We start from the raw sequence: 71,142 nt of genomic DNA on the forward strand, positions 1-71,142 counted from the left end.
TCAACAATCGACAACTTATCAATTAACCAAAATAGTCTTCACCATTATTGATCAACCCACTAACAACCAGAAATACTAATTTATCTCCGACTTTGAAAATAAAGAATGATACTCGACATAAGACTAATAGAAAAATAATACTCATGACACTAAAAGAATGACTATGGAGCGGCTCTAAGAATTCAAAGAAAAGACCATAACAATTGATAAAGTCTCCGCCCACGCGAACAAATGCGAGGCTCACCAATAATTCTCAACCTGTGTGCTCTAATTAATGAGATCCTCGCCTGCATCAACTGTTGTCTCTGTAAAAAAAATTAGCGGGGAATGAGTCGCTAGCTCAGTGAGTAATAACACTTAACCACAACCGTTTTTAATTTGGGGACAAGTCAGAAAACATGCTAGTATATCAAAGAAAAAACAACATAAAAATGACCTTTCAGAAACAATAAATCATTTTCAGTCTCATCACGTTTTTCTTGTAGTAAAATATAATTAACAATTCAGTAATAAGCTCGGTAACCATTGTATAATATTAGTATTCACATTTTGGGAGGTTTCAATGAACGGATCATGTAATCGGTATAACTGTGGACTTCTTCGCAAGAAGTTAAATATAACGGTAGTCCCTACTCGAGGGAAATCGGTAACGGTATGCTAGTTCTACCTTCCCACTAGCGACGGCTATAACTGTACTCTGTAATCGGTAAATACAAGGTGCACTAGGTCTACTCCCATTTATACTTGTCTCTATAATCCGTATATACTCATAGGAAAATATTTTTAAACAATTAGGGCATTTCGATTCTTATCAAATCATGTAACTTTGTTTTGATAACGGTAAATCTTATCTCAAGTAACGGTATAACATATTCAGTAACAATGAGAATATTCAGAATGTCTGTAATCGTCTAAAATAAATATAGTAGTATCATATCTAGTAAAGGACTTGTCTCACATGCAAATTCAAAACAGTCGGTAACATGTTCATATTAAAATCATATGTAAATCATGCTAGTTGTAGAAATACAAATTGAGGTAAGGTTACTACTCACAGTACTCATGCCTAAATACCAAATGCTTCACCTCGAGCAGTTCGTACAAATTCTTCCAATCAATCTATAATTACATAATATCAATCTCATGTTAATTTCCTTGTTTAGGCTAATTCATAGCTAATTTAGAATACCCGACCCTCGAGGTTTCATATTTGACTCTTAATTCGCCGAATTATATTTACCCACCTATGAGTAATTACTAATTTATCAACTCCAACATATTCATATATTTTATTAATCCAATTTCATAAAGTTCTGTTGATTCTTTAAGAAGTATGAATGAACTAGTGTAATTTCTATTTCTCTATAGAATCTCCCAATCATGAGAATCGAAATTAAAATCTACCAGAAAGAGAAGCTCAAGCTATACCCATAAGACACACTTTGTGCTTAAGATTCCTCAACAGATTGCCAAAGATTAACAAAAATTTATATATATCTTTCCTTGTTTCACTGGCTTTTGTCAATCTCCTTATTTAACTCTAACCATTAAAATATATCCTCAAATTTGTGGAATAAGTACCTGAAGATTTGAACAACTAATGGATGGAAGTGGCTTCTTTTGCGGTACTAAGCTTTTTCCCCAACTCACCTTCTGTATTTGTTCTTGATTTTTCGCTTTAATTCTGACCCGTCAAAATCCTTTTTTTGCTTCTGCTTGGTTTTACGCAGAAGAGTTTGATTTTGTTTGCCAGAGAAAGGGGCTTCGGCCCTTTCTTTCTTTTTCGTTCCTTTTAGCTAGCATAGGGCTTTTGCCCTATTTAATCTTATTTATAATAATTTTTTGGTAAATTACGTAAGTACCCTCTTTCTTTTAATGAGTATTACATTCTCCCCACCTTATGAAATTCGGTATTCGAATTTAGCTCAGGTACGTACCTGTAGACTGAAATAAATGAGGATACTTGACTCGCATAACATCTTCTATTTCCCACGTAGCTTCTTCAACAGTATGATTTCTCCATAAGACTTTAACGAGCACAATTTCTTTTGATCGTAGCTTTCTTACTTGCCTGTCAACAATAGCCATCGGCTCCTCCTCGTAGGACAACTTCTTATCAAGCGGTATAGTTGGTGCTTCAAGAACCTGAGATGAGTCTGATATAAATTTTCTTAGCATTGAGACATGAAACACTAGGTGAATAAAAGATAACTCCGGAGGAAGTGCCAAACAATAAGCCACCGCTCCCACTCGGTCTAGTATCTCATACGGTCCTATAAACCTGGGGCTCAACTTGCCTCTTTTCCCAAACCGCATCACCCCTTTCATAGGAGAGACTCGTAGGAACACTTTGTCCCCAATTGTGAACACTAAATCTCTTCTTCTCTTATCAGCATAAGACTTTTGTCTACTTTGAGTTGCAAGCAATCTCTGTCTGATCAACTTGACCTTGTCCATAGCTTCTTGTACTAGGTCGAGTCCCAATAAGTTAGTCTCACCAGCTTCAAACCATCCGATAGGAGAACTGCATCTTCTACCATACAATGCTTCGTACGGTGCTATTTGAATACTGGAGTGGAAGCTATTGTTGTAAGCAAATTTAGCTAAAGGTAGATAAGCATCCCAACTACCTCCAAACTCAAGAATGCAAGCTCTCAACATATCCTCCAAGATCTGTATAGTACGTTCAGACTGCCCATCTGTCTGTGGATGAAATGCAGTACTAAGATTGACTCGTGTACCCAATGCTTCTTGAAAAGATTTCCAAAAGCGTGAGGTAAATTATGATCCTCTATCAGAGATGATGGATATTGGAACTCCGTGAAGTCGGACAATTTCGTTCATAAATATCTGTGCATACCTGACTGCACCATATGTAGTCTTCACCGGTAAAAAGTGTGTTGATTTCGTCAGTCGATCTACAATCACCCATACCGAGTCATAACCTCTGAGGGTTCGTGGTAGCCCGGTGACAAAATCCATTGTAATTCCTTCCCACTTCCATTTTGGAATCTCAATTTGTTGTAGTAGTCCTGCGGGTCGCTGATGCTCAGCCTTGACCTGCTGACAAGTCAAACAACTAGAAATAAAGTTAGCAACATCTTTCTTCATACCTTCTCACCAATAAAATTGTTTCAGGTCATGGTACATTTTTGTGGATCCAGGATGTATAGTGTATTTAGAGTTGTGGGCTTCTTCAAGAATAGCATGTCTCAACCCATCTACGTTTGCTACACATAGCCTGTCACCCATTCGAAGAACACCATCACTTTCAACAATCATATCCTTGCTTTTACCAGCTTGTATTTACATAATCGTTCATCCTCATATTGGGTGGTCTTAATGCGCTCAACCAATGAAGACTTAGCCTGAGCACAAGCCAATAATGCCTCTGAATTTCTGACACTAAATTTGATACATGTATCTTCTAGTCTCTGAATATCTTTGGCCAAAAGTCTCTTTGCAGGGCTATATGTGCCAAACTCCCCATAAATTTTCTACTTAATGCATCATCTACCACATTGGCTTTTCCAGGATGATACAAAATAGAACAATCATGGTCTTTGAGTAGTTCCATCCAACGACGCTGCCGAAGATTTAGATCTCTCTGCTGAAAGATAGACTTCAGACTTTTATGGTCAGTATAAATCTCACAAGTTTCGCCGTATAGATAATGTCTCCAAAGTTTTAGAGCAAATACTACTGCAGCCATCTCCAAATCATGTGTAGGATAATTTTGCTCGTGCTTTTTCAATTGTCTCGAAGCATAAGCAATAACACGACCATTTTGCATGAGAACGCATCCTAATCCCACCCTCGAGGCATCACAGAATATTGTAAATCCTCCAGAACCTGATGGTAAGGCTAATATTGGTGCAGTTGTCAAACATGTTTTGAGTTTTTGAAAGCTCTGCTAACATTCCTCCGTCCACTGAAACTTTGCATTTTTCTCTATTAGCTTGGTCAGCGGCGCTGCTATTCTGGAGAAATCCTGCACAAAACGCTTGCAATAGCCTGCCAAGCCTAAAAAGCTGCGAATCTCTGTAGGAGAAGTAGGTCTGGGCCATTTCTGCACAGCTTCAGTTTTCTTAGGATCTACCATAATTCCATTTTTGGATACAACAAGCCCCAAAAATGCTACCGAGTCTAGCCAGAATTCGCACTTCGAGAACTTAGCATAAAGCCGATGTTATCGCAATGTCTGCAACACAGTCCTGAGGTGATCCTCATGTTCTCCTTGGCTACGAGAATATACCAGGATATCATCAATAAATACTGTTACAAATCTATCTAGAAATGGCTTGAACACCCTATTCATTAAATCCATAAATGCCGCTGGAGCATTTGTCAGTCCGAAAGGCATCACAAGAAATTTATAGTGCCCGTATCGAGTCCTGAAAGCAGTTTTAGAAATATCTTCATCTTTGATTCTAAGTTGATGATAACCAGAACGGAGGTCAATCTTTGAAAAGTGGCCAGCTCCTTGTAACTGATCAAACATGTCATCTATATGAGGCAAAGGATATTTATTACGCATTGTTATCTTGTTCAACTGCCTATAGTCAATGCACATTCTTAGGGATCCGTCATTCTTCTTTACGAACAGTACCGGTGCACCCCATGGTGATACACTAGGTCTAATAAAGCCCCTATCTAACAAATCTTGTAACTGTTGCTTTAGCTCCCTCAACTCTGCGGGTGCCATTCGATATGGGGGTATCGATATGGGTTGTGTGTCAGGTAGCAAATCAATACCAAAGTCTATTTCTCGTATTGGAGGCAACCCTGGTAAATCCTCAGGAAATACATCAAAAAATTCTCTCACTACTTGTACATTTTCTATACTAACTGTTTCCTTTCTTGTATCATTTACAATAGCTAAGAGACCCAAACAACCTTTCTTCAGAAGTCGTTGAGCCTTCATAAAAGATACAATTTTGCAAGTCTCTAGAACCTGATTCCCTCTTAGAATAAAACTGGGTTCATTTGGTATCTCAAACTTAACTATCTTTGCATGACAATCGAATATAGCATAGTAAGAAGATAACCAATCCATTCCCATCAGCAAGTCAAAGTCAATCATATCAAGTACAATAAGGTCAGCTAGAGTATCTCTACCCTCAACCCGAATCTGACAAACACGATACGCGTATTCAGCTAATAGAGACTCTCCAACAGGAGTAGCAACTAGAAAAGTATCATTCAATAGCTTGGGTTGTCTACCAAATTTCAAAGCAAAGTACGAGGACACATAGGAGTGAGTAGATCCCGGATCAATCAACGCAAGTGCATCAAATGAACAGACAGAAAGAATGCCTATAAGCACTGCATTCGAGGCCTGAGCATCCTGTCTAGTAAATGCAAAAACTCTCGCCTGACCTCTACCAACATTTCCTTGTCCTTGATTCATAGTAGCACGGTCTCCAACACCTGGACCTCTATTTCCTGTACCTATAGCACCTGAAGTATTACGAGTAGTCTGAGTCGGTGCAGCTGACTGAGTAGAAGCCTGGTTGAAATTTTTCGGAGGCTGAAGGCAATCCCTCAAGTGATGTCCCAACTGGCCACACCGAAAGCACTCTCCAGTTAGAACATGACATTGGCCCAAATGTGATCTACCAAAAGTCTAGCAGACTGGAGTAGTGGCATATATCTGCCCAAAATTACGATGTCCAGAAGATGATGGTCCCCTGTTACCTTGTCTGTAATGTGGTTTGTATGTGGACTGTGAAGACATGTGAGTCCCTGTCTGAGAACCCTGTTGTTGTTGTTGTCCCTAATTTCCTGCTCTTCTATTTTCACTAAAACCACCACTGAAAGCCCCTCCTGTCTTGGCCTTCTTGCGTAAATCACTAGCTGCACGCTCCTCACGTCCCTTGTTTTCAATCTTTCTAGCAAGTTCGACTATATCAGAGTAGGATAAAGTCTTCATTTGTGGGGCTACTGCAGTGTATAGACGACCAACCAATCCATCCACAAACCTCTGAACTCGAGCTTCTTCGGTAGGCACTAAGTGAGGAGCATATATAGCCAGCTTACAGAACTTAGTGTTATATGTTGACACATCCATATCTGGAGTCTGAACCAATCTCTCAAAGTCTCTAGCATATTGTTGCATCAGACTGTCCAAAAGAAAATGATTCTTGAACAACTTAGTGAACTTGTCCCATGTCAGTGGTGTTGTTCCTGCTGGCCTTCCTAGCAATGCAGTTTCATACCATGTGTTGGCCATATCCTCTAGTTTGTATGCTGCGAGCTCCACGACTCTCTCACTAGAACATCCAAGAGCACGTAATACCTTAAGTGTCCCATCCAAGAAACTTTGAGGATCTGCTAAATTAACGGAACCTGTGAATTTTGGTGATTTCAATTTCAGAAATTCTTGTAGAGATACTTCCTTATTCCCGAAAGTCTGAGTCTGTGCAGGTGCTTGTGTCTGTAAAGTAGCATGAGGAGCTGAACTTCCCCCATGAGTAGGCACCAATGCCTCTAACACATTCAATAACCTTGCCACTGCATCTGCAGGTAAGGCAACAGTAGGTACACCAGTTGGCACTGGTGGTGGAGCATTGTGAACTCTCTGCTCTTGCACTTGATCTGGCATAACAGCTTGGGTTTGACCCATGTTCCCAACTTGAGGTTGAGGAGCATTCTGTCTTCTAGTTTGATGAACCCCAACTTGACCGCCACCCCGGGTAGCACCACGTCCAGCAGATGAGGGTGTGCAGTCCTAGCCATCTGCGAAAGAAATATTCCAAAGTCAATCTCACGTTATCTCAACGCACGATCAAAGAATGAAAGAAGGGAAAACATTCCTAGATGTTCAGTAGCCTCAAGATCATAAGTATGGGCGCCTACATACCCATGAATAAGACTCTACTAAACATTGCTCCATGTCTTGGGATTTAAAGCCTAAGCTCAGATACCAACTTTGTCACGACCCAATTTAGGATTGTGACCGGCGCTTAGGAGCAAGTGCTCCCAAGTAAGCCTCATCGGAAATTTTATAGAAAATCGGACAGAGTTTCCCCTGTTTTTGGACTATCTCAAAAATCTTCCTTGTCTCAAATTAGCAACCAAACATCCTAATAGCAATTCAACAATCGACAACTTATCAATTAACCAAAATAGTCTTCACCATTACTGATCAACCCACTAACAACCAGAAATACTAATTTATCTCCGACTTTGATAATAAAGAATGATACTCGACATAAGACTAATAGAAAAATAATACTCATGACACTAAAAGAATTACTATGGAGCGACTCTAAGAATTCAAAGAAAAGACCATAACAATTGATAAAATCTCCGCCCACGCGAACAAATGCGAGGCTCACCAAGAATTCTCAACCTGTGTGCTCTAATTAACGAGATCCTCGCCTGCGTCAACTGTTGTCCCTGTAAAAAAAATTAGGGGGGAATGAGTCGCTAGCTCAGTGAGTAATAACACTTAACCACAACCGTTTTTAATTTGGGGACAAGTCAGAAAACATGCTAGTATATCAAACAGAAAACAACATAAAAATGCCCTTTCAGAAACAATAAATCATTTTCAGTCTCATCACGCTTTTCTTATAGTAAAATATAATTAACAATTTAGTAATAAGCTCGGTAACCATTGTATAATATCAGTATTCACATTTTAGGAGGTTTCAATCAACGGATCATGTAATCGGTATAACTGTGGACTTCTTCGCAAGAAGTCAAATATAACGGTAGTCCCTACTCGAGGGAAATCGGTAATGGTATGCTAGTTCTACCTTCCCACTAGCGAGGGCTATAACTGTACTCTGTAATCGGTAATACAAGGTGCACCAGGTCTAACGAACCCGCCGTTAGTTACGGGATCCTTCAAAGTCTATTCCCATTTATACTTGTCTCTATAATCCGTATATACTCATAGGAAAATATTTTAAAACAATTAGGGCATTTCGATTCTTATCAAATCATGTAACTTTGTTTCGATAACGGTAAATCTTATCTCAAGTAACGGTATAACATATTCAGTAACAATGAGAATATTCAGAATGACTGTAATCGTCTAAAATAAATATAGTAGTATCATATCGAGTAAAGGACTTGTCCCACATGCAAATTCAAAACAGTCGGTAACATGTTCATATTAAAATCATATGTAAATCATGCTAGTTGTAGAAATACAAATTGAGGTAAGGTTACTACTCACAGTACTCGTGCCGAAATACCAAATGCTTCACCTCGAGCAGTTCGTACAAATTCTTCCAATCAATCTATAATTACATAATATCAATCTCATGTTAATTTCCTTGTTTAGGCTAATTCATAGCTAATTTAGAATACCCGACCCTCGAGGTTTCATATTTGACTCTTAATTCGCCGAATTATATTTACCCACCTATGAGTAATTACTAATTTATCAACTCCAACATATTCATATGTTTTATTAATCCAATTTCATAAAGTTCTATTGATTCTTTAGGAAGTATGAATGAACTAGTGTAATTTCTATTTCTCTGTAGAATCTCCCAATCATGAGAATCGAAATTAAAATCTACCAGAAAGAGAAGCTCAAGCTATACCCATAAGACACACTTTGTGCTTAAGATTCCTCAACAGATTGCCAAAGATTAACAAAAATTTATATATATCTTTCCTTGTTTCACTGGCTTTTGTCAATCTCCTTATTTAACTCTAACCATTAAAATATATCCTCAAATTTGTGGAATAAGTACATGAAGATTTGAACAAATAATGGATGGAAGTGGCTTCTTTTGAGGTACTAAGCTTTTTCCTCAACTCACCTTCTGTATTTGTTCTTGATTTTTCGCTTTAATTCTGACCCGTCAAAATCCTTTTTTTGCTTCTGCTTGGTTTTACGCAGAAGAGTTTGATTTTGCTTGCCAGAGAAAGGGGCTTCGGCCCTTTCTTTCTTTTTCGTTCCTTTTAGCTAGCGTAGTGCTTTTGCCCTATTTAATCTTATTTATAATAAATTTTTTTTTGGTAAATTACGTAAGTACCCTCTTCCTTTTAATGAGTATTACAATGCATAAGTATGAATGTGCACGACATCACCCTTCGTACTTTATTACTCTTTCCTCACCCAAATAGTGACAACAACAACATCCCGGCAAGAGAATCAACAGTAGAAATAATTACGTCCCGGCAAGGGAATCAGCTATGACCAATCTTGTTCCAACAATTAACTTCACAAAATGAACCTCAACTGGAGCCAATACTCAACAATGAACAATTATCAAGAAAATGATCATAAGTCTTTTTAACATGGATAATCATCAATTTAGACATTGGTGGTACTTAATAAGAATCACAACGATCATAATATAGGACTAACGGGCATGCTTGACACCAACGTATAGATACTCATCACCATACCTATATGTCGTAACACTAGCACATAGCAAATAAGTCATAACTCTTATTCCCTCAAGCTAAAGTTATACCAAACACTTACCTCGATTCCACGGACAAAATCAAGCCTCAATTACTACTTTACCTCTCGGTTCCACCTCTAATCCGCTTGTATCTAGTCATAAATTACTTAATAACATCAATATAGGCTAGATAAACCAATTCTAATGCATGAATATAGATTTCCCAAAAAGTCAAAAATTGACCTCGGGCCCGCTTGGTCCAAACCCGAAATTCGGACCAAAACCCGATTACCCATTCACCCCCGAGCCCGGGTATACAATTGGTTTTGGAATCCGACCTCAATTTGAGGTCTAAATCCCCAAATTTTGATATCCCTAAGTTCTACCCAAAATTCCCAATTCCACCATGAAAACCCTAGATTCTAAGATGAAATCTTGTAATAATAAGTTAAGGAGTGAAAAAAAATGAGTTTAAAATCACTTACATATGATTTAGGGAAGAAAGGGTATTTGAAAAATCGCCTCTTATGCTTTAGGGTTTTAAAAAAATGAAAATGAATGAAAAGTGTCGATTATATAGCCCTCACAGATCCTTAGAATGCTGACCGCGAAAAAAGAACCGCGGCCGCAAAGCTCACCGCTGACCGCGAAAACCCTAGCCTTGCCCATCGCTGACCACAAAAACCCCACCGCGGCAGTAAAAATTCATCGCGGACCGTGAGACTCCGGTTCAGAGACCTGCAATACACCAGCAGTTGTTCCTAAGTTCAAAACACTCTATGGCCTATTCAAAACTCATCCGAGCCCTCGGGGCTCCAAACCAAACATGCACGCAGGTCCAAAAATATCATACTGACTTGCTTGTGCGATCAAATCATCAAATTAATATCAACAACTATGAATTTAGCCCCAAAATCAATGAGATTCTCAAGAACACCTAAAGTTACTATTTTCACAACCGAGGGTCTGATTCATAGCAAATCAAGTCCGTTTCCTACCAAATTTCACAGATTGGACTTAAACATTATTTTAGACCAGTACCGGGATCCGGAACCAACATTCGGGCCTGATACCATCATATTCAAAAATTATTTAATTTCCAAACTTCTTATATTTTTCAGTTAAATAATTTTCTTCAAAAATTCATTTCTCGGGCTAGGGACCTCGGAATTCAATTTCGGACATACGTCCAAGTCCTATATTTTTCCACGGACCCTCCGGGACTGTCAAATCATGGGTCCGAGTCCGTTTACCCAAAATATTGACCGAAGTCAACTTAAATCCAAATTTAAAGGCAAAATTGGTAAAATTCTCAAATTTTTCACATAAGGGCTTTCCGGAAGCCCAGACTGTGCACACAAATCGAGGAGAAGGGAAATGAGGTCTTGAAGGCCTCGGAACCCCGGATTGGGTTCTAAAACACGAGATGACCTTTTGGGTCATCACAGATAATTAATTAAAGATACAATTAATTAATAGCTTTAATTATAAGAATTTTTCTAAACTATTGTTTACTTTTACTTACTTAATAAAATACTCCACTACTTGAAAAGGTAAGGGCACATTTTAAAAAAAAAAGCGATTAAATGACATTTTGTTTTTTCTAAAACGTCAAATAGTTTGGAACAAATTTAGTTTGTCAACAACCACTACAATATTTTTGGATCAGATATACTTCTCCACAAAGAAAAATAATAGGAGTAACAAAATGCACTATACCTTGTTACAGGTAACAATTAATATCAATTACTCCTATTAGTTAAAATTAATGGAGAGGAAAAAAATAAAAAGAACGTTGAAACTAGCCGTCTCCCTTATTTGGGACTAAAGCTTAAATTGTTGTATTTAAGTCTACTATATAAACACATTCGTATAATTGTTTGTTTTCCCTTCTTTTTTTTTAATTCCCCCCTTTTCTTTGTCTGGTTCTTGATTGAATGAAATGAGTACGTCACTAGTCATGACTGATTAAATACAAGAACAGAAAATAAGGTTCCTCAGGAAAAAATAAAAATAAAATAGAAGGAAAGAAGACAGCCAATGAATATAAAAGAAAGCGGCCAATGAATAGTCAAATGTATATACGAAGTCATAGCTCCCCGTGATATTGCAAAATGCAATAATTTAAGTTTATCGATATAGTCGTTACAGACTCAAATAGTTGTTCCATGCCAATAATGGCATGCTTTTTCATGCATTATTAGTAGCGAGGAAGAAAATTACATATTTTGATACGCGTAGTTGTTTAATTTCTTGTTTTAAAATACTCATGGTAGTAGTCTAACAAATTATTCAATGACCGAGTGGAATCTAGCTTTTCACGTATCACAAAAGCCAATTGTCATTATTTTGAAAATCTATATATACCATCGTTATGACATATGACCACCATCGCCATTAAAGGTAGCTCGGTGTACAACACATCTCATATTCACACAGAATTCGGGATAAACTGCACTCAAAACAATATAATGTAATTAGCTTACTCTGTTAAACGCGTGACCTATATCACGAGATATAGTACCAAGTATTAATCCTTAATCCTTTGCTAATATTTTTTTCCAAAGTTGAGAAAGAAATTCTTTATCAAGATATTTAAATATATCATGCCTTAAACCAAAATTAGAAAAATTACCATCAAGGGTCCAAGTGTAATATTCAGGGTTCACGTGAACCCTATAACTTTGTCTAAATCTTATTTTTGTATTACTTTTTTTTTAAATGTATAAGAATATTTAACTCGAAATTCAGTCCATTGACCTATTATTATTGTATTTGAATTTGAGATTGCAGTAGGAATCTATAAACTTTCAATTTTGAATCTTTCTCTGTGTTCGTACTTTTGCCTAGTGTCTTAAAGTAAATTAAATTATGTTCGACATAGATTCAAAAATAGGTCAAATTAACTTCTAAGCAGTAAAATGGGACAAAATTCTGAAATGAAGGAGTGAATAACATTAGAATCATTCTTTAAACTAAACAAAATGATTTTTTTATATGCATGTTTATGCAAATTAAAGATAATTTATCAAAGTTTTCAAGGCTTTCTGAAATGGCTATTTTCTCTCTTGGTGCACGTTAGCTTAACCTGCGCCTACATGGGTAAGAGAGCTCGTATCCCGTCTCAGAAAGCACTAATAGCGAAGGAAGCAGCGGATTCTCAGAGTAACGCTCAAAGAGGGACTAAAGGAAGGACATTAACAACTGAAAATTCTGGAAACAAGCAATTGAGCCCTAATGTCAATGGAACAGTACCAAAAACTTCGGAAAATGAGAAACTTAAGCAGATTGAAGCAATTCAAGTATGAGATAAAGTCCAACAAGCGTCAACAAGTAGTAATCCACCGGTGCATGTGAATGATGGAAGGAAATCATGGGCCGATGAGGTCGAAGAGATGAACAAAGAGCAGGGGAAGAAGAGTTCAGTGTGGGACAATTTTGATATCACAAAAATATCAAATGCTGGGTACAAATTAGAGATTGTCCAACCAAAATCAACAGGTGAGTCTAATTTTGTTGAAATTGAGTTGGAGGATATTAGTACAGAGATTGAGTACTGGAAAAATGTTGTGATCTGTTATGTGCTTGGGGCTCATCCGCCGTTTGCTGTAATTCAAGGCTACATACAGAGGTTGTGGGGTAAACATGGCATAGATAGGACTGCAATGTTAAAAAAATGAGGTAATCGTTGTTCGATTTGACACTGCAATAGGAAAACAGGAGGTCATTAAGGGCGACATCTATCACTTTGATAACAAACCTCTCATTGTCAAAGCCTGGACACCTGAATTGGAGTTCACTTGTGAGGAGCTATTAACAATACCAATTTGGATTAAATTGCCAGGATTGGACTTCAAATATTAGAGTCCAAAAGGGCTAAGTAAGATAGGGAGTCTGATTGGTAAACCTCTAATGGTTGACCAAAACACAGAAAAGAGGATTGAGTTGAATTTTGCTAGACTGTTAGTAGAGGTTGAAATGGATGCTAAACTACCTGATGTGGTGATGTTTAGGAATGAGAAGGGAAAGCTAATAGAGCAAAGAGTTAACTATGATTGGAAGCCAACTCTTTGTACCCATTGCTTAATGTATGGGCGTGAATAAGTAGTATGCAGGCTCAAGAAGAAAGCTCCAAAGAATGATCAGAAGATCAATGAACAGACAACAAACATTTAGGTGGAGAAGCAAGGTCAAGTGCAAAGTGAGAAGATCCATGAAGCCCAAAAAACAAATGCAAATGCCATAAGGATTACTGCAGGAAAATGAGCTCTAGGAAAAATGCAACAATATGTAGCTAAGGAACAGGGTAATAAAGGACAGAAATATAGAACAAGGTTGGAAAACACCTAATAAATATGGAAATACAATGGTAAGACAGAAGGAACAAGTGGAGAAATCCAATTCATTCCAGATTCTGAATAATCAGGAGGGTCTCAATCTGTCAAAGGAGGGGGGAGAAGGAAGCAGTGTGGGTGGCCTAATTATCCCTCACAATGGGGATAGTTAGTCTACTAAGCTGGAACACTAGGGGGATTAATGCTCCTAATAAGTAAAAGGAGATTAAGCTCCTTTGCATAAGGAAAGAGTAGGTTTAATAGGCTTACTGGAAACAAAAATTAAAAAAGAAAGGATGGAGCAGGTAGTAGAGAAGATGTTTGCTGGATGGAAGTTTGTAACAAATCTTGACTGTCATTACAATGGGAGAATCTGGATCACCTGGAGGCCAGACTACTACCAGATAATACCTAGGCAAAGGACTGCTCAACTAGTAACTTGTGAAGTCCTATATGTTCCTCTTCAACAATCATTTGAGGCAACCTATGTATATGCTTTTAATACAAAAGAGGAGAGAAAGGGATTTATGGGAAGATTTAGTCACTCACAGTAGATGATGTAGTAAACCATGGATGGTAATAGGTGATTTTAATTCAGTTCTGAATGCAGAGGATAGAATATGAGGAAATGAAGTGACATGGGCTGAAGTGGTAGATTTCTATAATTGTGTAGTGGAGTGTGGATTGATGGAACTACCTGCACAAGGAAATAAATATACTTGGAATGATAAACATGAAGAACACAGAATATTTTCAAAAAATTGATTGGATCTGAATTAATGAGAAGTGGTTTGATACCATGCCAGAATGCAATGCAAGATTTTTGATAGAAGGAATTAGTGATCATTGTCCTGCAAAGATGACTTTTACAGAGGAAAGGCAGAGGAGTAGGAGATCCTTTCAATTATGTAATGTGTGGACACAACATCCACAATTCATGAGTATAGTCAAAGAGGGTTGGAACTATAATGTGAAAGGATGCAAAATGTTTACAGCGGTTAAAAGACTGAAGATGTTAAAGAGGGGATTGAAAACTCTAAACACACAGGCTTTTCATAACATAGTGACTGAAGCAAATGAGGATAGGAACACATTGAAACCGATCCAAGTTCAGCTGCAGAGATGTCCTACTAATGTGGAATATCAACAAGCTGAAATTAGTGTTTACCAAAAGTTCAGGCAGTCATCTTATCTAGCTGAAGTGTACTTACAACAAAGAAGTAAAGCAACACGGATAAGATTGGGAGATGATAATAATAAATACTTCCATTCAATAATCAAGCACAGAAAACTGAAGCAGGCAATTACTCAGCTCAAGGACAACTCTGGTCTTTGGCAAACAGATCCTGATACAATAGATGGTATATTTGTTGATTATTATAAAAATTTACTAGGGAGGAAAGAAATAGAAAGGGTGAGGGATTTTAATAGTATAATCAGAAATGGGAACAGGCTATCAGAAGCTCAACAACTAGAAATAATGCAATTTTTTTTGGAAAGAGAAGTGAAGCCGACTATGTTTCAGATTGATAATAATAAGAGTCCTGGTCCTGATTGATTTGGGAGTGGATTTTACAAAGCAGCATGGTGTCACACCTCCTTTTTCCGTACCCGCGAGGGGACAAGGAGTTTTTTCCAATTAAAGGACAATCGAAACGGGATTTATTTATTTATTTATTTCAGAGTCGCCACTTGGGAGATTTAGGGTGTCCCAAGTCACCAATTTTAATCCCGAATCGAGGAAAAGAATGACTCCATATTACAGTCTGCGCGCCAGAAATCCGGATAAGGAATTCTGTTAACCTGGGAGAAGGTGTTAGGCATTCCCGAGTTCTGTGGTTCTAGCATGGTCGCTCAACTGTTATATTTGGCTTGATTATCTGATTTTATACAATATGAACTTATGTGCAAATTTTAACTCTTGACCGCTTTTATTATTATATTTTACGAGAATTGCAACGTCTTGAAAACATATCTCGAACCACGTTACATCAATGCACCCGTGGTTATTGACATATCTCGACTCGGTTGAGATTTGGATTTGGATCACATAAATGTGCACCCGAGTTAAGAAAAATAAATTATTAAAGACGCGCCTAAAGCAACTAGCGTATTGTTATTTTGGGGAAGGCCGTGGAATTTTGCTAAACGGTCTATCCCGAAGTCTAAGCAATTTTAAAGCAAATATTTACTGAGGGCCCCGCGATTTTTGTATTTTTCGGCGAGGCTCATCTCATTTTTATTTTTTTAGGATAAACCTACAGTGACTACATTTTTTCTATTAAGTTTGTCTCTAAAAACAAAAGAAAATACCTCAATTAATTACATGCTGAAAAGATGTAACTTATTAGTTATTAGTTTACGGTTGATACAAATGGAAAATTGCAACGGAGTTTGTACAAAGAGAGATTGCTTTAGTTCTATATTCTATTATTTAATAACACTGAAACATGAGATTGACGCACAATAATATCAAAACAGAATAACTATTCTTCGATTAATTTAAACTAACATTATTAGATGAAGAAGTTAACATATGCAACCTCATTACTCATTAATCAATCGACTACATTTTTATACAAAGAAAGGAAAATTGTATTCAAACACAAATCCAAACAGGAGGAATTCAACAGGAACAAAGCCTGATTAATATTTCATTTCGCTTCAAGCCGAAAGTATACAAATGTGTACCTGGAAATGGCAGTACAAGAACAAAAGAATGAGAGGTCAGCAGCAATAATAACACAGCAACAACAGGTTCAGCAACACCGCAAACCAGTAGAATAACCCAGCAACGGATTGAAAAATCAGCAATACCAAAGTGCAATCGCAGTTAAAGCAGAAGAGAGACAGATCCAAGATGCAGTAGTTTACTGATTTTGAATAACACTCGAGAAAAGACAAACGGAATTTATTCAAGTAGAAGTTCAAGTTGTCTTTCTCTTTTACTCTCTAACACTCTTGAAATTCTCCAGAATGTATTACTCTCAAAAATATTCTCCCAATAATTATCTCTAAGTCTTCTCTTAATGTTCAAAGTCAGTTTCTCAAGTATTAAAACTTTCTCCCGAAAATCTTCTTCTCATTTCCGTCCCTTTTCTATGTCAAGAATAACTCTTATTTATAGCAAGACCTTGTCTTGAATTCCCAACCCCAAATTATTCCCCCAAGGCATGCTTTGTACCCACTATTTAATGTCTTCTTTATTTTAAACCTTGTCCCTCATGCCTACATTAAATAAATACCACATCCCGAACCCATTATAATTTGTCCCCCATGCTTAACATAAACAAATGCAATATTCCCTCCCATTATATTTTGTCTTGTCCCCCATTATGTTAAACAATTATATCAAAAAACCCACCCCATTATATTTTGTCCCCCATGCTTAATAAATAATTATAATAATGTTCAATTACCAAACTACCCCTCCGACCTTATTGCAATTACCATTTTACCCCGAATGCAATGCAATTTACCAAACTACCCCCATCAGCTCTAAACAATCAATTAATCATAACTTAACCAAAATATAGCCAAGATGACCAATTTCTCAACAATCTACAACAACAAATCACATGAACACGATGAACAACACAACTCAAAATTAATGGAATGAATTAACCATATCGGGAACCAATCCTGGTTAATTTAGACCATCAATGGATGAGCAAAGAGACAACAATACAAACAACAAAATACATGATTCAAACTAAATCAACAAATCAAAAACCAAGATATAAACTCACATTAAATCACTGGTTTTAAAATGAACTTCAAACAAAGATGAACATGAATTAAATCTATTTTTAAGCAACAAACATGACAGATTCAAATGATTCAAACAACATTAATAATTTCTGGAAAATACATAACAACACATGAAACAAATTGAAGAGATAATTAATTAAATTTCAATTTGAATCTAACAAACATTAAACTAACAAATATTTATCTAAACAATAATACAAACATGAAATAAACATGAAAAACAACTAATTAAACTTCTATTTGAAATCTGAAAATTAATTTAACAAAGCACATGAACAAACTAAAAAATTAATTCAAACGATAGACATGAACAAAACAAACATTTGCCGATTTTAGATTCGAGAAATATCAAAACAAAATACGGACAAAATAAAACTCAAAAACTACTAACCGGATCGAAATGAAATATGTACGGACTGTTTTGACGAACCTCGAATGGGAATGAATCTGTCTGGACTCAACGACGAACTCAATACGACGCTCGACGACCTCGACTAAAACTCGACCAAACGAAATGGATGAATCTCGTTTTGGGACTGAAGGCAACGAGGATAAAGAAGAAGATGACGGAGATGGCATAAGCAGTTGGGTCCGTTTGGACGACGAGGCAGCAACTGAGCAACCAGTAGCCTTCTCCTTCATCGAAACGGAGCATCAGCTTCTGCGGAACTGAGGTCCATGGCGGAGCATCAGCATCAGCTCCTGCTGGGTCCATGGAGGAACTGAGGTTGCAGCAGCGAAACGGAGGAGCTGGAGAAGATGAAGCAACAGTTGGTTGACGCAGCATCAACGGAGGAAAAGGAGCAGTGGACTGGTCGACGAGGGCAGTGACAGCAGCCAAGGCGGACTGCTTGTGGTCATTCATGGTGAAGCAGCAACGACTGGCGTGGTTGCTCGTTAATGGCGGATGTCAAGATGGCGATGGCTGGAACTTGATGTGGTTGACGAAGCAGAAGCAGTCGCGGGGGTTAAGAAGAAAACGCAGCAACGATGGTTGCTCGTTAATGGCGGACGTGAGGAGGGGTCGTTTGAGATGGTGATGTGCGTGTGTGTGTGTGTGTTGTCGATGGGGAGCTTGGAGGTGGAGGGTTGAGGGCAGCCATGGCTGTGTAAAATGGAGATGGAGAAGAAGAAGAAGCAAAGGTTGGGGGGGCGGACCATTTTGTGTTTTTTAGGGTTTTGGTCTTTTTTTTATTTTTGTTTTGTTTTGTGCTGGACAAAAATGAAGAAGGGATGTTGGGTTTTTGGGTTAATGGGGCGGACCGGGTCGACCCGATTTGAAGTGGACCGGGTCATGGGAAGGTTGGGCAATTATTTGGGCCTGTGGTTTGAAAATTGAAGAAGTGGCCCAATCCGATTTTTCTTTGTATTTTGCTCTCTTTTCTTCTTTTATTTTTCTAAAACTAAATCATAAAAGTACTTAAATTATTATTAAGAACTAAATTAAGTTATAAAAGCGCAAATTAACTCTCAATAACAATTAACGCACAATTAAGTAATAATTAGGCATAAAATTGTATATTTGGACATTAAATGCTAAAAATGCAAAAGATGCCTATTTTTGTAATTTTTATTTTTTGTAAACAAACTTAATTACTAAAAAATTGTAGAATTAAATCCTACATGCAAAATGCGACATATTTTGTATTTTTTTATTAATTTAACAAATAAACATGCACAGACAAATACAAATAATTATCCAAAAATGTCACAAAATCTCACAAAATTGCACACCAAGGAATCAGGTTAATGTAGTTCGGGAAGTTTTGGTAAACCTGATTCACAAAATGAATTTCCTATATATCCCTGGCTAAAGGGGAATCAGGTTAATGTAGTTCGGGAAGTTTTGGTAGTTGGGACTACCGTGGGACTGCAATGTTACTGCTGTTGCATGCTGTTATCACTGCTTACCAATCTCCTTGTTACACCGTGCTTAAAAGAAAATAAGAAGCTAGGCTAGACTGAAATTTGTTCTTGTTGCCTTGCTTTCTTATCGGCTTGTGTTTCATCCGGTGCTTTTCTTCCTTGAATTTGGGAATGATACTGGCCCTTTGCTCTTCTGAATACCAGTTTTCATCATTTTGCTCGGTCCGCTGGGGACATGGCTTTCTTCATTAAGCTTTTTGGCGGTTCCTCTGGGGGGCACGACTCTCTTAATCAGATTTGTTATGCTGGGCATGATTTAATGTTCATAAGCCGCTTCTTTCAAGACGCGTCTTTTCTTCCTTTTGACTCATGCGCCTGAATTTGTGCTGGGACCTCCTGTTGCAACCTTCTGTTTCCCGGTGCTGGGGATTCCTGTTGTAACCCTCTGTTTTATTGTCTTCTGACTTGATCTTGAAATGTATGCCTCTGTTATATGGGCGGGCTCCCAACTTCAATACTTGAAATGAAAAGACTGAAATGTATGCCTCTGTTTTATGGGCGGGCTCCCAACTTCAACTCTTGAAATGTAAAGACTGAATGTATTCCTCTGTTATTATGGGCGGGCTCCCAACTTCAATGCTTGAAATGAAAAGACTGAAATGTATGCCTCTGTTATTATGGGCGGGCTCCCAACTTCAACGCTTGAAAGTAAAGACTAAAATGTATTCCTCTGTTATTATGGGCAGGCTCCCAACTTCAACGCTTGAAATGAAAAGACTGAATGTATTTCTCTGTTATTATGGGCGGGCTCCCAACTTCAACACTTGAAATGTAATACTGAAATGTATGCCTCTGTTCTATGGGCGGGCTCCCAACTTCAATACTTGAAATGAAAAGACTAAATGTATTCCTCTCGTTATGTAGGTGGGCGCCTGACAAGAAATTTAAAGACTGAAAAGTATTCCTCTCGTTATGTAGGTGGGCGCCTGACAAGAAATTTAAAGACTGAAAAGTATTCCTCTCGTTATGTAGGTGGGCGCCTGACATGAAATTTAAAGACTGAAATGTATTCCTCTCGTTATGTAGGTGGGCGCCTGACGTGAAATGTAAAGACTGAAAAGTATTCCTCTCGTTATGTAGGTGGGCGCCTGACATGAAATGTAAAGACTGGAAAGTATTCCTCTCGTTATGTAGGTGGGCGCCTGACATGAAATTTAAAGACTGAAATGTATTCCTCTCGTTATGTAGGTGGGCGCCTGACATGAAATGTAAAGACTGAAATGTATTCCTCTCGTTATGTAGGTGGGCGCCTGACATGAAATTTAAAGACTGAAAAGTATTCCTCTCGTTATGTAGGTGGGCGCCTAACATGAAATTTAAAGACTGAAATGTATTCCTCTCGTTATTACAGGTGGGCGCCTAACATGAAATTTAAAGACTGAAATGTATTCCTCTCGTTATTACAGGTGGGCGCCTAACATGAAATTTAAAGACTGAAATGTATTCCTCTCGTTATTACAGGTGGGCGCCTAACATGAAATTTAAAGACTGAAATGTATTCCTCTCGTTATTACAGGTGGGCGCCTAACATGAAATTTAAAGACTGAAATGTATTCCTCTCGTTATTACAGGTGGGCGCCTAACATGAAATTTAAAGACTGAAATGTATTCCTCTCATTATTACAGGTGGGCACCTAACATGAAATTTAAAGGCTGAAATGTATTCCTCTCATTATTACAGGTGGGAGCCTATTTCAACAACAACTTTTTAAAAATAAACGTCATTCCTCTCTTCAGGCGGGCTCCTGATTTTAACAACAACTTAGGAGGAAATGCCTCTCCTATAGGTAAAACTAAACTCAGGAGAAAATGCCTCTCCTATGGGTGAAACTAAACTTAGGAGGAAATGCCTCTCCTATGGGTAAAAACAAACTTAGGAGGAAATGCATCTCCTATGGGTGAAACTAAAACAAACTTAGGAGGAAATGCATCTCCTATGGGTAAAACTAAACTTAAGAGGAAATGCGTCTCTTATGGGTAAAAACAAACTTAGGAGGAAATGCATCTCCTATGGGTGAAACTAAAACAAACGTAGGAGGAAATGCATCTCCTATGGGTAAAGCCAAACTTAGGAGGAAATGCGTCTCATATGGGTAAAAACAAACTTAGGAGGAAATGCATCTCCTATGGGTAGAACTAACGTAGGAAGTGCGTCTCCTATTGGCAAAACTAGACTTTAGGAAGTGCGTCTCCTATTGGTAAAACTAGACTTAGGAAGTGTGTCTCCTATTGGTAAAACTAGACTTAGGAAGTGCGTCTCCTATTGGAAAAGACGTGGAATGTATTCCCTTGTTATACAGGTAGGCGCCTAATGGTAAAGACACAAAATGTATTCCCTTGTTATACAGGTGGACGCCTAAAAATATGAAATGAACAGACAACAAGTATTCCTCTCGTTATTCAGGTGGGTGCCTGTCTTTAACAACAACCCAACATATCCTATTTGAGGGCGGATGAACCCAACATATCTTGTTTGAGGGCGGATGAACCCGACATATCCTATTCGAGGGCGGATGAACCCGACATATCCTATTCGAGGGCGGATGAACCCGACATATCCTATTTTAGGGCGGATGAACCCGACATATCCTATTTGAGGGCGGATGAACCCGACATATCCTATCCGAGGGCGGATGAACCTGACATATCCTATCCGAGGACGGATGAACCCGACATATCCTATCCGAGGGCGGATGAACCCGACATATCCTATTCGAGGGCGGATGAACCCGACATATCCCATTCGAGGGCGGATGAACCCGACATATCCCATTCGAGGGCGGATGAACCCGACATATCCCATTCGAGGGCGGATGAACCCGACATATCCTATTCGAGGGCGGATGAACCCAAAAAAAACTTGAAAATGTCTTACCTCGAAAATTTACTGGGGATTATTTTACTGGGGATGAATTTTCCCTATCTTCCTTCCCCATTATGACCCTCTTGAAACTTGGTCGAAAATCTGTCGAAGATGCTTCTACATCTTGATGATCCGCTGGGGATAACACTGATGAAGATAACTCTGCTGAGTAAATATATTATCTTACTCCTTCCAGAACTACTTTCTTTTGAGTAGGATGTTTCATTCCTCTGCAAACTACTTCCCTTTTTTTTAATTATTATTTTTATTTATTTATTTTATTTATTTTATTCTTTTTTTTTTGCATAGCTTCTTCCTTCGAAGACTAGGTCCCTTAAGACTCGTTTTGCCTTTCCCCGAAAGGAACCGCTGAAGATACCGATTTTCACCAAACTTGTGTTGGACTCCTCGAAACTGCTGGGGATAACACTGTTGGGGAATTATTTACTTACCTATTGGGGGGTAAAATGTTATCAGTTGGGGATAACGTTGTCGAGGATAACACTGCTGGGGGATTCTGATTCCTTCAGAACTAGTTCTTCACTCTTCGGAAGGCTGTTGGGAATGATGCTGGCCTCTTGCTTTTTCTGAGCTCAAGTTTCATCCCTTTGCTGAGGAACAACTTCCTCCATTGAAACTTATTATGTTGGGGGCAACACTGGTTCTAAGACCACTTCCCTTGAGACTGGCGTTATCTTTATTCTTCCCCGATGGGGTACCTGACTTCCAGAAAATTTTCTAAATGGAAGGAAAATTTTCTGACCCAGTTTGATAATATCCGTTGTGCATGCATTTCTGGCATCAATGCCATTTCCTTTACCTGTTTCAAATCAAACAAAATTTGTTAGTTTAAAACATGATGGTTGGTTGTGATACTCCTACTGGGATGGTTTTCCCTTTCTCCTTCCTTGCTCTGCGCTCCACTACTTGTTGGGGATGATATTATTTGCTGGGGATAATCCCTTTCTGCTGGGGATATCCCTCTTCTTTTGTGGCATAGCTCGGAAACTGGCATTTCCCCGACTTTTAGTCTTGTATGAATTTCCCACAAATCATGCTCACTGCTTTCCTTGCTTTGTTCACGGGCCTTGGCCTTGAGGTTTATAACCTTGGTTTTGGCAAGGATATCCCTCTTGACACTCGTCAATCCTTTTGTCAATTCCCTTTTGCTGGGGATATTTTTCTTGACACTGGCCTCGCGCTTGTTCCTTGCTGACTATACCATTTGGATGTACTAGTCAGATCTCATTTTGTATAATTGGAAAGCTGATGGCATATTTTGAAGTCAATTCTCACTTGTTCCGACCAAACAGACTCTATTGGGGAATTTTTCTATGAAAGGAAAAATATAAAAGGGAACAGAATAAAAAGACACGGGAAAAAGATGACTTTTTAACAAAAGAAACTATAAATAAAAACCTATCAAACGCAGATACCGACTCTAATGGTCATGACATGCATATGTGGCCTATCCTCTACCGTCAATCATCTTTCAAGATCTTCATTTTGCAATTCCCCATCTGATTCTCAATCTTATTCGACTGGTAGTGCCCAAAGGGTTTTCACTATCAAGCCTCTCTCATTTCGTTTTTTCTCTCAGCTTTCATCGCCTTATGGTGTCCGTAAAGATTTTCACCGATAAGACTCTCTCATTTGTATCACTTTCCAGCTGGGGATTTGGAGTGTTGCCGGTATGATTCTCTCTGCTGGAGATTAGAGTCTTTTCTACTGTGGAACAGAATGTTATGTTCGCCAGTAAGACTTTCATTTGTCTGACTTGGCATCTTTTGAAGACTGATCAGAAGGTCTTTCTTTGGACCGTAATGTGGGTTTTGGATAGGGCTAGAAATAAAGGGTATTAAAAGCTCAAAAATGCATCGATTTTGGGTTATTAATTACAACCTTCAGAACTAGATTTGTTTACAACAAACGCAACATTTGCCCCAGTTTCTTGCTTGGGGATATTTTATTTGATTTTTTTTTTCATTTTTCAAAGCTATGACCGAGCCGTGAAGTGCCTACGTATCCTCTTTGAGGAATCAGGTCAAACGTAGTTCCTAATTCCTCTATTTCATTTGACTCTTTTTTTTCTTTGTTATCATTTTTCTTTTCTTTTCTCTTTTTCTCTTTTTTTTTCTTTTTTCTTCGTTTTGTTGTTTTCTTTCTTTTTTCTTTTTTCTTCGTTGCTAGTGATTCCGAACGAGGGGTATGAAAGAAAATAAATAAGGCTCAAAAGGGGTAACAAAGGGTAAAGTGTTTAGGTAGCAGAACAAAATGCCTTCGTCATTCCAGTCTTCAAGACATGCCAAGTGCAAACAACACAATTGAACATAGATTTATAGTCTCTTCCGATGGTGTTGGTCTTGACAATCATATTCCTATTCGCTTTTTCATTTGTCAATTCTAAAGCACCATTGGGCGACACTCTCATTATCATGAATGACCCTCATGCCAATTTGGCGAATCTTGCTTTTAACGGTTTTATTTGTGCTTTACTTGCCCTAGTTCCACATGACTCGGGCTCCAAATAATCTCAAACCGTTCTTATTTCCTTTAAATGCTTTGATCACCTTCCTAGGGTTTTATGATTAACTTTTAAGATTAGGCCCAAACTGTGTGCGCATGTCATGTCACTAGAAACGGCGTTGAATAAAAATGATAAAAGGACTAAACAAAAAGATGACTGGAAATAATAAAAGACCGGATTTTGCATTAGACTGCCGGTGAAATGGTTTGAATAACAAAACAAACAAAACAAACCGGAATAAAATCCTAAAACAAACTGGACAAAATTTAAACAAATGCTATGACAAAACGGAAAGTTAAGACAGTCTGACACAAGACAATGTCCGAATTATAACCCTAAAAGTCCGAACAACAGAATGACCACAAAATAAGCCACCACAAGCTTCTCTCTTGCTGACCAAGGAACGAAGCGTCCTCCCACTTTATCAAAAACTGGCATCTTAGCCACTGAGATTTGCATCAATACTGCCAAGACTATTGCCCGCTTCAACATCATCAACCTCCGTCAACAAGCTCTCGATAGGGTTCGAGTGCTCCATGTCACTGTTATTGATCACAATCCGCCCTTCTTGGATCATTTTCTCCACTTCCCTTTTCAAAGTACGACAGCTCTCAATGTTGTGCCCTACGACATTGGAGTGGTATGCGCATCGCGCTGCCGGATCAAAGTTCCTTGCAAGTGGATCTGGAGTACATGCGGGGAGTGGCTCAATCAAGCCAGCATGCCTTAGCCTTCCAAACAGACTGGCATAAGATACTCCGATAGGGGTGAGAGTCTTTCCTCGTTTCAATAACCTCTTCATTCTTGCATGTTGACAGGGCCGAAAACCTGATCCAGGTGACTTTTGGTAGGCTTGTGTGGGTGCGTAAGCATTTTGTGGAGCCGGGTACCTGGAAAGTAAAGTATGGCTTTTAAGGTCACAGGGAAAGAAGTGGTGTTGGGGAGCGGATAAGCATTGAGGAGTGATGGAGCTACTCGGGTAGCTGGGAAAGCTGCCATAAGTGGGTTGGGATGGAGAGTATGGGGGATCTTTCATTATGGCGTTGGGTGCTTGGGAAATGACAGAGCTCAAGAGGCTTGGCGGTGGAGGGGGTGGTGCTTTTCCAGTTATCCATGCCTGATACATGTCTGCCACATGCTGTCTCAGCATTTTCACTTCTTCTACCAACCCGTTGTTCCGTTCGACCAATTGTTGTCGGTCATCAGTACCGATCCACTCGGTTCTGCGGTTCAGAGCCATTGTCCTTTGACTTTGCTTTGCAGGGAGGAGTTACCACAACCAACCACATTTCTATATATGAACATAGCAAAGGAAAGCCATCACGTTAGTGTTAGGGCATTTGACAGATAATCGTATATCGGAGATGGAATGCATCTAAGCAGTTAGACCGTTCTATCAGAGATACGATGCACTCACGCTTTCCTTTATTTATTATTATTTTTTTTAGTGGTGGTCGAATCTTATGGAGATTGCCTACGTATCATGACCCCGCATGAATCAGACCTCGCGTAGTTCGAACCAAAAAATAAACAATAATAAATATTTTTTCAATTTTCATATTAGAACAAACTGGGTTTCAAAGGTTTGAAGATGACCTACAAACTCGAAAATCAAACAACCCACACATTCTAATCAAAAGCTTTACAAACTCAAAAATAAAAGGCCAACTCCCTTTCTCTGTTTGACAAATGCAACCAAACGGTTATTTTTGCAAATGTGGCCCCTTCCAAATCTCACATGAATTTTGAGGCCGGGGAGGATTATTTTGACACTTTACAAACTTGTCCGTTCTTTTACGAAAATAGCCTTTCGACAACTGAAAGATACTCTAAGGCTATTTCGGCAAGAACAGTTTAAGACGCGGCCGAAGCTGGCTCGGCTTATTTTGACCAAAAATCCAAACGGTATTCACCTGACCGCTGACTCTTTGTTTTTTTTTTCCAAATTACAATAAAAAACCTGGTGTTGCAAACACAGCCCTTCAACGTCTCAGGGACGAAGATTTTCAAGGCTGTGGGGGTCAACTGGACCAAATCTTAAAAAATGACCCAAAGGTGGCTGTTTACGCAAAGTCAGCCTTCCGACGTTCCTTTCGGGAACATTCGGCTATTTATGACAAAACAACACCACCTGACTTATTCATGGCTCTTTTTATCGTTTTTCAAATTAGAAAAGTCAATATTGCAAACACGACCTTTCAACATCTCGGGGACGAAGATTTTTAAGGTTGTGCGGGTCAACTGGACCAAATCTCAAACATGACCCAAAGATGACTGTTTATGCAAGGTCAGCCTTCCGGCGTCCCTTTCGGGAACATTCGGCTATTTATGACAAGACAGCATCACCCGACTTATTTATGACAGAATTAAAATTTTGACATGTTTTTTTTTTCTTTTATTATTATTTATTTGTTTTGGCTATTTTAGCAAAAAGGTGGGGTTGGACCCGATGAGGGTTGCCTACGTATCTCACATCCTGTGAGAATCAAACCCGCGTAGTTCGGGCAATCAAGAATAAGTAGATGAACTAACTTCTTCTTCTTTTTTTTATTATTTTTTTTGAATTTGTGAAAGAACTACTTTAAAAGAAGAAAGGAAGTATTTTTTTTTGGATTTTTGATTGATTTTCTTTTTAAAAGAAAGACTTCTAAGATATTTTTTTTTTTTGAATTTTCATTTGTTTTTTTTTTCTAAAGAAAAAGAAAATATTTTTCGGAATTTTACCTTTAATAAAAGAAATGCTTCCAAAAATGTTTTTTGAATTTTGAATTTTCTTTTCAATTTTGAAAGAAGAGTCAAAACATTTTCGGATTTTTATATTTTTTTAAAAGAAAAATATTTTTATTTTTATTTATATTTTATTTATTTATTTATTTTAACCAAAAACCATTAAAAAGACTTTCTAAAGAAATCAATAATGGAAAATAAAGATATATATTTTTTTTTTGGAAATAAAGAAAAACTTTTTGGATTTATATATATATATATATATATAGATATATTTGCAACAAATAATAAAACCACTTTCAACGCCCGACTCTTTTTATTTTTATTTTTATTGGCATTTTCATAAAAAAAAACTCTTTTAAAAATAAGACTCTTTTTCATTTTCATTTTCATGGCAAGACAAACTATTTTTTCTATTTTTTTTCTAATAGGACAGTTTTTTTTTTCTCAAAATTTCGGTAGAGTTTAGACAGTATTTGGGTATTGGTTTTTTTTTTTAAAAAAAATAAATAATCAATTCCGTAACCGCTATTTCTTTTTTTTTCAATTTTAAAATATTATTCCCGATATTCACAAGTCAGTCAACACACAAGTCCGAATCAAATAAATGCGCAAGTAGTAGCAAGTAAGATGCATCAGGATGATCATTTTCATTTTTTGGTACATCTGTCCTAGACAGACCCAACCCCTGTGTTGAGCCTCCAAAGTCAAATGCACGTGATGCAAACAAACGTTCCTACTAGGGATCCGGCATAAAGCTGAGTTATTCTAGGTTCATAACCTGGGTATTTGTTCTAGACTGTGTACCCGAGCGGACAACTCGAGTCGAGGAGGGGGCTACGTACCGGGGACCCGCGGGGTCGTTCGGCTTTGTAACTTATCCGACCTCTTTCTTATTTCAGGTATTGACACTAACAGAATAGGGAGTCTCGACCAGCGAGCTTCTCCCCGGAGGTAAGAAGAGAAGGGTTTCGGCACAGTTTATATGTACAGTTCAAATAATATCAAAGCGGTAAAAGCAACATTTAGCACATTAGGCTCAAACATGTAAAAATCAGATAAAACTAAATATAACAATTTATCTAAGCTCGAATTTCTAACCCTGAACCAGTGGTTCTGGGTTAAGTCCCCAGCAGAGTCGCCAGAGCTGTCACACCTCCTTTTTCCGCACCCGCGAGGGGACAAGAAATTTTTTCCAATTAAAGGACAATCGAAACGGGATTTATTTATTTATTTCAGAGTCGCCACTTGGGAGATTTAGGGTGTCCCAAGTCACCAATTTTAATCCCGAATCGAGGAAAAGAATGACTCCATATTACAGTCTGCGCACCAGAAATTCGGATAAGGAATTCTGTTAACCCGGGAGAAGGTGTTAAGCATTCCCGAGTTCCGTGGTTCTAGCACGGTTGCTCAACTGTTATATTTGGCTTGATTATCTGACTTTATACAATATGAACTTATGTGCAAATTTTAACTCTTGACCGCTTTTATTATTATATTTTACGAGAATTGCAACGTCGTGAAAACATATCTCGAACCACGTTACATCAATGCACCCGTGGTTATTGACATATCTCGACTCGGTTGAGATTTGGATTTGGGTCACATAAATGTGCACCCGAGTTAAGGAAAATAAATTATTAAAGACGCACCTAAAGCAACTAGCGTATTGTTATTTTGGGGAAGGCCGTTAAATTTTGCTAAACGGTCCATCCCGAAGTCTAAGCAATTTTAAAGCAAATATTTACTGAGGGCCCCGAGATTTTTGTATTTTTCGGCGAGGCTCATCTCATTTTTATTTTTTTAGGATAAACCTACAATGACTACATTTTTTCTATTAAGTTTGTCTCTAAAAACAAAAGAAAATACCTCAATTAATTACATGCTGAAAAGATGTAACTTATTAGTTATTAGTTTATGGTTGATACAAATGGAAAATTGCAACGGAGTTTGTACAAAGAGAGACTGCTTTAGTTCTATATTCTATTATTTAATAACACTGAAACATGAGATTGACGCACAATAATATCAAAACAGATTAACTATTCTTCGATTAATTTAAACTAACATTATTAGATGAAGAAGTTAACATATGCAACCTCATTATACTCATTAATCAATCGACTACATTTTTATACAAAGAAAGGAAAATTATATTCAAACACAAATCCAAACAGGAGGAATTCAACAGGAACAAAGCCTGATTAATATTTCATTTCGCTTCAAGCCGAAAGTGTACAAATGTGTACCTGGAAATGGCAGTACAAGAACAAAAGAAGGAGAAGTCAGCAGCAATAATAACACAGCAACAGCAGGTTCAGCAACACCGCAAACCAGTAACAACCAGTAGAATAACCCAGCAACGGATTGAAAAATCAGCAATACCAAAGTGCAATCGCAGTTAAAGTAGAAGAGAGAAAGATCCAAGATGCAGTAGTTTACTGATTTTGAATAACACTCGAGAAAAGACAAACGGAATTTATTCAAGTAGAAGTTCAAGTTGTCTTTCTCTTTTACTCTCTAACACTCTTGAAATTCTCCAGAATGTATTACTCTCAAAAATATTCTCTCAATAATAATCTCTAAGTCTTCTCTTAATGTTCAAAGTCTGTTTCTCAAGTATTAAAACTTTCTCCCGAAAATCTTCTTCTCATTTCCGTCCCCTTTCTATGTCAAGAATAACTCTTATTTATAGCAAGACCTTGTCTTGAATTCCCAACCCCAAATTATTCCCCCAAGGTATGCTTTGTACCCACTATTTAATGTCTTCTTTATTTTAAACCTTGTCCCCCATGCCTACATTAAATAAATACCACATCCCCAACCCATTATAATTTGTCCCCCATGCTTAACATAAACAAATGCAATATTCCCTCCCATTATATTTTGTCTTGTCCCCCATTATGTTAAACAATTATATCAAAAAACTCACCCCATTATATTTTGTCCCCCATGCTTACATAAATAATTATAATAATGTTCAATTATCAAACTACCCCTCCGACCTTATTGCAATTACCATTTTACCCCCCCGAATGCAATGCAATTTACCAAACTACCCCCATCAGCTCTAAACAATCAATTAATCATAACTTAACCAAAATATAGCCAAGGTGACCAATTTCTCAACAATCTTCAACAACAAATCACATGAACACGATGAACAACACAACTCAAAATTAATGGAATGAATTAACCATATCGGGAACCAATCCTGGTTAATTTAGACCATCAATGGATGAGCAAAGAGACAACAATACAAATAACAAAATACATGATTTAAACTAAATCAACAAATCAAAAACCAAGATATAAACTCACATTAAATCACTGGTTTTAAAATGAACTTCAAACAAAGATGAACATGAATTAAATCTATTTTTAAGCAACAAACATGACGGATTCAAACAATTCAAACAACATTAATAATTTCTGGAAAATACATAACAACACATGAAACAAATTGAAGAGATAATTAATTAAATTTCAATTTGAATCTAACAAACATTAAACTAACAAATATTTATCTAAACAATAATACAAACATGAAATAAACATGAAAAACAACTAATTAAACTTCTATCTGAAATCTGAAAATTAATTTAACAAAGCACATGAACAAACTAAAAAATTAATTCAAACGATAGACATGAACAAAACAAACATTTGCCGATTTTAGATTCGAGAAATATCAAAACAAAATACGGACAAAATAAAACTCAAAAACTACTAACCGGGTCGAAATGAAATATGTACGGACTGTTTTGACGAACCTCGAATGGGAATGAATCTGTCTGGACTCAACGACGAACTCAATACGACGCTCGACGACCTCGACTAAAACTCGACCAAACGAAATAGTTGAATCTCGTTTTGGGACTGAAGGCGACGAGAATAAAGAAGAAGATGACGGAGATGGCATAAGCAGCTGGGTCCGTTTGGACGATGAGGCTGCAGCTGAGCAACCAGTAGCCTTCTCCTTCATCGAAACGGAGCATCAGCTTCTGCGGAACTGAGGTCCATGGCGGAGCATCAGCATCAGCTCCTGCTGGGTCCATGGAGGAACTGAGGTTGCAGCAGCGAAACGGAAGAGCTGGAGAAGATGAAGCAACAGTTGGTTGACGCAGCATCAACGGAGGAAAAGGAGCAGTGGACTGGTCGACGAGGGCAGTGACAGCAGCCATGGCGGACTGCTTGTGGTCGTTCATGGTGAAGCAGCAACGACTGGCATGGTTGCTCGTTAATGGCGGACGTCAAGATGGCGATGGCTGGAACTTGATGTGGTTGACGAAGCAGAAGCAGTCGCGGGGGTTAAGAAGAAAACGCAGCAACGATGGTTGCTCGTTAATGGCGGACGTGATGAGGGGTCGTTTGAGAGGGTGATGTGCGTGTGTGTGTGTGTGTGTTGTCGACGGGGAGCTTGGAGGTGAAGGGTTGAGGGCAGCCATGGCTGTGTAAAATGGAGATGGAGAAGAAGAAGCAAAGGTTGGGGGGGCGGACCATTTGTGTTTTTTAGGGTTTTGGTCTTTTTTTTATTTTTGTTTTGTTTTGTGCTGGACAAAAATGAAGAAGGGATGTTGGGTTTTTGGGTTAATGGGGCGGACCGGGTCGACCCGGTTTGAAGTGGACCGGCTCATGGGAAGGTTGGGCAATTATTTGGGCCTGTGGTTTGAAAATTGAAGAAGTGGCCCAATCCGATTTTTCTTTGTATTTTGCTCTTTTTTCTTCTTTTATTTTTCTAAAACTAAATCATAAAAGTACTTAAATTATTATTAAAAACTAAATTAAGTTATAAAAGCGCAAATTAACTCTCAATAACAATTTACGCACAATTAAGTAATAATTAGGCATAAAATTGTATATTTGGACATTAAATGCTAAAAATGCAAAAGATGCCTATTTTTGTAATTTTTATTTTTTGTAAACAAACTTAATTACTAACAAATTGTAAAATTAAATCCTACATGCAAAATGCTACATATTTTGTATTTTTTTTATTAATTTAACAAATAAACATGCACAGACAAATACAAATAATTATCCAAAAATGTCACAAAATCTCACAAAATTGCACACCAAGGAAAATCATTTTATTTTGAATTTTTTGGGAGTAATTCTCATATAGGGTAAAAATCGCGTGCTTACACATGGCCAATAGTGGGAAGAGATATCAGTGCAGCAGTCCTGAAGTTTTTTCAGAATGGCAACATGCTCAGGCAAATAAATATCACTAACATTGCCTTGATACCTAAAGTAGAAATTTTAGAAAATGCAGGCCAATATAGGCCTATCTCCTGTTGCTATGTCCTATACAAGTGTATATAAAAAATGATCTGTTCCGGGCTAAAGCCAGCAATCAATCATATAGTAGCAGATAATCAGTCAGCTTTTGTACAAGAAAGGTCCATGATGCATAATTTGTTAATATGCCATGACTTACTAAGGCACTACAATAGGAAGACAACTCCTAAATGTTTAATGAAAATAGACCTTAGAAAGGCATATGATATGGTGAGTTGGGAGTTTTTGGAGGAAGTTCTAAGAGGGTATGGATTTTCAGATAAGTTCATACACTGTATCATAGTATGTGTTTCTACTGTAATGTTCACAGTTAAAATTAATGGTGAAAGACATAGTTACTTTGCTGGAAAGAGAGGGTTGAGGCAAGGAGATCCAATCCCTCCATTGCTATTTGTTCTTGTAATGGAATACCTGTCTAGAACTTTAAGGACAATCAGTAGTCTACTTGATTTCAGGTTCCATTCAATGTGTAAAGGGATCAAGCTGACACATCTCATATTTACTGATGATTTGATGATATTCTGCAAGGAAAATACTAGCTCAGTAAACAGAGTAATGGAAGCCCTTGATCACTTCAGTAAGGTATCTGGTTTGATAGAAAATATGCAAAAATCAAGCATTTTTGTAGCTAGGGTTGGAGATGATATCAAATACCAACTGTTGAAAAGAACAGGCTTCACTGCTGGGACATTTCCTATCAAGTACTTGGGGCTGCCTCTATCCCCTAGGAAATGGAACAAGATGGATTGTCAAATGTTGACTGGGAAGATCACTCACAGAATTAATGTTACATATTCTAAGAAATTGTCATATGGTGGAAGGCTTCAAATAGTTAATGTTGTACTCTTCTCTATATATAGCTTTTGGGGGAATGTTTTCATTTTACCACAAAGTGTGGTGGAAGGAGTTGATAAGATGTGTAGGGAGTATCTATGGGGGAAAAAGGAGGGACAGAAGAAAGTGGCTCTGTTTGCATGTGATAAGGTGTGTTGTCCAAAGAACTTGGGGGGTCTAAATATCAAAGGTTGCAAGGAATGGAATATAGCTTCAGTAGGTAAACTAATATGACAGCTGGTTGTGAATAAGGAATCCCTATGAGTAAGGTGGGTTCATGGGGGTATATATGAAAACTGATCATGACATATGGGCTCATACACCTCCAATAGATAGTAGTTGGTATTGGAGAAAGCTAAACTCAACTAAAGAACTGATGAAGGAATGGTACTCCCAGGGCAGATATACATTAACTTCAGAAGGGAGTTACTCAATTACTCAAAGCTATCTTGCAATACTTGGTCAACAACAAAAGATGAAGATTGCAGATTTAATATGGACAGCTGTAGCACAACCCAAACACAGGTTTATTGGTTGGCTTGCAACACTTGGGAGGCTGCTAACTAAGGACAGGATGATTGGAATGCAATTACAGGTTGAAGACATTAACTGTAATTTGTGTAATGAGGACACACTGGAATCACAGGACCATCTGTTTGTTAAATGTAGCTGGATCAATGCAGTAAGACAAGAGTTAAATTTGTGGCTTGGGCAGACAGTGCAAACTACAGGAATCAAGCAAATGCTAGAAGAGGTCAAAAGGAAGCATTGGAAGCAATTCAAAAAGGAAGTGATAGTTGCAGTGAACATAGCAGCAGTGATATACCATATATGGAGAGTTAGGAACGTTAAAATTTTTCAAGGAAGAACTGTAAATAAAGCAGAGGTAGTTACACAAATTAAGAGAGAAGTGATAGAAATGATAGATTTACTTAAGCAATCAAAGAAAGCTCAGAAATATAGAAATTTAGTTAGACAAATTACTTGTAATTAGTTATTTTTTCTGTTTATTGGAGGCCTAAAAGTTTGTGGACAGATAATTAGGTGCTCTATAAATGTAATTGTTTGATGATCAATGGTAATATTCACATTGTTACAAAAAAAAAAAAGATAATTAATCGCTTTAAAAGGAAATTTGTGATAAATTCCGGAAAAAAAAACGTGTTAGTGGTGAAAAAAAATGTTTATTTTACTAAAAAGATATACTCGATTAGGAACATTGTTAAAAATAAATTTGGTTTCTTTTACCTTTTCTTTTTAGGTACAACTGTATAAGAAAAAGTATCTTTTACACCCAAATTTAGTGACGAAAAAATTGAGTTAATAGTGGAACTCCTCCGCTCCTCCGACGCCTCATCACTCATCAGTCCTCTTTCCCTCTAAAGAATTTGAAAATAATGAATAAAAATATAAAAGAAAAAGAGTTTTTTTTTTTCCTTTATTTTGGTGAGAGGAGCTTTTCAAAAGAACAGTTTGAAATATAAACGTGTAAGTATTACTTTAATAAAGTAAACATAATTGCTAATGTTTGAATAATGCCTATATATTGCTCTCCCACCCACTAATAATTACCATTTCAGTATCTCCCTACACTTTTAAAACCTATCCTTAAACCCCTCATCCCTTTTCTTGTTTTTGCCGACATTAATGGACGTTGAACAATTGCTTAACCTCTTCAATTCTTACTGGTTTGAATCTGAAATACTCAAACCCAAACAACCCTTTTCAGCAATTTCAAATCTTGAACAGCCAAAACTTTCAAAGACTCCAACTTTTATTGTCAGATCTCAAAGTGACCAATGTTTGAGCTCTAAAGATACTACTTTTCATTCAGAAAACTCACCAAAATCTGTTCTTGTTGAGCCTAAACTTGAGCCAATTCTTTCTGGTAAAGAATATAATGAGTTGCAATTTTCTTCTAAGCCAGCTGAAGGAGGTGATAAGAGTAAAGAGAGTTATAGAAGGAGAAAAAAGAAGAGTAATAATAGTAGTAAAAGTTTGTCAGAGTTAGAGTTTGAGGAGCTAAAAGGGTTTATGGATCTTGGTTTTGAGTTTTCAGATAAAGATAAAGATTCAAGTTTGGTGTCAATACTTCCTGGATTGAGGAGATTGGGAAGGGAAAATGAAGAGAATATGAGATTTGAGGAACTAGAAGAAGCTGCAGTTTCAAGGCCTCATCTTTCAGAAGCATGGGCTGTTTGGGAAGAAAAGAAAAAAATAAGTTGGAAGATTAATCCAGTTTTGAGAAATGAAATGGAAATTAAAGATCAACTTAGGTTTTGGGCTCATACTGTTGCTTCTACTGTCAGATACTAGTAGTTTTTTTTACCCCTCAACAACTTCAAAAAGATCAAAGTGGTTGGAGGGGTAGTTGCAAGTAGAGTTGCTTCTTCTTCTTTCTTTTTCTAACTGTATTATATTTGTATTCCTAAATTCTTCAACTGAATCATTTTCAATTTGATTACCATCTCAGAAATTTTTGTATCTAAAAGTAATATCTTTAGATTTCATTACCATCCAACCAGGGAATTTATCTCTAGGACCGGTGTAGTCATAGATTTTGCCAAAATATATATATATTTTTTTTTTGGCAAATACATGTTTGGCAATAAATTTTATCTACATTTTGGCAAATTCCTAAAACCCAAAATATCACTATTACGTTTTTTAATAATCGCCCAAACTTTTGTATTTTATAAAAGAGCCCAACATTTATTATTTTATAAAAATGTTGTTTCGTCTTCTCAGTCATCTGATAGTGTATTATGTAGTTCATTATAAAAATAATAATTTTGTACCAAATTTATTTATGTTCAGGACTATGGTTTGCGATAATATAATGAATGTTATTTAATAAGGTTTTGTTGGGTATTTGTGATAGTTTTTAAAAATTATGGATATAAGTCATGTTTTATGTTTTTTTTTAAAAAAAAGTGGAATATGTTTTGAAAACTTATGTCAAAACACATTTTCATCTTCAAACCAAGCTTCATCCAGATCAGATTTTTCAAAACAAATTTAGGAATTTATGGTCAAACGCTAGCTTTTAACTATTCCATAATGCCAATTAGACATCGAGTAATTTTGGAGAAAAGGCACAAACAGCCATTCTTAGGGCTGCTATTTAGGAATTAGCCGGTACTTTTTTGTTCTAAATATTAGAACTAAAAATATTAATTTAAGGACAATTCAGTGACTATCTAGTGTCATTTCCAAGAAATTGAATTGGTCCATCTTCAAAACATTGTGTAGACCAACCAATACTGACTTTTCTACGTGTACTTTGTATGTTCATCTAGTAATATTCATATCAAAGTTATACCCTTCATGCCAAGAACTTTCTAGATAGATCTAAATGATACTATTTCTTGGAATATCCTCCCTATATTCCTAGTCTATTTCCTCCATTTAGTTGAACACAAAACTTAAAAATACTGTAATTTAACGTGTTTATTAAGTATATTAGTAATTGTGGACGAATTAATAGTAAATGTAGTATTCTATTTGTTCTGTGATAGATATAGATAAATGCTTTGGTAAAAATAAAGAGTTGAATATATAAAAGGACTGCATTTGCTAGGAAAATTCATGTTCCCTAAACTCCGTAAAATTTACTATAGTTTATTTTTTTTTTATTTGGTAAAAAATAATAATACCATCTTTAACTAACCTGATACTAGTTTATTATATTAGGTTAGTTACCATCTTTTTCCAGTATCTATTAATGTTGATTATTATAGAAAATTACCTTATAGAAGACCTAAGTGTGTAAAATATTTTACTCATAATTTTTTTTATTCTTCTAGACCAACGTGTACTAAACAACCCCTAATTAATGAGATTCGAATAATATATGCTGAGTGATATACGTGGATGTGCGTGTACAACGTATATACAACAAACTTTACAAGATTTCCTTTAGGAAAAAATGTCTCTTTTCCAAGGGCGCATATATGGCAGCTATTTAGAAGGCAAAACAAAAAAATCTGAAGCTATTTGATACTTTCTGGTTTTACAAGGATTGGCCATGATTTTGAAATGAAATTCAAGACTCAAAAGAAAAGGATAAAAATTAAAGAGCTAAAATGGTTAACCGACATACAGCTTCTCAGCTAGAATAATTGATTATGAAAATTTGTTGTAAGCTCTACAAAATCAGTATTTTCTCAAAGATGTCAAAAACACGAGCTTCTTTATTATTTTACAATTCCATCAGTTATTAGTTGGAGTCCTTACTTTTCCATTTAAGTTGTACCCATGTTATCATCATTATTTGACAATGTACCAAAAGCTTTTATTTCAGTTGACATGAAATTCCAAGTACTTAACCTAAAGCTCAAAACACTATGAGCTTCACCCTCCCTTCCTACCCACTTCCCAATAATGTGAAAGTGAAAGTGATATACCAAGTTACAAGTAATACCACCAAGAAAAAGATAAGAATTATGATGACAAATATTATATCAATATTAAAACATCAACCAGGGATAGTGAACTCTGACTAGTTTGACATAACACATTGCAACAAGAAGCCCGAGTAAGGTTTGGGAAGATTAATGTATACACTTCAAGATAGAGAGGTAACAAATTATAACATCAACATCACTCTCCAACAAGTCCAAGTACTGAAGATAATCTCACACTTTCATAAAGTTCCCAACATCTTATTTTGCAAATTTTTATTTTTATTTTTTCTTGTCCTTCTTTGATAGGCGGAACTGTGCATTTATTTGAAGCAGTATATCATGATAATACTTACAGTATCATCTACAGGCTACAGCTGAGAGATAATTAAGGTTTATGAAACTAAATGTGTATATCTTAAAACATGGTCAACTATAAAAGAAAGGCCCCATAAAGAGGGGGGGTAGGTAAACAATATGCTTTAACAACCTTTGATTAAAATAATAGTCATGTTAAAATTATGGAGGATTTTATTTGTTAAATATACTTACCAAAGTCAACATACAAAATAGTAGTGAAAAGAAATTAGATTTGAAAAACTGCTCTTTATAAAACAACTCCAATTTGAGTCATGCTTCACCCTTTCAACTGGGAGTATTAAAGGATATTCTGGCTCTTCCATCTGTATTTGCATGATGGATAAGATATAGCACAAAGAAGTATCATTTAAAAATACCAACCACATATTAATACTTGGCAATTGGACAAGGTCCACCTGGATTCCAACCTTATGAGTTCTGGATTTTGGGACCACGACTTCAAGTGTTAATGACTGAGTCCGGCTTGTGTCTCTGCCACTGCCTGGGTTTTGGCTTGTGTACCCTCCCTTCCTACCCACCATCCCAATAACATGCATAGAGAACACAGGTTGAATAATTGTTTTCTCCATTTACTCCTTATATAATTTTTATTGAATTATGACTAATCTTACATACAGATAAATGTAGGGAGCTTAATTTTGGGTATATAATTACATTGAGGTGGATGCACCGCGACTATCATGAATAGACTATATCTAAATGCATCAATCATATGCTACAAAGGTGAGATGCATGTACCATATGCTAGAGAATCGGTTAGGAAGTAGTATGTCAATTGTCATTGGAGATGGCCTCCGGAAGTTTAAAGGTAGGAGGTTTATCAGCGCCTCTCCTTGAGTACTCTCTCCATCTTCGAGCAGCTGCTGCAGCTCGTTTTGTTCTTTCTTCCACTTCTTCCTCTGCAGCAACCAAATCAAATTTGGTTATTTGGAGATAATGTACATTAGCAAATTCCTATAGGTTTGTTTTCCGTACCTGTATTTGCATAGTCTTTAGCATTGCCCCATAGATTGTCCCAGTATGATTCAGGTTTCTCAGAATCTTTCTTCTTCATCATTCTGATTTTAGCTTGTTCCTGCAATAACTTACATGTTATACCAGTTTTCCGTCTAATCACGATGCTACAGCTATCAATAGGAGCAGAAAATCAAGTATGAAATCCGCGTAGAAACAACTTCATATGCCCCCTGCTAAACATACTAACAAGCACACCTTTTGCAATCTTGCTAGCAATATTCACATGAAAGTAACTCTCCCATTAACTAATAGAATTCAAAGCAATATATATAACCACGGAAATTGCACTGCTCAAAAGGAGAGAAAGATGAACAAAATAATAGAGGAAATTGCAGCATCACGCCTACTTTACTAAAAATTAATACTACTTCCTAATGCATGAATAACCAAAAAAATTCTGGAATATGCATAAAAGTAAACCATTTACAACACAGACCATGTGCACAGCATGACTATAACATATCACTATCCGAAATATAGGTAAACGAACGATTCGAGAGTTTTGAATATAAGCAAAGCAAAAAAAAACTGAATTATGCATATTACAAGGTAGTTAGACATATACTTTTTAACAAGTAGTTAGACATGTACTTTAAACTTGGGCCAGGAGTTCTTACCAAGACTTTAGATTGTCGTTTTTCCCACCGGATGCTCGCCTGCATCATAAAGCATTTTGACATGATACAAATGTGTAAAGCGAGTTGGAGAAGAGCAAATAATTAGCTGAACTTTAACTGATAGATTCATAATCAGAACAGGTTCCTAATAAAACTAATTCAGCCGATGATACAACTGATTTCTAGAGTGTTTACAAATCATAGTTTCACTGGCTAAGACTCTTTCTCATTTCCAACAAGTCCAAACAATAAAACAGAACTAATGGTGGTTTTCCATAAATGGACGAACAGACCAGTTGTAGTCATCATGTGACAATAATATATAAATTTTCACAAAGAGGAAACTTAAAAGAAAAAACAACTTATACCATGCATGCAAACCAGAGCAAGCTATCCTTTTGTAGATGTACTGGAACAATATCCTATACATTGTAGAGTTAGACAGTGACTAATTCCCTCTAAACCCCAATTGAAACAGCAAGTTCTTGAAATTGATGCGTCATGATAGTTTCTGATAATAGAATTCTTCGAATTGAGTCTGGTATGAGAATATATATTCATGGATAACTATCTTGACGAATTAGCTTTCCTTCACAATATGAGGACTGAGGACGAATTAATGTTTGCTCAGATAAAATCTTCCAGACATATATTTAGCAATTGATTAAGCATCTAATCAGAAACTTCACATGTAGATATCTTATAGGTGTATCTTTCAAGCTTTCCATCTTGAGTAATTCTATTTGATTACAACCTAGTTGGTTCTTGCTAAACTCAGTGTTGGGGAAAGCGAGGGCTTCAGCATTAACATATTCTATTAACAAATAGAATAATATATCTGTAGCTTAGATTATCAAACACCAAAGAGCATTAATCTCCTTTCTTCAAGTATCATTACAACTGAAGCATTAAATATTTCTAGCATAGAGCTCCCGTTTGGCCATAGATTTTGGCTTCATTTTTCAAAAAAAATAAAATTGAAAACATTGTTTGTTTATGAAATATGATCATGTTTTGGGGAAAAAAATTCAAAGATTTTCAAGTTCCCAAAAACCGGTTTAGGGCAGTTTTTGGGTGAAATTTTTTATTCCACTCACAAAACAACCACTTTTCTTCAAATAAAATGCTGTCCAAACACAACTTCAACTTTCAAAAATTATTTTTCAACAAAACTTCAAAAATTCTTTTTTCAAGTTCAATCAAATCTATGAACAAATGCTAGCTAAGTTCCAACTGCAACTCTTCCCAAGATTCTTCAGATGTGAATTCCGAAAAAAATACTAAATTAGAAGATAGATTCATTCAAAGCCATTATACAAAAACTTGGAACGTTGTACAGGTGCAACTAGACCATGGACATTTCAAAGGCCAAAACTTTCATGATATTCTTAATTAGTGATTAAACTAATAATGACAACATGAACTGACAAAAGAGACATAAAACAGAATTATGGAATACCATTCTGAAAACATCCACTGATCCACCGCCCATTCCTGAAAGCATGAAGGCAACCTATTGACATACAAAATACGCATGTTACACTCAATACCAAGCTAAAAGGAAGATCAAACAAGATCAAGGAATTTGAGAAGTCTAGAATCGTATTTATTTAGCTGATAGAGTCATTAAAATCTTTAATGCAGAAACTTAAGCAAATATTTGGATAATCAGTAATATAGACAGATCAGCGAATGCTGTCTCCAAACATGACAGGAAGGAAGTTGCACATTATTTCTATCTATAAATGAGTGCAATACATCAAAAGCATTCCTCTGCGACTAGTCTGAATAACCTTCTGTTACTTCCATATAGTCCTTTATATCGACAATTACGTCCACATAATCCTTTTATACCTTATCAAAACCTACAGACCTGCTAAAACATTCACCTTCAACATCACCAAATCATATTCAGCTTCAAGCAATTCAAAAGGATCCCAAGCCAAGAGAGAGTGTTATCTCTGCAAGAGATGAAAATATAGTCCATTTATCAGGCCGCCAACTTAGCTAACTTGGCAAATTAGAGTAGACTGCCCGTGGTCATCTAGTTCTCCGTTTGCCTGATTAGTGAAAGCCACTATACTAGCTTTCAAGGTGAATCCAAGGTATTTTGATTACTACAACTTCCGTTGTTGCCTAGAGTTAAATGACATGATTAAAGCAGTATTTGATTATTTCACCTTTATGAATTTTGGTGACTAGGCAAGTTCAGTCAACAAAAATCATAATTTTAGGTTATTGCCATCTACGGTATTACCGAGTAGAATTCATCAGGGCAACAACTTATGAAGTTATCAAGCATTTTAGTGCAGCTGAATCATAAAGGAATATAAACTGATGTGCTTTGGAGATAAAATTGCCAAACTAAATGTGAAATGTAGCTCACATTTACTCTTTCTACTCTTCGCATTTCATCCTCAAGCAAAGATAGCTGTGCAGCGGAAGTCCAATGGATACAATCAACTGGGCTGCAAAGAGAAAGAACTAGTAATTTGACTAGAAATATCATTCACTCCTACAAATTCGTTAGATGGATATAGCAGAAGTACAAAACTTAAGGAACAAAACAGTAACTTCCAAGACAACAGAAAGAAGTACTCCTATGCTTTAGAGAAGGATTAGTTAGATCTACCATATTCAGGAAGCGTCAACATTGTTGATTTTACAGCCCTTGAACAAGTTCAATTTTGTATGTATCAATTTTTTTTTCCAACAGATAAACTCCAAAGTCATCTGACACAGATACATAAATCAAGTTTCCTTGCCTTTCCTTTTGAAAAAGTAGCCTAATGTAGCATAAGAATCTTTGTCAAATCTAACAACGCAGATATGCCCAGAATTTGAAGCAAACTTATTCACAATAGTCTATCTTCCGAGCAGACACTCTTCCTGTGTATTTATCAATAGCTTAAACTGCTAAAGTACAAGCTCATATGCTGAGCTTATAACTACTTAAGGGAGACGAAATAGATAGTATAATCATTGCAGTCTAAAGGAGATACATATTTTGAATTAATACTCTATTGACTCAAGTCTCAAGTTATGTATAACAACACTTAGTATGTGTCATAAGCCTTCTACAGAAAAAGAATATGACATTTGAAACATCTCATAGCGGCAAAACAAAATAAATGAACGAAACAAGATGGCATAGGAGATGCATCACATGCACATATATAAGCCAGATTTACACTTTAAATTTGCGAATCTGCAGTATCTTTTTTGCAACTTTACTAGCTTTGCATTAGGATCATACCACATTGAGAGACCATAAAGGAAATAATAACTGTATATGTCTATTTTTTACTTGAATCTTGACTGAACAAAATTACATTAGGCCTTTAGCAGAATGGATATAGAAGTTCAAAACAACCAGCTACATCCGCGAAGCAAGAACCTACCAGCTATCTATGGCTTGTTGAATTAAATCAGTGTTTCCAGATTGATCGTAAACTCTAGCTCTTCCATAGTCTTCCTCAATGCCAAACACTTTTGGGCAAACATTGGCACAATTTTTGCAGCCTGTGAAGGAGAGAGATGTGTTTTAAATCATACTTTTTCAAGAAGGTGCTGCATATTTTCTCTTTGTATTTCAATGAATTGACAAAACTTCCTTAACAGAGGTTAACAAATTTAGAAACAAATCAGAACTGATAGTATAAAGCTTTGCACTTAAAACTATACAGAATCTATGCAGTTTTTTCTAATTACTTTCAGCATTCCAGACTCATTGAGACGTCAAACATTCTCGCTTTTCTAGCCTTGTAAAAGAGCACGCTTTGCAAATCGTGGTTAACATATTAGATGAACGATAACCAGCTTTGTTCATTAGTACAGACATGACTTTTAGAATTCAGTAGGGACTAACAAAACTAAAAGCATGGAGATGAACTAACTACAAAAAAATTAGCTACCTGAAAGAGATATGAAGTGAAATTTAAAAAATAAATAAACAAATAAAGTTGAGGCATCATACCTATGCAGCTAAACTCATCAACAAATACATGATCTTTCGGCGATGAATCACTCAGGAAAGGATTGATTGCTGTGGCAGTGTACCCGTGGATCTCATCATAAACTCTCCTTTGCACAGGATCGCTAAGAATCTAAAGTGCTACTATGATTAGCAATTGAAGTGCAACACAAAGTACGTGCATTATCAAATATTCAAATACCCACCTCATAGACCTCATTGATAAACATGCAAAAATTCGTGGTCTCGGGATCATCACCACTCAAGTCTGGATGGCAAGCTTTCATGCAATTATAATATGCCTTCTTTATTTGCGACGGTGTAGCATCAGGAAGCTGGCAACACAATGACCAATAAAAGTTAACAAGGTAGCTAATAGTATGAATTCGGATTACAGTTTGCATAAAAAATATGGACTTGGCTCTCTAGTATTAAATTATTAGTGAAACTCATAGTATCAGATTTTCCAAAAAGGAAACAAGCAAGAGAATTATAAACATAACAGGCAAAATTATGCTAGAAATGTGAATATCCTTAATATTGAGCTTCTTGATCAAGTACTAACAACTGACATTTCTTTTGTTACTATAGACTGATGGTACGTTTCAGGATTAATGAAGCATCTCAAATTCTCAATTAGAGGTTAAATTTTGTCCATTTTTCAAGCTTGGCTACTAGGAAATTTGTTCAAAGTAATAACAGAAACAGAAAATATAAGTATATAACATGAAAAGCAAAAAAGAGTTTCAAATTACCTTGTCCCAAGCACACAGAAGATGTAAAATTTGGTTTTTGAGAAGTAATGAGTGGACAGAACTTACTGATTGGGAAGAAAAGCAAAAAGACAGTGAAAGTTGGAAAATAAGTTGTAAATTACCAAGCCCAATACAGCATAATAATCATCAGCAATTTCCTCAGATGCTGCAGAATCTTGATAAGCAACTTTAATTCTCCCTAATCCTCTCTTCTTTCCAGAATGACCATTTGAGCTCCAATTCGGATTATTAAAATTATTAGCCAAAATTGGCCATTTACTTCTTGAAGAAAAACACTGCACTGGATTCTGTAATTTGAGGGAATCTGTGCAAACAGGTGACAATAATTGAGCCATTTTTTACAGCTTCTGAAGAATCAAGAACTAAGCCAATAATGGATCAAAGATAAACAAATAATGAAGAAGAAAGCAGAAATAATGGAAAAGTTGGATATTTTTGCGTGTAATTGAAGAATATATTTAAGTTTATGAGGAGGGAAATTTTTTGAATAAAAATAAATTAAGGAAAATGATGAGATGGCAAGCTGAGAACCATTTGTTTTTTTAAGAATCTGTGAATGAATCTTGTTCAGTTTGCCATACGTCGGAACGTGATTTTGTAAGCGATGACACGTGTCGTAACGTGGAGGATTTTACTTGCACGCTTCATCTGAAGTTCTTTGTTCTAATTAGTAGAAGGTGAAGAGTTGAAAATAAAAAATAGAACAAGGTGAAAAAGTAAAGGTAAATGAAGATAAATACAACATTATTCTTTGTTCTTACGTGAAGAAGTAAAGGTAAATGAAGATAAAAACTAACATAAATTCTTTATTCTTACTACTGTCATTAGTTTCCTTCTCCTTCCCTTATATACCATGTAATGTGATGGAAAAATTGAAAAGGAATTACTGCTTCTTTGATGGCTTTGCTTTTGATTCTGGATAGCATCATTTGTGTAAGGGAAATGGGCCTTCATGGCCATTTACAGTTGGAATTAAGAACATGTCCTATTTTAGATCTCTTATGTGTAAAAAAATGAGCCGAGAGTCTCCTGGAAACAGCCTTTTTGTCCCTCGGAGTAGGGATAAGGTTTGCGTACATATTATCCTCCCCGGACTTCACTTGTGGGATTATATTGGGCCGCTATTGTTGTTATTGTATATGTAAAAGATAGATCTCTTATGTATAAAAATAAATTTTCCATGTATAAAAAAGTAAGAATCATAAAACTAAAAACAAGTTTGTAATTCATAGCTATTTACAATGTTAAAATTAAAAAACAATAATGCTGAATCATCTGTCCAACTCCATTTGGTGTCTTGGACCAATTGCTAAGGTATTGGCAATTAGGCAACAAAAGGCTGCATTATTGACTACCCCATTGGGGCATCACATCTTATAAACATCCGTATCACATCTTGTGAAAGGTATAGGCAGCCACCAACGCTTAAGTTGGTGCAAATGAAGAAATTTCGGCAAGCAAAGTTTCCCATTATAAATTATATAGAAAATCTTACTAAAATGTTCCAAATAAATCTTAACTTATCAATTGTAGGCAACTAAATTTTAAAGGATCAAGCTAAATCCTAAATTCAAAATACTATAAAAGAACTCTTGTAATTTTAGGAGTCTATTAAAGTTGCTTGGAGGCTACTCTACAAAAATCCTAATTTGAAAGCTACTCTATCCTAACCCTAAGTTAGTCCTGTAAAAAAGGTTATATATTCCCTTTGAAAAGGGCTCTCAAATTAAGGTCATCCCAAAAGTATCTCATAAATTATCAAAATATTCACAAAGGAATCAAGGCATAAAATAATATCGTGTTCAATAGATGTTCTTCTTGGTAATCAAATACTTCAAGAAGAACATCCACGTAGTGATCGACTTTCATGGAGATCAAATAATCCAGAGAGGTCCGCATCATCCTATGTTAGAGAAATACGTAGCTAAGACCCTCTAATTATGTAGAACAATCTAGAGAAAGAATCAAGGGAATAAACAGAATTATACGCATGTTTCTTCATTTTTGTATTATGGTTGCAATTTATTTTTCAAAATCAAACAGATTTAATGGCCTTCAAAAAGATCAACAATATTTCATCCAATGACGATACCACAACCACTTGGGGATGACGAAGAAAATCAAATCTCTAACAATGGGGGCAATCTCTAGGGATAAGTTCTTTTGTTCTTTATCCCAGTGGTTCCACGCCAAAGCCGCAAGCTAAAGGAGGAGATACCCAAATAGTCTTGCTATTGACGTGAAATTGCAAAATGAAGGCACCAACTAATTCTTCACCAAAACTACTCTCTCTAAAGCTATAAAGCTGCAAGAAAGTTGGCGATGGTAATTTTAAGGAGGCCAAGTAACCTATCAAATGGGTTGCTACACTTTATTATTTAGAAATAGACTATGCTTGCGACAAGTGAAAAGCATTGCCTCACTTTCCCTATTATATTTTGGCCAATTAAATAAAGGATTCCATGATGACGTCATAGACGAGGCTCAGTTTAAGACTTGATAATCTTTCTGAAATTGGGACAGTAAGCATGTTTATTAGACATAGTTACGGGATGAAATTTCTGCAAAAGCTTCTTTAAAGACTGGATCCATCTCAAGATACAGTTCGACGCACCTTTGCATGTCAACCACTCTTTTGAGAAGATACAGAAAATGAGTTTCTCACATGAGTAGTCTCGTCTTTATGTTTCATCAAGTCCACACGCCTATAAGTAGGGGACATTTGTAGACAATAAAATTTTAACGGATCAAGCTAAATCCTAAATTCAAAGATATTACAAGAGGACTCTTGCAATTCTAGAAGTCTATTAGGGTTGTTTGGAGGTTACTCTACAAAAATCCTAATTTGGAGGTTACTCTATCCTAACCCTTAGATTAATCCTATAAAAAGGGTTACATATTCCCTTTGAAAAGAGTTCTCAAATTGAGGTCATCCCAAAAGTATCCCATAAATTCTCGGAATATTTACAAAGGGGTCAAGGCATAAAATAATGCCGCGTTCAATAGATGTTCTTCTTGATAATCAAATACTTCAAGAAGAATATCAACGCAATGATCGACTTTCATGGTGATCAAATAATCCAAAGAGGTCCGCATCATCCTATATTCGAGAAATACGTCGCGAAGGCCCTCGAATTATGGAGAACAATCTGGAGGAAGAATCAAGGGAATAAACAGAATTATACTCGCATCGTTTATCAATAAAATTATGTTTCTTCATATTTATATTGTGGTTGTAATTTATTTTTGTATCACAAGTAATTTGTTGCAAACACCAATATCTAGCCATTACTTATAGATTTACTAAAATTAATCAAGCACATATAGAAATTGAAAACTCAAATAAATAAAAGTGTTTTCTCTCCAAGAATCACATGCAAAGATCTCCATCCTTATTTTAAAATGTGATTAGCAAAATTAGATGCAAGACTGAAAGAAAATTTCATGAATGAGGTAGCAAACAAGTGATGAAGCACAAAAAGAAAATATAAGATTTCAAAAATTTGAGCCAAAAGGGATATTTTCAATGGGTATAGTTGAAATTCATTGAAAACATATAAATGCATCAATATACAAAATTTGAGAAAGATTGGAGGTGATTTTAACGGATTTTGTATCAAAATTCTTATTTAAAATCGAGTTCAAAAATTTTTCTACGACACATATATCAAATTTGTATCAGTCAAAATAACAAAGTAGTGGGATAGTAAAATTGTAAAACTTGATTGGTGGTTACAAAATTTAATTTTTAGTGGTAATTAGCGGCAATTAGCGGCATGTCATGATATTAGTGGTTTCATGAGTTACACCAAACTAATGATCACTTTCTTATATATATGTAAGAGGTTCGAACCCGTGACCTCCTGGTCACGTGACAACAATTTTTTAAGAGGATAAGAAATTTTCAGAACTTGAAGGGGATAAGGAGAAACATTTAGAACTTTGAGGGGAAAATGTTTCAGAGTTGCAAAAATGGTTAGGTGACTTAACTCGTGAAAACAGTAACGAGGGAGAGAGCGCGTAATTCGAGCGCGTGCTGATTTCCCTCGAAATTCAAACCTCAGTCACATTGGCTACTCTGTCTGAATTCCGAAATCCCTAAAGCCCCTTTTCCTCCGTCTGCGAACCAAATCGATCGATGTGGAACTTCCCATCGATGTGGGAAAATGGATCCGGCAACGGCAAAGATAATGACGACAACAATAAGGAGAAGACCATAGCAAAAGCAGCAGGGTTGGTGGTCTTCTCAGGAATCGCAATGAGTATTCTCAAAGCCGCCAATCCTTTCAATAATCCAAACCTCAATTGTAAAAGCAGTGAGGTAAAGGCAACAGTTTTTGAGTCAGTTCAATCTCAAGTGCTTCAACAATCCCAGCCAGAGCCTGAGCCCATTGTCAAGGTTGTTGCCTCGTTTGTAATTGCATTCGTTTGCTAAGTTTTATGTTCAATCATTTTACGTTTATTTTTCTAAATGTGTTTGTTTGTGGCTTTTTTAGAAACCGAATTGTTGTGCGGAGAAAAGAGCAAAGGAAGCTTCACAAAATGTAATAGAGATTGAGCGGGGAGACACTCTTTGGGGGCTCTCTAGACAATATGGGGTATGCGTTCGTTTTATTTTCTCTATCTCTATTTATATGACATTCTTTTCATTTTGAGATGTTTCCATATATTCACCATTCCATTTTTTATGCTTTTTATAATTGTTAACAATTCAAATTCGTTAAGCTATTCAAAATTTAAACTGTGCTGCAACTTTTGCTTTGTCAAAATCAATTATTGAACTATTTCTTTAATATTTTTTCCGATATCACTAAAATATTATATGAATCAAATTACTAACATTTTAATCTTGCCATCATATAAAATGTGAAAGATTGAGTATTTTATTAGAATTTTGGTTTCTCCTTTATTCCAAAGAAAAAAACGAGGACAAAAATCTTCATTTACCAGTTGATGGCATGGTAGCATATTGAATGTATATTTTGGCTTCATAGGTATCAATTGAGGCAATTAAGGAGGCTAACGGGCTTGAAGGGGACACCATCTATGCTGGCAAGAAACTTGTAATACCCTAATGTGCTCCTTCTCTTTGCTTCTTCTTGTTGTATCATTACTTATCATGTGAGGTTGTTTTTCCTTCCTTTTTGTCTATTGGGTAAGCTGTATTAGGGCAAAAAATTTTGTAGTTTGAGATCAACATTATGGCTGCCAGTGGAGATAGGGACGTAAGATTGGTTTTGAGCTATGTAAAATGAGGAAAATCTTAGCTGCTATGATGAACTTGTATCTTGACTCACAATATTTTATCATGTAGAAGAAATGCTTAACTTTCCGAATCCTCTTTTGGCTTGTTGCCCTTTATCATGTGTATTATTGTATTTCTCTTTGTTTAGTTGCATCCTCCATGGTATTATATTTGGTAGCAAATCAAACTTCCAATTTTAATTCTGTTGCAAAAGCAAGAGAAATGCAGTTAGCAATAACATCAAACTTTTCTTTTTTATATAACAAAAGCAACAAGAAGAAACTGAACAAATAAAATGTTAACAGAAATGAAAAGTAAATGGGTTTTGAACCTATCAAAAGAAAATGTAAGGGGTTGTGATCATCAATCACAAGTATTTTGCCAGTGAGGGTGGATGGGATGGAAGAAATTTGGGCGTAAATCTTTCCTAATATATGTAGGATTTAAAGCTTCAAATCTACTGATGTCTTCCGTCTAGGAAAGCCTTCATTGCGTCTGTTCTGCTTTACCATTTGATGCATGAACTTATTGAATCTTCACTAATTATAGATTGTAAAAGTTAGCTTGTATGATTTCGTTATATTGGCTCCAAGTAACTATCCAATTGCATTGCTAGAGAAGCTTACAAAGGTGTCAATAGAATGTTTCACCAGCAAGAGAAGTAATGGTTGCATCTCCCTAATCTTTACCCTACTGTTATTTTCCTCAAGTTCAAAGTCTGCGTAATAATGCATTTTCACCATATTATCATTTTTCCACTTGACAACATCTATTACAATGTTCTGAGCTTGTAATGACAAGTTCTACCAGACTACTGCTATGTTGCAGCATAGGAACCTGTCAACATGTGAATATTAGCATTGAAACTAGAGAAACAATGAAAGCCTACAATGGACTATGAAGCAAGGGATACGTATCCACTTCACCTCCTACTCTGTAAAGGTGGAAGCTCATAAATCTCTCATCATGGAGTGTGAGATCAATCTTGTCCATCAGGTCTTCGGTCTTCCCACGTGCATGTGCTCTTCTTCCACCGTACTGTAGGCTTCTTTCTATTTTTGGTGCAAGTATGGCGCATTTCTTATGCTTGGTATGGTTCTTCCATTTATTAATGTCTTAGCTCCTGTACTTAATTGTTTTTGCTAGGAATCAATTGAATTTGGCCTCTAAATGTCTTTGACTTAATTAAGCATCGCTTATTATGTGGGTATACATGATGGTCTTATATAGTCTGAAGATGAGGATTTAATGTGCCGAGCATCATGATCATATGTAAATTATGAGCAAGGCGAAAGGGCATTTTCATATCAAATGCATATACTTGTTAGAACAGCTCTCCCCTTCATCCCCCCCTCCCAAAAAAAAAAGAAGAAAAAAACCCATACTTTCCATAGTATTGTCTTACTCATTTAAATTGACAGAAACAGCTCTTCCTACTCTTTAATTTTCCCATCAGGTAAATTGACAGAAACAGCAAAATGCTGGACGAATACACTGATCTTCCTCTGGTTTGTCAGTGGTAGTTTGAAAATGGAACTTGCAATTTTGTAGTTTGCCCATATTTAAAATTAACTATATCTTTTTTTGTCCCTTTTATTTTAATTATATCCTCAAATCGTTATGCAGTTCAAGAATGTAATGAAGTTTAGTTCCATTGAACAAAAAACGTGATAACGGATAAATATTGGAACTTGCCATAGTGATTTGCAAGCTTAGAACCAAAAAATGTGGATAGTGGAGTGGTTCTATGTGATCATACACAAGACTTGAATGTTTCCCTCTTCTTTTTTTCCTTTTGGAGCTCTTAATTGGGGACCAGATTTGGACCAGATTTGAAATTTGTAAACTTGAAAATGAGTGCAACAGGGTGGAACATGACCCTCCTCCTTGCAAAATAAGAAGCAAATTATTATTTTCAACATTCACAAAAGATAAGTGAATTGGGATTGAGTTTCAAGCTTTCCTTGTGAGCTACTCTTGAATTCCTCCATAAGAGAAGGAATATGTCTATCATTGATGGAATTCTTATTTAAAAGAAGTCTATAATTTATGGACTGCTTCAGAGAACCCAAGATAGTTTATGATTTTGCATTCACCTACTCACTTTTGAGAGGATAAAGAAGCTTAATGCCTAGCATCTTGCATACTATATTTCCTAAGCTACCGATTAGCCTTACTTACTGGGTTGAGTTTATATATTTTAACATGATTTCATAGGCCCTACTGTTTTTTCGTGCTCCCTTGCAATCATTTTGTATCCCAGGTCCTACTTGCAATGGATATTGTCCTCAAGAAGAATTAGGCCTTTTTAGTTATTATTTTGTTTTCATTTTTACAAATAGCATTTATGAAGGGGAACCTTGGAACAACGGTAAGTTGTCTTCATGTGACCTATAGGTCACGGGTTCGAGCAGTGGAATCAGCCAGGGAATCCGCCACTTATGCTTGCATTAGGGTAAGATGCCTACATCACACTCCCTTGGGGTGTGAGGATGTGGCCCATCCCCGGACCCGTGAATGCAAGATGCTTCGTGCATTGAGTTACCCTTTTATAATTGGTGTTTATGTTGTGTAGACCAAATTTCTGGATTTTGATGGGAGTTTTGCATTTTTTTGTTGATTTAATTCTGTATTTACTATATTAAATTCACCCTGCAAAGTCAGAGATCAAATCTGATGTAGCCAACTAAGATGAGCTATCTAAAGTAACTGTGAGTTCTGGCAAGAAAAGTTAAATCTGGCTCACATTAAAACTATATGTTTAAACCAAATCCATTTTCTTATAAGTTGTTCCAAATGGACACTAATCTTACTTTTATTCCAATTGGTTGTTTAGTAAAGTCCATTGTGCAGGAGCTTTTGCATCTTCAATGATGAGGCCAAATGGTTTCTACAATAGAATGTCCTCCTTCTGTTTCATCAACTTGAATTATTATCCCTCTGCAGCCATTTCATTCACACACCACCAGTCCACCACAAAGCTTTTCCAGATTCTTGAAATCAACTAGTACATAGGGCCTGGTACTAGCATGTGAAAACGATAAAAGTTCTCACTTTTTTGCACCTTTTCTGTTTCTTTATCTCATTAATTATTTTTCTTTCTTATTGTGATTAATCGTATAGAAACGTGGTGATTCTGTTTCAACCACAGCTTCTAAAGCATGCCACCTAATACAATCTTTAAAGGAAATCAAGAATATCTTATTAACATCATCATCATAGGCTTTATGAGCTAAAAGAATGTTTCCTGTATCCCAGTGATCTTCACAGGTTCATTAATCTTGGGACATAATCATGATTAGTAAGACCCACTTTCTAATTACATAAATGATTTTCTCTTAACATCTCTCCTTCAAATCAGAGCTCTGTGTCACTGCTCAAAGAATGCAGAACTCTAAGGCAGCAGCCAAGAAGCAGAAGCTTCAACTTAGGGGATGCAGTGCCTTGTGCTGCAGTTGTAGGCTGAGTGTTTCGTCGTCTTCAGAAGAAGCTGAAAGTTCCAATTCTGATAGATATCCAACCATTTCAAGCCTAACACATGCCATGGTGCAAGAAAGATTAGACAAGATGATTAGAGAAAGAGAAGAGGCTAAAAATGAAGAGAGGAGGAAGGAGCGAGATGAAAAGACCAAGTTTATAGTGATGATAGCAATGGAGAAGTCTTCTTACGATCCAAGAGAAGATTTTAGAGAGTCCATTGAGCAGATGATAATAGCAAATAGGATTCATGATACGAAGGATTTAAGGCGACTTTTGAATTATTATGTTTCTATGAATGCAGATGAATACCGTGGTATTATATTCGAGGTGTTCCATGAAGTTTGCACCAATTTCTTTTTATCATGTAAACACCATTCATATCGTCAAGTATAAAACTTCGGTTTTCTTTCAATTCCAAGTTTTTTCACTAAGCTTCCCCCCCCCCCCCCCCTATAAAAAAAAATAACCAGTACAGTGAAAACTGTCTTGTGGTTCCCTGCTATGAGCCTGTGATTCCCTCACTCCCACCATCCAACCCCAGCCAACCAAAGAGGCAGAGGAAAAAAGATAAATATGCAAGCAGTAACTGAATATGTTCCAAGGAATATGTCAAACATTGTAATCTTTTACGATTGTCTTAGGTTTTCTGTATTTCGATAGTAGCATAATATAATAAATACTATTTTCAGAAGTGATCTTGTCAGGAACTGTGCATACAGACACTGTAATATTCTATTCTTCTGAAATTGCATCAGCGCCAAGCAACCAAGCTTTTTATGTTGCGACGAAGACGTTGATCAAGGCCAATACTCACGAGGTAGAGAGAAGCCATTGGGTGATGCAGTAACCTCTCGGGTAGTCACTCTTATTTTAAGTTCTTAAGGATATTCATGCTGCTTACGGCTACACAGGCAACAAAAAATATTGCAGTGAATTGTGTGGAGTATACAGTGCAGACACAGATTTAGAAACAAAACCATCTCCAACCATTTCTCCAAAATACAGCTGTCAAGTAACTGCTTCATCAGCACACGACCAGAATCTCTAGATCCAGCATAGTTAAAGACCACTTACAGTAAAACTTTAATAACATACTGGTAGCTTCACATGCCAAACATCAAGCTCTTCAAAGCAGATTTAATAAAAACAATCAAACAGTGATCAACACATTACCACAATAGGCAACCAATTAGGTATTCATAATTTCTGTTGTAAGACTACATTGTCGATTCTACTTTGATTGCAGAAAAAGAAAATGACCACAAAAAAAGGATTGAATTCATCTGATAGCCAAAATGAGAACTTACACATCCTCATACACCAACTAATAGAAACTTTCAAAAACTTTCCTCTAGGTCTAAAAAATACATAGATATAAACTTGCTAGTCCAGAAGCCGGCTCTCAGCTTATCACTGAAGGTTTGAGGACTTGTTAAGAATAACACCTTCATATTTGACCTGGAACCACTTCATTGCGTCCTCCTTTGTGACCCTGTGCTGGATCCCAACTCGAGACTTGCACCTACGACGACGAGCAACACGGTATCCAGGGCGCTCCAATACAACATAGAAATCCATACCATAAATACCAGTTGAAGGGTCATATCTGTGAAACAGATAAGAAAAAGTAGAATGACACAGCTTAGAAACGGAATTTTTTCATATATATCAAATTAAAAATGTTATGTAGAAGGAATTTCCAGCAAATTTTTTAACACAGTTCGTGTTATAAACAAGGAAGGCCAACGACAGACAAATAATGTTAGAAGTAGCTAATTTTGTTGATTAGGAAAGCTAAAAACAGGAAAGATATAATTAGATGACAATTTGCTTACTTGATTCCAAGATCAATGTGCTCCTGAATACCAAACCCAAAACAGCCGGTTTCACTGAAGTTCCTTCTCAACAACTCATATTCCTTGACTTTCAATCCACTCTCAAGTAGCTGCATGGCTTTCTCCCCTCTGACAGTCACATAGCAAGCTATCTTTTCATTACGCCTGATTCCGAAGGACCTCACAGTGTACCTTGCTGTTAATGAGAACCAACGCAAGCACGTGTGAGATTATTAATATCATCTTCAAATAGGTTGATCCGAGATAAATACAAAAATCAGTTAAAAGTCCACAAACAAAGTGCTCAAACAAAACATTGGAATGCATGACTAAAAGCAGGAAGCAAGTTTAGCTAACTATAACTCGTGAATAACATGGTTATCAAATTTCAACAATCTCAAATTGTGAGTAAAGCAGGCTTGGATCAACATCTAACAAAAATACTTGTACATCTATGTTGCCTAAAAGAACTAAAAGAATCAAAATCCAGTACAATTACAAAAATGTGCAACATACAAAAAAGTTGCTTGTGATTTTAGTTCATAGCAAAAGAAGGGCCTCCTTAAATAGGTAGACTAACAGACAAGTTACTCCCCATAACCTGGCATTTAAACTTCAATTAATCAACCAGGCCTCAATCCCAAAACTAACTGGGTCTTCTATACAAGTCCTTTGTATCTATCCAGCTCTATTCACGCCAACATATAAACTGCAACTAATTACATATTAAGGCTAAATTTTAACAAATGCAATTGTTAACCAATTACCACAACCAACCACCTTGAATGTATCCATAGGCCTCGATTCATTCATTAGACAAATGTTCATTGTGCAGAGCTAATATTTCCAAGAACTGACTATGTCCTAAATACAAAGGTGCCTATTATTTATTTAAAAGCACATAATATTCAGAGACTTACCCTTGGAGAAAACAGGTGATTGACCACTAAGTTGCTCCAACACCTTAAGTATCAAAATAAAAATAGACCCAATTTTAGGTTTAATATCAAAACAATGGAAAATAATAAATTCAGGGTGATGTTGCGAAAAGGGACTGAACCTTTGCAGCTCTAGTAAGTCGATCTCCACTCTCACCAACGGAGATGTTGAGGACAAGCTTCTGAACCTTGATTTCCCTCATGGGATTGCTCAGTTTCTTCTCTGAAGCCTGCTCTCATTTTACACAAGAAGAAATGCTTAAGTTATTGGCGTATACATAGGACAAACATGAATACTCATGGAATGGAAATCGGAGAGAAATACCATGGCGATGCGGCTGGAAGATGTTGCAGCTGCAGGGAGAGTTGTAGGGTACTGATGGCGCGAAGAAGATCCAAAAAGAAAACCCTAAACCTATCTAATGTTGTAAACGTACGACGTGGGCCGCAACTTGTAGAAGAGTGAAATGCCGTCCCCTATTTAAAACATAGCCGAAATTTACAAAGTTTTTAATGTTTAGCCGCTTTACAATCAACTTCAAACATGTGATTCTGAAATTGAAAATCGAGGTTTGAAGATTTTAAATTCAAATATATGGGTTGGAAATTAGTCTCTGTCAAAATCTAAGGTCTGAAGTTTGAATAAGTTTAAATCAAATATGAAGTCTGAAGTTAGGTTTCGCCAGAGTCCAACTTCAGGCTCGAAGATTTGGACTTTAATTTATTAAACTTTAAATGTTCACGTCTAACGTTAGGCTTTGAATTAGTCTAATGTGGTGCCATTTTTACTTCTCATGAGTACATACTGTTAATTTTTGGTAAATGAAGCTGATGGCTAGTTTTTTGATCGCGTGTTAATATGTAATTGTCGTTTGAAATTTGATTAAATATAAGCATTTTTAATGCGAAAATAAAATTTGAATAAAAATATTTCTAACTAAAATATAGAAAACTTTCAGCATTGTGCATTGGAGTTCAAAACTCCCTACAAGTGAAATTTCAGCACAATCTGATATAATTTAAAAATTTTACAAGTGAAACTTCAACAAATTGTATGGATTATAATAGTTTCCTACATAGGAAATCCAATATAATATTATAAAGTTTTATACTTTCACATGTTAAACTCCCAACATACTGAGCTAGGAGTGTCAATGGTTCGGTTCGGGCGGTTATTTTATAAAATTTGTACCATACCAATTTTTCGGTTATTCTATTATGTATAACCAAAATTAGACTTTTCGAAACCGTCCCAATCATGTCGGTTTCTCTTCGATATCGGTACGGTTCGGTTAATTTTCGGTATTTTTTTAATATCATGTAAAATTCACTAGTAGAAGTAGAATGCAATAACATACGTTCTTTTATAAGACTTAGCAAAACTCTCTAGACATTTTTATTGTTTAAAGGGTGATGAATTAAAAAAAAATGGTCAGAGTATAGATCCATCAACTATTCTACAACAGCGTAAAAGAAATCAAACAAAGGCAAAGAAAATATAAATCACACGAGTTGAAAGATATACCAAGCTGGGACTCAAGAATAAAGTCTATAGAAGATTAAATATTCAAAAAGATAAATCTAAATTATATGAAAGGAAACATATTCAATACATTGTAGTTGGCTACTCATAATCGCTAGAATACTTTGTGTCTTGCTAATAAAGATACTTGAAATAACTTAGTTTAAGTAGAAGTAGCATAATAGATTTTAGGAATTAGTATTTTGAGTTTAATTACTTGTTGGCTTGTAATAGTTTTCATAATTCCAAGTCCCAAAGAAAATTTAATGTATTATTATTTTTAAACTTACTAAATAAATATATTTTCTACATGTAAAATTTATTTGGTACGGTTCGGTATTTTTTCGGTTTATTATTATAAAATAAAACCTACCCTAATTATCGGTGCAGTTTTAGATTTATATAAAAACCTACAGTTTCTTAAAATGAAACCTAAAAATCGGTTCGGTGCGGTCCAATTCGGTCGATTTAGTCGGTTTTCGAATATCCATTGATACCCCTAGCTGGAGCGGACCATAATCTATCTTGAAACTCCAAAATAGTGTCTTAAAATTTCACTTTATATAAGTACCATTCATAAAATCATCTTATTATGGTTTTGTTTGTATATTTCAAACTAAAGTTATCCCATAATGAAATTTATAAACATGAATGTTGAGAGTGTTTTGAAATTCAAACTTCTAGAAGTGAAATTCCACAAATATTATTGTGAAGTTTGAGATGTTTTTGCACAAATTTTTCAAACGCAGACAAAAATTAAACAAGGCACCGGAATAGCCTATTTGTGTAAAGTTCCCAATATATCACAAGAGAGAGCCCAATGGACAACAATGCGGCCCAGCCCAATTGCAAAAACGCAAAGCCATGATTACCCAAATCCAGAACCCAAACGACGTTTGCCGTGTTAGCCGTCGAAGTGTCGTTTGAAGTTTCCCGGTAGTCTTCGGTACCGGCAACAACTTGAGATTGGGTCATTAATTATCCGAACCCATTGTTCCTACTCCGTCCAAACGAGCTCCTTTAATCCAAGGTGTTTACTCTTTCCAGTTATGGATTCTTCTGGATAATTGATTTTAATGAAGGTCAAGTTTTGTTATTCAGAAACTGGTTTCGCTTAAACAAGAAGAATTTGCCTTTACTTGAAATGTGATAAATGAAAATTCGTGTGTGTTTATATATGCTTCCCTAAGGGATTTATTCCTATTAATTTTGCAAGATGAGAAGTAAAATTAAGTACTTGTTTTAATTTGACACTTCTTTTATGGACTATTCAAAGCATTTCTATTATTTATGCTATTCCATTCTATTTCTAGATTTCATTTGCTTTTCAATCTTTGATCAATACTAAATAAAACAAGTTGGTAATGCTTGACTAGCAGCTTTTGCAATTTCATTTTTGGGTAAAATAAGTTACTATTTCATGATTGTTTCTGCTAATTGAGTATCCTTCAATCTATGTTGCTGTACTTTCCAAAAATGTTGTGTGGTACGTGTCAGATCCTCCAAAGGATTTGTCTGATAATTTCGTTCAAAAATGATTCAGGCTGCTGGTCTTAACTCCCAGATTAGATGTGGAGTATCAAAGATAAATTATCAACAAGGTTAATGAATATTTGCATAGCATCTCTTTGCAAAGCCAAACAATTGGAGAAAGCTGAATCGGTAATAGTTGATGGCATAAGAATCGGAGTACAACCAGATGTCGTCACTTACAATACAGTGATTGCTGCGTATTGTCGCGTTGTTGGCATTGATGCAGGTTATTCCATCCTTCATAGGATGAAGGAAGCTGGAATTAATCCTGATGTTATTACGTATAACTCTTTAATAGCTGGAGCTACCAGATATTGCATGTTATCCCGATGTCTCGATCTGTTTGATGAAATGCTTGAGATGAGTATTCTTCCTGATATTTGGAGTTACAACACCTTAATGCATTGCTTCTTTAAATTGAGAAAGCCAGATGAGGCTTACAGAGTTTTTCAGGATATTATTTTGAAAGATATTTCTCTTCATCCAGCAACATTCAATATATTAATGAATGGTCTTTGTAAGAATGGATATACAGAGAATGCCCTAATGTTATTTAGGAGTTTAAAACGTCATGGATTTACTCCCCAATTAGTAACTTACAACATTCTTATTCATGGGCTGTGCAAGTCAGGTCGAGGTAAAACTGCAAAAGAGTTTCTCAATGAATTGGTAGAAGCAGGTCATATCCCAAATGCCATCACCTATACGACAGTAATGAAATGCTGCTTCAGATGTAGACAATTTGAAGAAGGCCTTAAAATCTTTGCAGAGATGAGAAGGAAAGGATATACATATGATGCCTTTGCTTACTGTACAGTTGCTAGTATGTTACTTAAAACCGGGAGGATGAATGAGGCCAATGAGTACCTGGGCTATATCATTACAAATGGCTTTGACCTTGATACGGTGTCTTTTAACAACATTATTAATCTATATTATAAGGAAGGTCAGCTGGATAATGCTTATAAGTTGCTGTACGAGGCAGAAAAAAAAGGCTTGAAATCTGACAAGTACACACATACTATCTTAATTGATGGCTTGTGCAGGACTGGTAATTTCAAAGAGGCCCAGCAACATTTGGATTGTATGAGTATGATGGGTTTTGATTCTAACTTAGTTGCTTTGAATTCTTTTATTAATGGGTTGTGTAAAGCTGGTCACCTTGATCATGCATTGCGGATGTTTGAATCAATGGATGCCAAAGATTCCTTTACTTACTCCACTATAGTGCATGGTCTTTGCAAAGCTGGGAGGTTTTGTGCAGCATCTAAGCTATTACTATCATGTGTTAGAGATGGCATGAGAATTCTTAAATCAAATAAACGTGTTGTTATTAGTGGCCTTCGTTCTTCTGGGTTTTCACATGAAGCAAGGAAGGTCCAGTCTAAAATTCGATTGGCTAAGATACTGCATTATTAATTAGGAATGGTGCTCAACTCTGCCACTCAAATGTTAACCTTATTAATTGCCTACGGTTTTGCACTATAACACGTTATGGAAGCTGAAAAACCTCGAGCGTCAATGCAACTGAGAATACAACCTACAGTAACCAGTTTCAAGTCAAGTATTCGATCCTCTTGTAAGAGGCAAACACAATGACACTTCTGTCAGGAGGTGGTTAATTGTATACTTTTCCTCACACTAAGGATACTGATGACATGCTGTTGAAATTGTGAAGAGTTATTCTGTGGAAGTAAAGGCATGTTTTATCACAGATGCTAAACAACTAGGCGGGTCGGACTGTAAGTCATTTGTACTTCTAAATAATCTCTTTCCGCTTATTTTGGTGTAATGTTTAGTATCGTATTCCAAAGTTAGATAGTAGAGTACAATCAGTTCAAGGAGTGCTCTTTTCTGCAGCATGACATTCTGGGCTCTGAATCCAAAATCATTAAGCAGTTGTGATTGGCTGAAGATAAATCAAAGGTAAGGATTGTATTCCTCTTTTCCTTTATCTAGAAATGAAGTGGTCTTATATATTTGAGCCAGAATGCTTTTTCCTCCTGTTTGAAGTTGCTTAAGATCTGTTGACTGTAGCCAATTGACTCGGGGAACGAAGGTCAGTTAAGCTAGATAGTTAGTAGGGATCACTGTTATACAGTTAATGCATGCATCATGCTTTTATGATCTGTCACCCCAGTTCCTCTTTTGAGACCTTTTGTAAAAAAGTTCAGTGTTTCAAATTCATTGGTTCAGAGTTCAAGATATTCATTTGACTTATATTTTAAATGAGCGATTATAAAAGAAAACATTGAAGTAATGTTGAAAAGTTTGTTTGATGGAGAAAAAATCACGGCTAATTTTAAAGTTTGAATAGTTGAATGAATTTGAATAACTGAAAGTTTGTATAGAAATGGAAATGGTGTCAAAACATTTGGGAACGTCCAAAATGGGAAGTGTCTAGATCTGAACCTGAAAAAGTAGTTCATACACAGAGCCTTGAAAGTAGCGATAAGCTTAGCTAATGGAGGTTCTCTCTCTGAACTGATGCTGGATTAACTAAATGTAATTTAAAATTCAACAAATTATTCAAGTTAGATTTATAGTTCTGTTAATTAATTCGACAAGTGACTTAGATTTATAGTTCTGGATTTTATGCTATAGGAATGGATCAAAGAATCCTATATATGAATGTTATAGCATTGAATAAAGGTTTAGTGATATTCTTTTCCTAGATCTGATTTTGCAGCTATTCTATAGTAAGGAGCTTCTGCAACTATCATCTATTAACTTCTAAAGGATGTGATTCAATGTCTGAATCTGACATGGTTCAATACCTGGATCTCATCAAGCGCTTTTAATGTATTTGTTTTTCCTTCCTCTTGTACTCGGGGGATTTTGCACTAATCAATAGAATTTTCACTTTCTCCAACGTATAACGTTTTTTTCCCAAATTAGGACCTGTACATCTTTCTGCCTTGAACTTATCAAGTCTTCTTGTAGTTTATAAACATCTTTGGAAAACATTGTAGTTTTATGTTATATAATTTGTATAAAAGCACTACACTGCTCTCGTTTTCTCTTGGCAAGTTATTTGTAGCTTAGCCCTTTGGAAGTAAAAACTTATACTTTGAGTTTCACCATTTTTCTGACTGGAAGTGTTTGGTTTATATTCTTTGCTTGAAATCCTTTTCTTTCTTAAGTTTCAAGCTTAACATATTTGCAGTTATGCATGCTGGAAACAAGAATATAATTTCACATACTATAGCAATTAGATCCTCACGTAGAGTAATTATTCATCATTTAACTGAATAGATTAATGCCTGCGTCTAGTCAGTTTGTCTCAGCATTTGATGAGAGGTACAATGTAAATGAATATGACAAACTCTCAACAACCTGGAGATGACCAGACTGACCACAACTATTGGTTGTTATCAAATTCATTGATAATTGATATTGTGGTATAACTTTGATCATTTGCAGACTTTTTAATGCGGTTGCACAATAGGTTACCACTTGAGGGCAAGCTTTGTCTATTTAAGTTTGAAGTTGTAAGTTTCCTTCATCTTCATTTTCCGAATGGATTTGTCATAGCAGCTTCAGTTGTGAACTTTTCCCTTGCTCTCTCTTTCACTATGATAGGAGATTGAGCAACTTCAAAGAATTGGGACAAGGAAGCCAGCTTCTAAAGCTTCTTCTTTCAAAGACCATGTACTTAATCTGGTGAGTTTAAATTTCTAATTTTCTCCATCACTTAGAGCTTTCCTTGGTAGGAATTGAAAGGAAATTTATTTCTCTCAAAATTTGTTACGTTATAGTATTTCTCCCTAACGCCTGAGGTTTTTGTAGATTTTCTTGGTAAGATAGCACTTTCCTATCTCGATTTAAGAAGCGTTTACCCCTTATTGGTGCAAGGCAGTGCACAAGTTTAAATTACAAATGATTTTCTTCTGAGGAGAAGGATGTGGCAGCAAAATACTGTAAAAGGAACAGCGTGGTTTTTGGTTCCTTTTATTGTTGCATGTCCTTTCCAAGGCAACAGCTTACTCTAGTAGTTCCACATCGAAGCATTTATGTCCACCTACTGTCGAAGCTGATTCTTACAAGGTAATTTTGTCCTTAAATCTGCAAGAATGACAATATCTGAGATTGAAAAGAGTCAAAGGTGCACCCAAGGGTGTGGCCTGGTGGTCACTGAAGTGGAGGGGAGAATCAAGAGGTCTTAGGTTCATATTCCAGTGGAGGCAAAAAACAATAGGTGATTTCTTCTCATATGCCTAAGCCTTGATGGAGAGAGTTACCTGGTACATGTGCTAGTGCGAGGTACCAACTACCCGGTGGAATAGTCAAGGTGCACACAAAATGGCTTGGACACTACCGTCATTTTATAAAAAAAGTCAAAAGACATTAGGAAGCCCAAGGCAGAAGAAAAGGAGTTAGTGGGTAGGATCAGGGTTACTTGGAGCTTATTTTTTGGTTTTCCTGTTCTAATTGAAGGTGAGTGGAAGTTTTATGCTGATATTTCTTCTAAAAGCGTAGTATTACTTGTTGGAACATTAAGGAATAGGAGATGCATCCCTCTTGGGGCTAAACAGAAGCACATCGGTATATATTAAGGGGTAATTGATAGATGTAGAAAGAAGCTAACATCATGGAAGAAGCAGTTTCTTTTGGAAGCAGACACTTCAGTAAACACTGTTCTTGATGGTATTCCTACTTAGACATCACTGTTCTCTATCTCACAAGAGTTGAAAAGAGACTTTTCTCATTAAGAAGCAACTTCTTATGGGAAGGAAATTCAGATAAGAAAAGTTTCTTTCAGTTAGAATCCAAAGGGGGGGGGGGGGTTTAAAAACTTAAAGACCCATAACCAGTGCTTCTGAGTGAATGGTTGTGGAGACTAAATGATGGAGGAAATGACTTGTGGAAAGAGGTGATCGACACTAAATATGGTAAAGCTGGTAATTGAGCTTCTAAATCTGTCTCACAGCCAAATAAAATGGTTGTATGGAAACAAATCTGCAGCTTATGGGATGAACTCCCGAAGAATATTATGTTAAAAGCTGGCAGAGGGGATAGGATCAGATTTTGGCTAGGCAGATTGTTAGAGGAAGGATGTCTAAAAGATATCTTTGCCTAATTTATACAACATAGATGTAAATAAGGAGTCTGTAGTTGTTGACATTTTATCTGAATCTGGCTGGCGATTACAATTCAGAAATTGTAATGCTTGGGAAATGGAGGAGCTGTGTAGATTATTACTTTTTTGGAACCTATAGTCCTGGATGCAAAATAGAATGGACTCACATATCTGGTTGGCTAGTAAAGATGGTACTTTCTCAGTCAAGACTTACTACATTTTGTTGCTGAAGCAGGCAGGGCCATGGGAACTACTATATAAAACTAAGGCTCCTCCTATAGTTCCTTGCTTTGGGCGGACTTAGACACTCAATTCTTGTTTGACCCAAGATGTTCTACAGAAGAAGATATTGAACATTAGCAGTGGATGCTATTTCTAAGGAAGTGCAGTAGAGTCTTGCAATCATCTAATGCTACTTTGCTCTCAAACTTGGTGAAGTATCTATTGCAAAGCTGGAAGGGGCTTTGCGCTCTTTTTTCCTCTTCTAAATTGTGTTTCATTCCTTCCGAGTTAAATTTGCTGCTTATCATGCTTTTGCCATCTTCTAACAACACTACTCTGAAGCCAAGGGAAAACGAAGAGCTGTCAATGAAGCAGATTACACGAATAAAGAAAGGTGCTAGTCTGATATCAAGAAATCAGTCTCCTGTAGTTCTTGTTTTTGGATATATTTATTTTAAGTAAGTTAGTTGTAGTTGTAAAAACTTTTAAGAGTGAGTAATGGCTCACTAGGTATCAAGTCAAATAGATAACCTGTAAAATTGCTGGAAAACCAAGCATTCCCAAATTGTTCTCATTTAGTTTGTGTGTTCCAACTTCAACAACAACCACCCAGTATAATCCCACAAGTGGGGTCTGGGGAGGGTAGGGCGTACGCAGCCTTACCCCTACCCTGGAAGGGCAGAGAGACTGTTTCCGATAGACCCTCGGCTAAGTCTATTCCAACTTTGCTTCACATATTTGAGAAAGCAATAACATTCGAATTGTACAGATCTTTTTGACAAATGAAACAATATTGCTTTAACATTCGTAAACATAACTTAGAATATCAGGATAAAACAAGCTGAAAAAATGAAATGTTGCTTTTTAGTATACGGAAAGGAGTATAATTAGCTAAATGGAGGACAATACAATGAGGTGAACAAATACTCCATATATGAAGAACTTGCATAGTTCCGTTGTCTATAGAGACAAGGTATGAGATTTTGGTAGCAGAAAAAAAGGAACAGAGAGTCTATTTCTTATGGAATTTCAACTCGGAAGAACCATGGGAGGGTAAATGCCATTACAAAACAGGCAAGCAGGAAATTACAGCAAGATTGCTGACATCTCCATCTACAACCATTCTGCTGTATAGTAGATGTGATATATGAACTTCTGGCTTCTACTGCCCGTTGGTTCCATTCAACCACCATTATTCTGCTCTCCTGTAATCTTGTTTCCACATTTTTTGCCGTCTTCCCACATATTTCGCATAATCTGTAAATTAGATATTAGAATTTAAAGTTTTATAATCTGTGGATGTAAAGAATTTTCACCACTACAAGTAACTTGTCTATAATAAGTGAGATTAGTTATCTCAACAATAAGACATATTATGTGACAGAGAATTTATGTGACGTACTAAGTGAGAAATTAAAAAAACACTATTCAAATTTGTGTTATGTAATAAGTGAGAAATTAAAATACACTATCCAAAACGTAAAAATTCTTTGCATTGTCAATAAGCTATCCTAGAATTGTTATTCCTGGATTATTATCCCACCCTTCCATAGGGATAAACATAATACTATAATCCCGTGAATTAGTTATAACGTGATTTTATCCCAACCAAATGTGGGCTAAACTCATCTCAAATTTAATCCCGAAATTAGTTTATCCCGGTTTGTGCATGAAAAATAGGAGGATGATATAATTCTACCTGTTACCTCTCTGATTAAACCAGGCTTCAGCACAATGGCGATGACAAATACCAAGCTCAGCTTTACAGTCACAACCAAGCTCAATTATTTCCTTGGATTCTTCATTCAAATGACATATACGACATACTTTTTCCATTCCTTGATTTTCATCAATCATATCAATTAAAACTTGAGTACCTTTCTCTAATATTTTTTCTCCTGATTCTTGTCCTTCTCCAACACTCTCTGAATTACCTCCCCATTTAATACTCGTATTTAAAATATTGCCATCATCTTCTCCTTGTTTTATCTCCTTAACTTCTCCTTGTGTTATCTCAACTTCATTATTTTCTGCCATTCTTGGAACAGTTAGAAAGCTCTTCTTTTTTCGAATTTCCACTGCTTGCTGCAGAATCCTGCATGATTTGCGGGTTTGTTTAGTGCAGAATCCGAACTTTGAGGGAAATAAAGGAAGAAGGAACAAATTAAAGAAAAAAGCATATCTTCTTTACACGATTTTCACTTGAATATGCTTTGCTTCAAGTCGTTATTTATTATGCAGGAAGCTTTAATTCAGTGGGAATAAAGTTGAACGATACTGAGTAGTATTATATCGGTGAATTCGGACGAAAGGTGATACTGTAGAACTTAACCTTGATTTTAGATGGCAGAGAGAATGTGAATTATACTTTGAATTTTAAAGAATACCTTTTTAATTTCTAAGTAAAAAACGTAATATATATATAAATCAAAATTATTTTTGGCTGCTCATCATGCTTTGGCCATCATCTTCTAACAGGCAACAGCACTGCTAGCTCTAAAGCAAAGGGAAAATGAAGAGACATCAATGAAGCAGATTACACAAACAAAGAAATTGACTAGTCCCATATCAAGAAATTACATTGTATAACAGTGCCAGAGCTGGGGCTACAAGGCCGGGATTCATCCGTGTTGGGGATATAATATATATGTCCTAGATCCAATCTCATATTTGATGATTTGAAGATATTTTTGTGAACGTTATTTGATATAAAAATATATGGCATTTGATATTCTTTTATCATAGTTATTATTAATTGTTTGATTAATTTGATAAGGTCCTTGATTAAATTTTGAGATTTATCATCGTGATGGAGATCATAATAATGAGAGCAAAGTCTCTTATAATTTAATCTAAATTTGTTCTTGATCGTAGGATTATTAATTTGGACATTAGTAATCCGGTTAGATCAATATTTATACGATTGTCTTTATTGGATAAAGATTAGTTGATCCCATTAACTAAATCACATAGATAGATGATGTATATAGAGATATGATCATTGAACCGACTCATTGGATAATTCCTAATGGTTAGAATTACCATAACTGTCAATAGGATATTCTCTTGAAGAATGTGATGTAAAAATTTCCTTTGACCTGAGATCGTCATAGTAATTGACAAGTTATTTATTGTGCTTTGATACACGACACCTATGGCCCTAAGGCGATAGTTGAAAGGATATTGGGTATGATTAAATGCTTGTAGAATTAGTGATTGATCAAGATGGAATCTGTCAACTCTTGGTAATGAGTTTAAACTCCATGTTGTCATGAATTATAAACGACCAAACTAAGACCTTGGCTAGGGCAATTGATTGAAAGAAGAAAGGAGTTTCTTAGGTCATTCAATAGTCGATTATATTTGACATTAACACATAGTTGGTTGCCTATTAGGATTTGACAGTTGAACCATATCCTAGGGTGATCCAGAGCTATAAGGACAGAAGGAATTACTACATTATTCTTCTACTGATTCTTGAGAGTAAATTATATACTTCATTCTATCCGGTCGTTAAGGAGTATTGCTAGACGCTACCCTTGATTAGTATATTGATGTGATCAATTTACTACCGGTTTAGTATTGAACCTATGGGGTCACACACTAACGAGTGTTCTGATATTTGCTAAAGGATTGATTAACTTATTATTTGATAATTGAATTAATGAATTTAATTAGTCAAATAAATTTAGTTATTAGTCCAAATAAAATATTATTATATTCTTTGCTAGCAAAGAGGATGTAATTAACATTGTGAACGAATTGAAATTTTCTATTTGGAATAGAAAACTAAATTATATCTCTTGGTTGAAATATATATGTGATATATATATAATTAATATTTATTTGCACAAAGTGTGCATATAATATATTAATAAAAAGTTATTTGGAAATCCAATTTAGAATTGGAATGGATAACAAAGTCCAAAAATGGACGTGAGATTAGCTCAAACCCATTAAGAATGGGATTGATATTTTTTAATATAAAATATTAGTTAATTTTCACAACCCAATCCAACTTGGAATTGAATTGGAACGTCCTTAAAGGACAATCTGACGGAGGCGTGAAAGTCCAATTGGATTTAGCATAAAATACCTTCAGTCACGTTACCCTTGGGAACGTAATTGGATTTAGCATAAAATACCTTCAGTCACGTTACCCTTGGGAACGTGATTCGATTTCTTCCTTAAAGTTTATTTTTGAATTAAATTTTCATCCTAAGTAAATTATTACCTCAACCAAATAGGAAAAGAGTTTATAGATGATGCTATACAAAGGGTGTTGGAAGAAAATTTGCTATTTTTTTTTTGAAGAAAACACTTTGTGAAAGTGAGAGAACAACACAAGCCAAGAGAGAAAATACAATTACAAGAAAAGTGTTTGTTGTTCTTCTAACATTGAGTTGAGATTTTTGAGAAAAATTTCAACACAATATTTTTCGTTCAATATGTTCGCGGGTTTCATTAATCAAAGAGTTGATAGCAAGGATCGGTCTCGGTGTGGATACGCATAGAGTCTTCGCACTATCGAAGAAATTTTGAAACGAGACTCTCTTCACCAGGTACGTCTTAGATCCGATCTTTGACATGTAAATAAATTTTAAACACGAAAAGATCTGCCTAGAATTGTTATTGTCTTCCGCTGCGTGTTACGAACACCTATACACAATCCTTTAGTGGTATCAGAGCCATGGTTTCTCGTGTTAGGTAGAAATACAAATGTCAAATTAAAAGAAAAAGATAATAGACATTAAAAACAATAAAGCATGATTCTAGAAGCTGAATTACTTGATATTAAAATATAATTTCATTGCTCTGATGCTTAAAAACTTGAGAAAGAATAAAAAAGTATGTGCCATTTTTTAATCTATTTAATGTTCTTTGCGTTATTATTGAGAGAATAGACAGTTTAATATGAAAAAGAAAAGAATGTACAAAGTATAAACTTTAATATGAGACCGGAGTAAAAGAAAAAGTATATTGATGACAAAATATAAATTATTAAATAATCACTATTTAACCACCTTTTACATAAAGATTCTATATTTTTTATTTTAAAACATTCATTACTTTTCAAAAAATTAAATATAAAATTCACTATCAGAAAAATGACGCCTCACTAATTTGGGGCCTAAGGCCATTGCCTCAGTGGCTTTGACCTTGGAGCCGGCCCTGGGTTGATGGGTCGAAAATATTTCTTGAAATAAATAAATATTAGAAGTTAATGGTATTATTAGCAAATTGGAGTGCTTTGATGAGAATTTTGAGTACTAAAAATCTATCTATCTATATATATATAAGTGAGAAAGATAATGTTGCCTTGGCATCTCTCTTTGCCCAAGAAATCTATTTATCTTTTTTCTCAATTCTTTGGATTTCTCTTCCTTTTTCTTCCATTTACGTGCTACATTAAAAAACACAAAAGACATTTAAATGCTCTTAATCTTAATCATGTTTATTATATTGATTGAATCACTAATTAATGGGATCATTATAATTTTAGATGAGTTACAACTTTTCACCTCCTCATTCACCATAACATCTCCTTTTTCAATAAATTCATTCATATAGATTTCATATATATGTTGTCAATCCCCATTTTTGAGGCATGTTATACGGTCCAATTGGTTTCACATTTCTGGTGCTAACGGGGGCTTCCAAGAGTATATTAGTAGATTATTGTTTTAGTTGTATGGCTTCCTGTTATCATTTAGGTATATCAAGTGTGGTTTAAAATACATTTTGTGTTAAAGTAAAGATTTTTGTTCTTGATGTGCTTTACTTTGTCCATAGTTTTTCTCTTTCACAGGCAATGTGATTCTATATTTGTTATGCTCTTTAATTGTTGCTATGCTCTTTGTATAATATATATGACGGAGGAATTAAATTGGCTTTTGCTTCATGCTTTCACGACATGCATTTTATCTTTTTACTTTTTTTTTCAATTTCTCATAGGCATAGTTCGGAAAAAATATGTTAATCTTATGCCTCTTCTGTTTTCATTAAATCAATCCTCTAAACGTTGAAAATTAGCATTCAATGGGTAACAAAGAAATATAGAGATGGAGAGAAACAAATGATAAAAATTAAGAAGAATTATTGTAGTTATTTTAGATGAATAAAAATTAAAGTGTGAGAACGTGTCATTCATTTTCATGGAACAGATCTATTATTTGAAAATGTGTGGTAGTTAATATGCCACTCCGTGTAAATACTACTCCTATTCTATATAATTTCAGCACCTATAAAGAATTCTTGCACTAGAAAATTTTAGTTCTTGAAAATTTTCTCAACTTGAAATCTTCATTTTTTTGGCTATTCATCTTCACTATTTCATTCGCTCGAACTTCTAATTCGGTTGTTCTTCTTCACTTTAACTTTTAAAAACAAATGGGAGATTTAACAGTTTCTCAGTACTTTTATTTGAGTGCATATTAGAGTGAATATCTGCTTTTTAAAGTTT

General features: G+C 35.9%; 8 protein-coding genes across 12 annotated transcripts; 5 read left to right on the forward strand and 3 right to left on the reverse strand.

Moving 5' to 3' along the window:
• Positions 1-13,740: 13,740 nt before the first annotated feature.
• Positions 13,741-15,266, forward strand: LOC104225780 (uncharacterized). Its single transcript, XM_009777643.1, has 2 exons — positions 13,741-13,876; positions 14,515-15,266. Exons 1-2 carry the CDS (start codon positions 13,741-13,743, stop codon positions 15,264-15,266), a joined length of 888 nt encoding a protein of 295 aa, XP_009775945.1.
• Positions 15,267-33,946: 18,680 nt separating this feature from the next.
• LOC138873055 (uncharacterized) lies at positions 33,947-34,651 on the forward strand. The gene has a single exon (XM_070151489.1). The coding sequence runs from the start codon at positions 33,947-33,949 to the stop codon at positions 34,649-34,651; it is 705 nt and encodes a 234-aa protein (XP_070007590.1).
• Positions 34,652-35,304: 653 nt separating this feature from the next.
• On the forward strand, positions 35,305-35,973 carry LOC104238348 (uncharacterized). The gene has a single exon (XM_009792677.1). It carries the CDS (start codon positions 35,305-35,307, stop codon positions 35,971-35,973), a length of 669 nt encoding a protein of 222 aa, XP_009790979.1.
• Positions 35,974-38,989: 3,016 nt separating this feature from the next.
• Positions 38,990-45,251, reverse strand: LOC104238346 (uncharacterized). Its single transcript, XM_009792676.2, has 9 exons — positions 44,926-45,251; positions 44,255-44,383; positions 44,052-44,181; positions 43,477-43,597; positions 42,462-42,543; positions 41,535-41,588; positions 40,076-40,114; positions 39,417-39,516; positions 38,990-39,340 (listed from the first exon to the last, which is right to left on the reverse strand). Exons 1-9 carry the CDS (start codon positions 45,157-45,159, stop codon positions 39,213-39,215), a joined length of 1,017 nt encoding a protein of 338 aa, XP_009790978.1. The 5' UTR covers positions 45,160-45,251; the 3' UTR covers positions 38,990-39,212.
• A 3,585-nt stretch (positions 45,252-48,836) lies between these two features.
• LOC104238345 (uncharacterized) lies at positions 48,837-53,928 on the forward strand. 2 transcript variants are annotated; one of them, XR_713856.2, is made up of 4 exons: positions 48,837-49,223; positions 49,321-49,422; positions 49,819-51,159; positions 53,431-53,928. XR_713856.2 is itself a non-coding variant. In XM_009792675.2 (3 exons), exons 1-3 carry the CDS (start codon positions 48,963-48,965, stop codon positions 49,897-49,899), a joined length of 444 nt encoding a protein of 147 aa, XP_009790977.1. In that variant the 5' UTR covers positions 48,839-48,962; the 3' UTR covers positions 49,900-50,160. The 2 variants fall into 2 exon arrangements, 1 of the variants encoding a protein (XP_009790977.1); XM_009792675.2 differs by lacking the exon at positions 53,431-53,928 and having other exon boundaries at positions 48,839-49,223; positions 49,819-50,160.
• Positions 53,929-54,718: 790 nt separating this feature from the next.
• On the reverse strand, positions 54,719-56,776 carry LOC104238344 (large ribosomal subunit protein uL5z). Its single transcript, XM_009792674.2, has 5 exons — positions 56,648-56,776; positions 56,445-56,552; positions 56,305-56,347; positions 55,385-55,580; positions 54,719-55,155 (listed from the first exon to the last, which is right to left on the reverse strand). Exons 1-5 carry the CDS (start codon positions 56,648-56,650, stop codon positions 54,960-54,962), a joined length of 546 nt encoding a protein of 181 aa, XP_009790976.1. The 5' UTR covers positions 56,651-56,776; the 3' UTR covers positions 54,719-54,959.
• Positions 56,777-58,688: 1,912 nt separating this feature from the next.
• Positions 58,689-65,253, forward strand: LOC104238342 (putative pentatricopeptide repeat-containing protein At4g17915). Of its 3 annotated transcripts, XM_009792668.2 has the most exons (6): positions 58,689-58,874; positions 59,388-61,119; positions 61,238-61,303; positions 62,801-62,868; positions 62,960-63,040; positions 63,167-65,253. In XM_009792668.2, exon 2 carries the CDS (start codon positions 59,414-59,416, stop codon positions 60,794-60,796), a length of 1,383 nt encoding a protein of 460 aa, XP_009790970.1. In that variant the 5' UTR covers positions 58,689-58,874; positions 59,388-59,413; the 3' UTR covers positions 60,797-61,119; positions 61,238-61,303; positions 62,801-62,868; positions 62,960-63,040; positions 63,167-65,253. The 3 variants fall into 3 exon arrangements, with proteins under 3 accessions (XP_009790970.1, XP_009790969.1, XP_009790968.1); XM_009792667.2 differs by having other exon boundaries at positions 58,689-58,926; positions 62,960-65,253; XM_009792666.2 differs by having other exon boundaries at positions 62,960-65,253.
• A 268-nt stretch (positions 65,254-65,521) lies between these two features.
• On the reverse strand, positions 65,522-66,847 carry LOC104238343 (uncharacterized). Of its 2 annotated transcripts, none has more exons than XM_009792673.2 (2): positions 66,386-66,847; positions 65,522-65,936 (listed from the first exon to the last, which is right to left on the reverse strand). In XM_009792673.2, exons 1-2 carry the CDS (start codon positions 66,714-66,716, stop codon positions 65,872-65,874), a joined length of 396 nt encoding a protein of 131 aa, XP_009790975.1. In that variant the 5' UTR covers positions 66,717-66,847; the 3' UTR covers positions 65,522-65,871. The 2 variants fall into 2 exon arrangements, with proteins under 2 accessions (XP_009790975.1, XP_009790974.1); XM_009792672.2 differs by having other exon boundaries at positions 66,379-66,844.
• Positions 66,848-71,142: the final 4,295 nt, after the last annotated feature.

Source organism: Nicotiana sylvestris, chromosome 7, assembly GCF_000393655.2.
Source record: "Nicotiana sylvestris chromosome 7, ASM39365v2, whole genome shotgun sequence".
Lineage (NCBI taxonomy): Eukaryota > Viridiplantae > Streptophyta > Magnoliopsida > Solanales > Solanaceae > Nicotiana > Nicotiana sylvestris.

Bases quoted from the DNA above. Each gene is read 5' to 3' on its own strand.
- LOC104225780 (XM_009777643.1), top strand. From the start codon at position 13,741: ATGGTAAGACAGAAGGAACAAGTGGAGAAATCCAATTCATTCCAGATT. The intron at 13,877-14,514 runs GTTAGTCTACTA...ATACCATGCCAG, and splicing joins TATCCCTCACAATGGGGATA to AATGCAATGCAAGATTTTTG.
- LOC138873055 (XM_070151489.1), top strand. From the start codon at position 33,947: ATGAAAACTGATCATGACATATGGGCTCATACACCTCCAATAGATAGT.
- LOC104238348 (XM_009792677.1), top strand. From the start codon at position 35,305: ATGGACGTTGAACAATTGCTTAACCTCTTCAATTCTTACTGGTTTGAA.
- LOC104238346 (XM_009792676.2), bottom strand. From the start codon at position 45,159: ATGGCTCAATTATTGTCACCTGTTTGCACAGATTCCCTCAAATTACAG. The intron at 44,384-44,925 runs GTAATTTACAAC...TTGTGTTGCCAG, and splicing joins ATTATGCTGTATTGGGCTTG to CTTCCTGATGCTACACCGTC. The intron at 39,341-39,416 runs GTACGGAAAACA...TGGTTGCTGCAG, and splicing joins TAAAGACTATGCAAATACAG to AGGAAGAAGTGGAAGAAAGA.
- LOC104238345 (XM_009792675.2), top strand. From the start codon at position 48,963: ATGTGGAACTTCCCATCGATGTGGGAAAATGGATCCGGCAACGGCAAA. The intron at 49,224-49,320 runs GTTGTTGCCTCG...TGGCTTTTTTAG, and splicing joins AGCCTGAGCCCATTGTCAAG to AAACCGAATTGTTGTGCGGA. The intron at 49,423-49,818 runs GTATGCGTTCGT...TTGGCTTCATAG, and splicing joins GGCTCTCTAGACAATATGGG to GTATCAATTGAGGCAATTAA.
- LOC104238344 (XM_009792674.2), bottom strand. The intron at 56,348-56,444 runs GTTCAGTCCCTT...TTGATACTTAAG, and splicing joins GACTTACTAGAGCTGCAAAG to GTGTTGGAGCAACTTAGTGG. The intron at 55,581-56,304 runs GTAAGTCTCTGA...TCTCATTAACAG, and splicing joins ATCACCTGTTTTCTCCAAGG to CAAGGTACACTGTGAGGTCC.
- LOC104238342 (XM_009792667.2), top strand. From the start codon at position 59,414: ATGTGGAGTATCAAAGATAAATTATCAACAAGGTTAATGAATATTTGC.
- LOC104238343 (XM_009792672.2), bottom strand. From the start codon at position 66,716: ATGGCAGAAAATAATGAAGTTGAGATAACACAAGGAGAAGTTAAGGAG. The intron at 65,937-66,378 runs GTAGAATTATAT...TCTAATTTACAG, and splicing joins TTTAATCAGAGAGGTAACAG to ATTATGCGAAATATGTGGGA.